This window comes from Prionailurus bengalensis, chromosome C1 (genome assembly GCF_016509475.1).
Source record: "Prionailurus bengalensis isolate Pbe53 chromosome C1, Fcat_Pben_1.1_paternal_pri, whole genome shotgun sequence".
NCBI classification, from domain to species: domain Eukaryota; kingdom Metazoa; phylum Chordata; class Mammalia; order Carnivora; family Felidae; genus Prionailurus; species Prionailurus bengalensis.
Genome location: NC_057345.1, coordinates 119,851,827 through 119,922,959, shown reverse-complemented (window position 1 = coordinate 119,922,959; position 71,133 = coordinate 119,851,827). Strand labels below are relative to the sequence as shown.

The 71,133-nt window shown below is 48.7% G+C and overlaps 1 protein-coding gene across 1 annotated transcript; it reads left to right on the top strand.

The window, feature by feature from the left end:
• The first annotated feature begins 22,438 nt into the window (after window positions 1–22,438).
• On the top strand, window positions 22,439–62,860 carry MARCO (macrophage receptor with collagenous structure). The gene is made up of 16 exons (XM_043576593.1): window positions 22,439–22,628; window positions 36,729–36,830; window positions 37,899–38,120; window positions 39,448–39,483; window positions 44,516–44,560; window positions 44,894–44,938; window positions 45,231–45,338; window positions 48,743–48,841; window positions 48,938–48,973; window positions 49,459–49,557; window positions 49,650–49,712; window positions 58,008–58,052; window positions 59,035–59,133; window positions 59,726–59,770; window positions 60,271–60,447; window positions 62,592–62,860. Exons 1-16 carry the CDS (start codon window positions 22,520–22,522, stop codon window positions 62,720–62,722), a joined length of 1,461 nt encoding a protein of 486 aa, XP_043432528.1. The 5' UTR covers window positions 22,439–22,519; the 3' UTR covers window positions 62,723–62,860.
• Window positions 62,861–71,133: the final 8,273 nt, after the last annotated feature.

The window sequence follows — 71,133 nt, the reverse complement described above, 5'->3', positions numbered from 1 at the left end:
CATGCAGCTCACACTTAAAATAATCGATAATCCTATCCTAGGGCTGGCGACTGCTGTCCATGCAGAGCTAGACACGTGGTCCACTTTGGCATGTGAAGGGGCCCGCAGCCAGGAGTCCCCCTCTTGCGCTGAGCTGTGAGGAAAGGTAGGCAGAGCCCTCATGCAAGCCAGGAAGGACTCATACCAGGAAACAACCGACAGCAGAGAAACTGACCTTGGTACCATCACTGAGCTGTGGTCTACGCACAACCATCAACAATCACTCAAGCTCATCACGCTAAAAGATCGTCTTGGGTGTGGGGGCACCTGGGTGGCTCAGGTGGTTGAGCATCCGACTTCGGCTCAGGTCATGATCTTGCGGTTGGTGGGTTCCAGCCCCGTATCGGGCTCACTGCTGTCAACACAGAGCCGTCTTCAGATCCGATGCTCTCTCTCTGTTCCCCTCTCTCTCTGCCCCTCCATCCCCAGCTTGTGCTCTCTCTCTCTCTCTCTCTCAAAAATAAATAAGCATTGAAAAATTTTTAAAAAAGATTGTCGTGGGTATGAAGTCAGGATCACTTGAAAGGGTCCTAGGCTTCTCAATTTCTCTAAATGGATTACAGACTTTAATTCAAGATCTCAAAGCTATAACATTTCTAAAAGAAAACATAGGAGAAAACCTTTGTGACCTAAGGTTTGGCAAAACTTTCTTATATATGATGCTGCAAACACTGTCTATAAAAGAGAAAAAGTGTATAAATTGGTCTTCATCAAAACTAAAACTTGTGCTCATCAAAAGATACTCTCAAGAAAAATGAAAAGATAAGTCATAGACTAGAAAAAAAATTTTGGACACCACGTCCAGAGAGTGAAAGAACTCTCAAAACTTGGTATTAAATAAGCAAAAGATTTGAAAAAGCATTTTATTAAATTGCAAACCCAGTGCTGTCTTGATTGCTGTAACAATCACTTAAGATGAGTCAAAGACAGATAGTGTTTAAGTCCTCTAACTCTGTTTTTCTTTTCAAGTACTTTTGGCTATTTTACATCCTTTCTATTTCCATATAAATTTTAGAATCAGCCTATTAATTTTGATTGAGATTGCACTGAATCTTTAGATCAAATTTAAGAATTGAAGAAGAAATTTCTTCAGAGGCACCCAAGCGGCTCTGTCAGTTAAGCGTCTGACTCTTGGTTTTGGCTCAGGTGACGATCTCACGTTTCATGAGTTTGAGCCCTGCCTCGGGCTCCATGCTGACAGTGTGGAGCCTACTTTTGATTCTCTCTCTCTCCCTCTCTCTCTGCCCCTCCCTCCCTCACTCTCTCTGTCTTTCTGTCTCTCTCGAAATGAATAAACTTAAAAAAATTTTTTTAAGAAGAAATTTCTTCAAATTTAAGAAGATATGCTATCTTAACTATGAGTTTCTGACCCATGACCATCATATTAAGTTTGGAGTCTTAATTTCTGTCAACAATAATGTGTAAATTGTAACCTATAGGTCTTGTACATCTCCTGTCAGACTTATCCCTAGTCATTTCATGTATGTGAATGCTTTACCCATTGTGTGATTAAACATTTTTTTAATTATTGATTGTTTCTAGCATACAGAAATTTAATTGCTTACTTATCTTGTAATCTGCACCCTTGCTAAATTCATTTTTCAGTTCTAGTAACATTTGGGTAGATACTTTTGGGTTTTCTACATAAATGATCATGTTGTTTGTGAATAAAGACAGTATTACTTTTCCCTTTCCAATCAAGATTCCTTTTATATTTTTTTTTCTTGCCTTATCGAATAGCTAGACCCTCCAGTATAGTGTTGCATAGAATCAGTGAGGACAGACATACTTGCCTTGTTCCTGATGTTAGAAGGAAAGCATTCAGTCTATTATCATTAAATATGATATTTAATTTAAAAATTTTATAGGTGCTTCCCATCAGGTCAAAAAAGTCCCCTTATATTCCGAAGTGGTTGAGAGTTTTTATCCGTAATTGATGTCACATGGTTTCAAATGCTCTTTATTTGCTGCATCTGAAATGACCGTGTGGCTTTTCTTTTATGGTTTTCCTTTTTTAATTCTTTTCTTTTTTAATTTTTTTTAACGTTTTATTTATTTTTGAGACAGAGAGAGACAGAGCATGAACGGGGGAGGGGCAGAGAGAGAGGGAGACACAGAATTGGAAGCAGGCTCCAGGCTCTGAGCCATCAGCCCAGAGCCCGACGCGGGGCTCGAACTCCCGGACTGCGAGATCGTGACCTGAGCTGAAGTCGGATGCTTAACCGACTGAGCCACCCAGGCGCCCCCTTTTTTAACTCTTAAAAGAATGAAAAACTAGCCAAGTTTGGGAGAAAAGCTTTGCAAACCATATGTCTGATAAAAGACTTGTGGTGGTAAAATATAAAGAACTCTCAAAACTCAACAACAAGGAAACCAAACCCTCAATTTAAACGTGGTGGATAGTTTGAAGAGACTCTTTACTGAAGATCTCTGGGTAGCAAATAAGCACTTTCAAAGATACTCAATATCATTAATCATTAGGGAAATGAAAATTTAAACTGCAATGAAATATTATAATATACCTATTAGAATGACTAAAACCAGTGAGTGTCCATAACAAGTATGTTGGTGTATGAGTTCCGGTTCCCCAGAGAAACAGGACCAATGGGCTATATATATTACATATATGATGGTATGTATTTTAGGAATTGGCCCATGCAGTTCTGGAGGCTGGAAAGTTCTACAATCTGCCATCTGCAAGCTGGAGAATGAGGAAAGCCTGTAGTCTAATTCAGTCTGAGCCTAAAGGCCTGAGAACCAGGAGCTCCAAAGTCCAAGGGCTCAAGAATATGGATGTCCCAACTGAAGAAAAGAGAGAGAGAATTAGCCCTTCCTTCACCTCTTTGTTCCACCACCCCCCCACCCCCATCCTCAATGGATTGGAAACATCCTGGATTGGATTGGATTCCAATCCAATCCATTGGAATCCAATGGATTGGATTCCAATCCAATCCATTGGAATCCAATGGATTGGATTGGAATCCAATCCAATCCATTGGAATCCAATGGATTGGAAACACCTGTCCTTGGTGAGGGGAGAGCAGATCTTCTTTACTCAGTCTCCTGAATCAAATACTAATCTCTTCTGGAAACATCCTCACAGGCACACCCAGAAATTATGTTTTACCAGCTGTCTGGGCGTCTCTTGGCCCTGTCAAGTTGACACATAAAATTAACCATCACATGTACCTACCGTGTGACCCAGCTATTCCACTCCTAGATATTCACCCAGAGAAAAAGAAATATGTGTTCATACAAAGACTTGCACGCAAATGTTTATAGCTTTATTTGTAATATCCCCAAGCTGAAAACAACCCAAATGAATGTCAAGAGGTGAATAGATAAACGAGTTGTGGTATATCCATACAACGGAAAACTACTAAGTTAAAAAAAAAAAGAAGAAGAAATCATGGATATATGCAATAATGTAGATGAGTTTCAAAATAAGTATGCTAAACAAAAGAAGTCAAATAAATGGTGTACCTGCCGTATGATTCCATTTATATAAACTCTAGAAAATCCAAACTAATCTATAGTGATAGAAGGTAGATCAGTTGTTGCTTGGGGATGTGGTCTACAAAGACAGGTCTACAAATGAAGGCATTACAAAGGGGTCCAAGGGGGCTTTGTGGGGTAATGGACATCTTGACTGCACTAACTGTTTCACAGATGTATACACATGCCAAATGTATCAAATTGCACACATTCAATACGTGCAGTTTATCATATGTCCGTTACACCTCAATAAAATGGCTTTAAACCCTTAGTTAGTATTTTAATGCAATATAAGCACATGGCTTAAAAAATTCAAACAGTATAAAAAACCACTTGATTGAGACCTCCAGGAGTGAGTTCTCTCAGAAAAAATGGAATTCATAGAATATCGAATGTAGTTGATCCTGGAAAACTAGTTATGATTGTCTCTAAGAAGATCTGATGGAACATTTAGAAAAAATTAAGAATGGATTCAAGGGAAACTAAAGCAATGAAAAAAAAAAAGCCAAATATTAACTTAAGAAAGACCAAAAATGAACACAACAACAAAAAAAACCCCAAGGCCAGGCAATTACAGCTGATGACTTAGCTAAGACGTGAACATATGCACGTGGTCATGGAGATTCAAACATTGATTACAGACTCAGTTAAATCTGGGAAGAGCAGGATTGGAGGAAGTAAGGGCTAAGAGCGCTAAATCCTTATCTTCCATAAAGTCAAAAGATTAGTCTAGAATTAGTAAATCAAAAATGGCAGCACTGGGGTGCCTGGGTGGCTCAGTCGGTTAAGTGCTGGATGTGATTTCAGCTCAGGTCATGATTTTGTGGTCCGGGAGTTTGAGCCCCAGGTCGGCTCCGAGCTGAAAGCATGGAGCCTGCTTGGGAGTCTCGTTCTCTCTGCCCCTCCCCCACTTGCACATGAGCACGCAGTCTCTCTCACAAACAAATAAATAAACTTTTAAAAAAGTAGCAGCATACACATAGGGGAATAATAATAAGAAGTAATAGCTAGAAAAATTTGAAAATTTTGCCCTAAAGAGGTAGTGTGGGTCAGTGGACTGCTCCTTTTTAGAAATAAGCCTTGGATCAATTTTCCTTTGTGATTGATGTGCACGTATGACACTGTTCTAGAAGGCAGTGTAGTGCTGTGGTTATGAGCCTACACTCTGGAGCCCGAGTGCCTGAGCTCAAGCCCCTACTCTGCCAATTAACAGCTAGGAGGTCTTTGGGCACGTTACTTAACTTCTCTGAACCAGATTTCCTTATGTACAAAACGGAGCTGATGATACCAATTTCGTGGCGTTATTATCATGTGGATCAAACACCTTAAAATACATGAAGAGCTTAGGACAGTGTAAGGAGGGTATACACATAGCATAAAGCTTAAGAATTTTTATTATGAAATGATGACTAACCATGATTTAAAAATTCTATCCCTCCCACTCCCGATCTTTTTTCTCAAAGACAGGCACTGCTGAAAGGTCTTTGTGTATTGTTCTACTTCTAAAAACTTATAAATGACCAGTCATGCAGTGTGCCTAAGCATGCATTTCTTCATTTGCGTCTCTGGAATCAAGCTATTCATTTGTTCTGCCCCCTTTTTTCCCCTCCTTAATGAGAAGTCTTGCAATGCCCTCCTAATTAACATCATCGGATCTACCTCGTTCTTGTTGGTGGCCATGTTGTATTCTCTGATGTATTGCTTGTGCTCCCTACGGAAGGCCATTCAGACGACTTCCGGTTCTTTGCTATAACAGACTATGCTGTGGTGTGTTTGGATCACAGTGCATTCTGTGAGCATGTCCTTAGGATAAATTTCAGCCGAGGACACAGGCTCTTTCAGAGGGACAGCAAGCGCCCTAAGCAAGGGAAAGGACATACTTCGCTCTCTTCTTGTGGGCTCACCAGCATTTGGTTCTTGGTATTTCCTACAGTGGATGGCACCAACTCCACTGTTTCAGACAAAAACCTTCTAACGAAGGCACCATTTAAAAAACTCTGGCCCCCCTGAGTGCTCGGGGAGTCCAGGATTCAGTGGATGTGAGTTCCAGAGTCAGACAGCCTGATTGTGTGACCTTCGGCATGTGCTTTTATTGGCCCTGGGTCTCAGTTTCTTCATCTGTAGAAAAAGAAAACTGACATTTACAATGAAAGAGGATTGTTGTGAAGAATGCCTGACTGTGCTAGGTCCGCAGTGGGAACTAAAATGTAAATATTCTGGGTACATTCTGGGGAAGTGATTCTATGAAATCTACCATTCTGGAAGTGAGCCTACGGAAATGCAATCAATTCAGCTCCTCTCCACCCAGCCCTTAAAACCTCTGCATCAGGACTTTGCTTCCCTTCTTATTGGTATCCAGTTTGTAGAGTCACCGCTAGTTAACTCCTTTCTGTGATCAGAAATGACACAAGAGAAATAATAATAACTGGGAATTTTGTAGACTAATAGTAGAACTCCTTGCACTTATGTTTTAGATGGTTTCACCATACCCGGCACCATGCTGAGAATCACGAGTCCCCAGATTGCAGCCTCATCTAGCGGAAAGGGCCGAGTCAGAACAAATGATGAAGGAGTCAGTGCTGTGTTGCTTTTTTGCGTACCTTCCCACGGAAAAAAGGTGAATAGGAGGGAGGGGCCAGAGTTTGGCTTCAGATGGCTACAAATGCCTTTATGCGTACCCTTTGTTTCCCAGCGAGGACAGGGCAGAGAGGACATACAGCCTCAGCAAAAGCCCTCAGCCCCCAATATTACCCCTGTGCAGAAATTTAACCCATTGATGTGTAGGGTCCTTGTTAAGGTGTCCAATTCTCAGAAAGACCAATACCCAGGGTCAATAGCTAACATCCAGCGACTGAGGTTAAGGACCCTAAAGAAAACAATCTCAGACAGAATTGGCCATAAAATTCCTTACAGTCCTTGTAAGAGAAGCTTTGATCACCGTTCTTTGAGATCAAATCTAACAGAGTCTCTAGGAAAATAAAAGGGGCTCTGGCCTGCTCTCTTCTCCCCTCTTTCCACCTGTTGCCGGGGGGCACAGCTCCTGGTGCCGTGGGCACGCTGCATGGGCGTTGCCTCCTCAGTGTCTGGATAGTTCCCAATCACCCTTTCACTTCTTTCTTCCTGCTCAAACTGGAGTTCAGGCGATGGTAATGTGTGGTTTCTGCTCTTGGGGAACTCACAGTTTAGGGAGGAGAGCAATAAAAAAAAAAAAAAAACCCACCACTGGTGCAGTTAATTTGTGTTATTGAGGAATCAGTGTGCAGAATATACATTGAGGGCCTCCTGGGTGACTCAGTCGGTTGAGCATCCAACTCTTGATTTCAGCTCAGGTCATGATCTCATAGTTCGTGGGATTGAGCACCACGTCGGCTCACGTGGGATTGAGCGCCGCATCCCTGCTTGGGATTCTCTCTCTCTTTCTCTCTCTGTCCCTCCCCCGCATGCTCTGTCTCTCTCTTGCTCTTTCAAAATAAATAAACATTAAAAAAAAAAAAGAACATACTTGGAAAAGGTGAGTCAGAAGTGTGAGGGATCACCAGTTCTACTTGGCAATGGTATTCATAGGGAACATATCCCTAGATGGAGTGACAGTCATTCATCAGTGGGGATTTGGGAGTAGGAAAATCTCCTCAAACTGAAGGAACAGCCTTGATAAACTGTAGTAATTCAAGATGACCAGAGAAAGATGGGTGGGTGGAGGAGACAGCAGTAAGAACCTGGGGGGGGAGGGGCGCCTGGGTGGCTCAATCGGCTGAGCGTCTGGCTGTGGCCTGGGAAAATGCCATAGGCCCCATCCCGTGAGCACGCACCTGCTGCTGCCTATGCTGCCCCTTCCCTTCTATCGGCCCACAGTCAGTCACCCCAAACTGCAATTCACTAACCCCCTACTTCCCTTTCCTGCTTCTCCTTGGGAGGAACGTGGAAGGTAAGTCCGGTTGGCCACATGCCTATGCCTCCCTGCAAGCAAGCCTGGGAACTCAAGCAACTAGACTGTCCGTCCTCACTAGCGGACACGCGTTTCCTCCCATTAAATCTCCAAAGGTGGGGAAGACCTCAAACACTGAAAGGGGCGCGAATGCAGGTCAGCCGTAACTAAACACAAAAGTGGCCTTTGGGGTCTTCTCAACTCGATACCAAGTCAGGAACTCCAAGAAGGAGAGGCCTTCCTTTGGCCTGGGCCTTTCCTGAGGGACTTTTGGGGAGGGATGGCCCACTCGCTACCAGTTGGTGATTGTTTCTGGGTCGCTGTTGTCCAACAAGTTTGTCTGTTATTTTACTATTGAAAATATTGTTTCCTCCGGAAATCGGTAACATTGGGAACTGCCAAAAAAGGATCAATAATTATTCTATCTATATCTGAACACGGGGCAGGGGGGAAGAGAGGCAAGCCAGAAAACAGACTCTTAACTATAGAGAACGAAAAGGGTTGCTGGAGAGGAGGTGGCCGGGGGGGGGGGGGGGGGATCGGTTTTATGGGCGATGGATACTGAGAAGGGCACTTGTGATGAACACCGATGAATCACTAAATTCTACTCCTGAAACCAGGGTCGCCCTGTATGTTAACCGACTGGAATTTAAGTAAAAACGTAAAGAAAGGAAAAAAAAATCAGGGAGTGAATTAGGTTATTGGAGAATGAATCAACCATATCATTTCTGAAATCTGTGAGCCTACCCTCCCCTGGACTGAGTTCGAGCTAGTTGAGTCCCACAAAGCTCAGGCTGAGAAAGAAGGTACCTTACCCAAAACAGTGGGAACCCAGAATCACGGGGCACACAGACCTGAGAGGAAAGCAGAATGAGGGTCAGAAGAAGGCCTGGAAGCCCTTTGTGCAGAGCTAGGGGAGTCTGGGTTCTTTAGCTCTATGCAGTAGAAAGCAAATCTAGCCAACTTAGCAAGAGGAAACTTAGGGGAAGAAGGTAGAGAACTTCGAGATTTGACAGGAAGAACTGGGTTAGAAAAGAGAGAAACTGAGGCAGTTTGAAAAGGGTGCAGACAGGGCAGGGCTAAGGTCAGGTAGCCATTGACCTGCTTGGGACAACACTGCTAGGAAAGAGCAGAGCCCCAACTATTTTTGAGCTATTTTCTCTCTGCTTATGAATTAAATACCAGTAGGGGATCGTGCCATTGGCTTAGCTTTGTTTGCTTGCCTACCCCTTGGCTGAGTTACTGCAGTGGACTGAATGACAATAAGGAAGAAGTGATATTGATAAAGGACGTTGGGGTGCTCGAGGAAGGGAAAATGGATGCTGGACAGCTCCAAACCCCCAAACGAATGTGCAGTTGAGCAATCCTGAGCACGTGTGTGGCCCAGCTCCAATAGTTCTGGAAGACTGGTGTCACCTCAGAAACCACCCCCCCCACACACACCTCCGTCCACTTGCATCTGAGCTTAGCTCGGGTCCAACAGTCAAATGAGCACCGATTTCACCCCTCCTGACTGTGTTACCCTGTCCCCCGGGGGCACCTGGGCCCCGGCTGCAGCCAGCATGGAGATGGTGTCAGTTACCTCAAACTGCAACTCACTACTCCCCTCTTTCCCAAAGCTCCTGATGTGCTCTGCGGAATGCCATGAGGTTACCACGAAACATTCTTCACCCTGCGTTTCCAGACCACATGACCATTCAGCCCCTCTAAATGTCAGAGGTTCAATGCTAGTGATGTCCAGAACTGAAAGTCAGAAGAAGAGAAACTAAGCAATAATCCCAGCCCTGGAGCTTCTTTCACAAGCACCCACTTCTGTTTTTAAGTTCAGATCACTTCATTCATTCCTGCAGTCATATGACACTGAATAGCTAGCGAATAAATCGTGGTTCTCCCCAAAGGCGGTGTCCCTCTGAACCCAGACTTCTTGGGGACAGTGGGGCAGGAACAAGGCTTGACGCTGGAGAGGAGGGGAAAATAGATGCCCATCCTTCAGGTTTACTGTGTGGAAGGCCTGTTATCCAGCAGGGGTGGAATTAGGCCATTATAACCAATATGGCTTACATTTTTTTTTATTGTGGTAAAAATATACATAATATAACATTTCTTTTAACCATTCATAAGTGTACATAAGTTTTAGTATGCTTTGCTTTTGGTTTCATTCACCTCTAAGGGCTTTCTAATTTCCCTTCTGATTTCTTCTTTGACCCATTGGTTATTTAACGGTATGTTGTTTAATTTCTTTATACTGGGGCACCTGGGTGGCTTAGTCAGTTAAGCGTCCGACTTCGGCTCAGGTCATGATCTCACGGTCCGTGAGTTCGAGGCCCACATCGGGCTCTGTGCTGACAGCTCAGAGTCTGTAGCCTGTTTCAGAATCTGTGTCTCCCTCTCTCTCTGCCCCTCCCCTGTTCATGCTCTGTCTCTCTGTGTCTCAAAAATAAATAAAAAGTTAAAAAAAATTTAATTTCTTTGTACTTATGAATTTTCCAGTATTCCTTCTGTCATTGATTTCTTTTTTTCTTTTTTTATTTTTTAATATGAAATTTATTTTCAAGCTGGTTTCCATACAACACCCAGTGCTCATCCCAACATGTGCCCTCCTCAGTGCCCATCACCCACTTTCCCCTCCCTCCCACCCCCCTGTCATTGGTTTCTAACTTCATTTCACCATGGTTGGAGAAAATGCTTTGTATGATATATATTTTTCCTATCTATTTTCTATCTATCGAGACTTGTTTAATGGCCTAGTATACGATGCATCCTCAAGAAGGTCCCACATGCACTTGAGATGATCGTTGGGTGCTGCTGTTGGATATAGTCTCTGCATATCTCTTCAATCTAATTGGTGACCATGTTGTCCAAGCCCTTACTTATCTTTCTTCCATATGGTCTCTCCATTGTGGAAAGTGGGGCGTTGAAATCTCCAACCACTACATCTTGTAGAACTATTTCTCCCTTCAATTCTGCCACTTTTTGTTTCATACGCTTGGCAAGTCTGTTATTAGGTCTGTAAATGTCTGTTATTGTTATATGTTTTTGTTGGATTGAAACTCTTATTAATATATAACGTCCTTCCCTGTCTCTTGTAATTTTTTCAAAGATTTTATTTTTAAGCATTCTCTACACGCAACGTGGGGCTTGAACTCACAACCCAAGATCGAGAGTCAAATGGTCCACTGACAGAGCCAGCCAGACACCCCTCTTATAATCTTTTTGAATTTATGGTCTATTTTGTCTAATATTGGTATGCCCACGGCACTTCTCTCCTGGTTACTATTTACATCAAATGTCTTCTTCCAGCCTTTCACTTTCAATCTGTTTGGGTCTTTGAATCTAAAATAAGTCTCTTGTAGACAGCATATAGTGGAATTGTGGGTTTTTAAACTCCATCCTGCCAAACTCTGTCTTCTGAATGGAGACTTCAATCCGTTGGCATTTAAAGTTATTACTGATAAGGAGGAATTTATTGCTGCCAATTTGCTATTTGTTTTCTACATGAGTTATAGCCTTTGGTTGCCCCTCATTTCCTCCATTACTGCTTGCTTTGCACTTAGTTGATTTTTTGTAGTGAAACATTTTGATTCTTTCATTATTTCTTACTGTGTAAATTTTATCGATATTTCTTTCGTGGTTACTGTGGGGATTACATTTAACATCCTAAAGTTATAACAACGTAATTTGAATTTACACTAACTTCACTTCAATAGCACACAAGAGCTCTATTCCTGTGATGCTCTGTCCCCTCTTTCTGTTATCAGTGTCACAGATTACGTCTCTCACGTTGTGTGCTCAACAACAGAGTTTACTCAATTTTATGCCTTTGTCATTACATAGAAAATGTAAAGTGGAGATATAAAGTAAAACTACAACAATACTAATTTTTATAATAGCCCCTGTATTTACTGTATTGGAGATCTTCATCTCTTCATATGGCTTCAAGTTACTGTCTAGCTTCATTTCAACCTGAAGAACTAACTCCCTTTAACGTTTCTTGTAGGACAGGTCTAGTGGCAAAAACAAAAACAAAAACATCCTCCAGCTTTTGTTTGTCTGTCTATCTGTGAATGTCTTGATTCCTCCCTCATTTCTGCAGTTCAGTTTTGCTGGATGTTGAATTCCCAGTTGACAGTACTTTGAATATACCAACCCACTGCCTTCTAGCATCCAAGGTTTCTGATGAGAAATCAGGTGAAATCTTATTGAGGGTCCCTTGTATGTGACAAGTCACTTCTGCCTTGTTGCCCTTAAGATTCTCTGTCACTTGACAATTTGATTATAATGTTCATCACAATGGGTCTCTTTTGAGTTTATCCTACTTGTTTGTTGACCTTCTTGGATTTGCAGATTCATGAATTTCACCAAATTTGGGAAGTTTTCAGCCATTATTTCTTCAAATATTCTTTCTGTTGTTCCTCTCCTTCTGGGGATTTCCACAGTGTGTATATTCATCCACTTGATGGTACCCCACAGATTCCTAAAATGCTGTTTATTTTCTTCCTTCTGTTTTTCTTTCTGTTGAGATTCACTCATCTCAATGATCAGATCTTCAAGTGTTCGGATTCTTTCTTCAGCTTGTTCAAATCTGCTTTTGAACCCTTATAGTGTATTTTTTACTTCATTTGTTGTACTCTTCCACTCCAGAATTTATTTTTGGTCTGTTTTTATATTTTCTATCTACTGATATTCACATTTTGTCCATACATTTCTCTCCTATATTTATTTCTGTCTTCCTTCAGCTCTTTGAGCATCTTTAAGACAATTGTTTTAAAGTCTTTCTATACTAAATTCAACATCTGAACTTCCTCAAGTACATTTTCTGTCCATTTAATTTGTTTCTTTGAAGGACCATTCTTTCCTATTTCGTCATATGCCTTGTGATTTTTTGTTGTTGAAAGATAGATATTTGAATCTTATAAGTGGGCAATCTGTAAATCAAATTCTCCATCTTCCACAAAATTTTCTGAGTTTTTGTTTATTTGTTTGTTTGTTATTGTTGTAAAGTGTCTCTGTGCTGGAAATCAGCCTAAGGTAAAAGCTAATGTTTTCTCAATTCTTTTCTGAACCTGCCTTTTCCCCTTAGTCCCTTAGTGTGAGTTAATAGGAGATAGATGATAGGTAGATAGATAGATAGATAGATATAAAATGGTCTTTGTCCCTGGTTCCTGGCACAGAGCCCCCCAAATCCTTGTAATTTCCTAAGTGATGAGAATGCTAAGAACATCTTTTGTTCTAATATTCGTATTTGATCCCATCCTTGACACAAGACTCCTGAAACCTTTGTAAATTTCTCTTTTTTTAAGTTTTATTTATTTGTTTTAGTAGAAAGAGAGAGGGGGTGCAAGCAGGGGAGGGGCAGAGAGAGAGGGAGGAGAGAATCCCAAACAGGCTCCACGCCATCAGTGCAGAGCCCGACATAGGGCTTGAACCCACAAATCATGAGATGATGATCTGAGCTGAAGCCAAGAATTGGATGCTCAACCAATTGAGCCACCCAGGCACCCCAAACCTTTGTAAATTTCCAAGTGATGAGAATACTAGAAGCATCTTTTGTCTTATTGAAGTGATTCTGAAAGTGCTCTTGTATGACTCCTGGATGGGGACTGGTAACCAGAAAGACCAAGCCATGATTAGAAGCTTGGAATTTTCAGCCACAGCCCTCATCCTTCAGAGAGAGGAGTGCTAGAAACAGGCTTAATAACTGACAAGCCCATGTGAGGAAGTCTCCATAAAATACCAAAAGTATGGAGTTCAGAGAGCTTCTAGGTTGGTGAACACATCCACAGCAGAAGAATAATGCACCCCGATCCCCCAGGGATGGGAGCTCCTGTGCTTGGGACTTTCTCATACCCCACCCTATGTATCTCTTCATCTGGCTGTTCATCTGTAACCTTTGTCTTTTCCTTTAATAAGCTGGTGAATATAAGTAATCATTTCCCTGGGTTCTGTGAGTTACTCTCGCAAATTAATTAAACCCAAGGAAGGGATCATTGGGCCCTCTGATCTGCCACCACTTGGTCAGAAGCATAAGTGAGAGCCTGGCCTTGCGAATGGGATCTGAAGTGTCTGTGTGGGGACAGGGGACAGTCTTGTGAGGCTGAGTCCTAAACCTGTGGGATCTGATGTCATCTGCAGGCAGATAGTCTTGGAATGAGTTAAATTGCCGGATACCCAGCTGGTGTCAAATTGTTCAATGTGGTGAATAACCTCCATACATTTGGTGGCCAGAAACGTCATAAGCGAAGGTTTTTGTGTAAGTAGTAAAAGCGAAACACGGGGAAGAGAATGACAATTAGAAAGAATGGGGATTTCCCCTACTCCAGAGGTGGAAAACTGAATGTTTCCCTTTATGCCTGGGTTTACCTTCTACATTCCACCATATGTAGGGGTATTTTTGAATGCCCAAAACAAGTGATACTCCTTTAAGTCTCTTGGGAGCTGAATCAGTTGGTGGGGAATGAAAAAAATGGCATAGCCTCCATGCCTTCCCCTCAGTAGCCTGAAGCAGCAATGCATACTCAGAACACAGAACTCCAATGTTATTTGAAAGACAAGGTCCTTCTTGCCCACTCTGGCTCTAGCAAGTCATGTCAGAAATGTGGGCTGCTGTCCCCACATTTGTCTGCCATGGGGCCGAGAGTGGGTGGGAAATGAGTAGTTGCCACCATACTGATGGCTGAAATCAATAGAAATTAACTGCCATTTATCAGCTAAGCTGTTTCCTAGAAACGACAAATATTCAAATGAACTCCACAGTCACAACATAGTCACTTCAGATGGTTTCTACCAGTATAATTGTTGTCCAGCTGGAGAGAGCCATTCCTGCTACTTTCTTCTCCACTATTGTCCCTAACATCACTCATGATTTATATTGTAAAGTTTATTTATTTGTTTTGAGGGGGGCAGAGAGAGAGAGAGGCCCTGCAGTAGGCCTTGCTGTCAGCACAGAGCCCAAGGCAGGCTTGGATCTCATAACTGTGAGATCATGACCTGAGCCCAAATCAAGAGTCAGATGCCTAACTGACTGAACCACCCAGACACCCCTCATGATTTATATTTTTAAAGGAGAACTCTGGCTACCATATTGAATGTGGGCTCTGTGGTACCGAGGACAGAAGTACAGACACCATTTAAATTGACTGAAGTAATTCAGGTGAGAGATCATGGTGACTTGAACGAGAGTGGTAAAAGGGAGACACTCAGAAGTTTCAGGGTCTGGGTGTATTTTGAAGGTAAAGGCAAAAGATTTCCAAATAGGTTGAATGTGGCAAGAGAAAGAGGGAGACAACGGGGTGAAGGTTGACTTCAAGATTTTTTACTGAAACAATTGGAGAGACGAAGCTGCCATCAACTAAGATGGAGGGCAGTTTCAGCAGCCAGCCTGAGATGTCTATATGACGTATACGCAGAGATATGAGCCTGAAGTTCAAGAGAGAAGTCTGAGCTAGAAATATAAATTTGTCAGTAATCACACAGAGGTGGAATTTAAAACCATGAGATGAGACAGCATCACCAAGGAAGTGACTGTAAGTGGAAAAGCCAACATAGGATAGAGCCCTGAGGTGCTCAACATTGAGAGGTGGGGGAAAGAGAAGGAATCACTAAAATAAGCCAAGAGTGACCAGTGAGGCAGAAAAACTATCAGGAGAGTGTCATGTCTTTTTTTTTTCAACGTTTATTTTATTTTATTTTTTTGGGGGGGACAGAGAGAGACAGAGCATGAACGGGGGAGGGGCAGAGAGAGAGGGAGACACAGAATCAGAAACAGGCTCCAGGCTCTGAGCCATCAGCCCAGAGCCCGACGCGGGGCTCGAACTCACGGACCGCGAGATCGTGACCTGGCTGAAGTCGGACGCCTAACCGACTGCGCCACCCAGGCGCCCCGAGAGTGTCATGTCTTAAAAAGAAAAACCTGAAGATATTTTTCATGGAGAAGACAGTGAGCATCCCTCTGAAGTGCTTCTGATTAGTATGATAAGGACAAAAACTTGACCGTAGGATGGCACCATGTAGAGTCCGTTGGTGAGGTTAACAAGGGTAGTTTTGGTTGAGCACCGGGAATAAAAGCCTCATTGGAATGGATTTACAAGAATGTTGGAGGAGAAGGATTACAGACAGAGGGTACAGACAATAATTTGGAGGAAGTTTGCTACAAAAGAAAGCAAAAAATTGGGCAGTAGGTTGTAGGGAAGTGGGTCAAGTGCCAGTGTTTTTGAAGGGGAAAAATAAGAGTTTATGGGAGAAACAATGGTTACGTAGGTTCAGCAGTTGAGGATAATCCAGGAGACACAATACAATCGATGCTATAAAGAGAGAAGGAAGAATGACCCCGGGGAAGGTACCCTTGAGCAGGTGAGTGGCGACCGGATTCAGTGCACAGGTTGAAGGCTTGGCTCTTGACAGGAGCTTGGAAAGTTCATTTATGTCACAGGAACACAGGCTGGATCTTGGGAGCAGATGCTAGTGATGGAAGTCTGGAGAATTTCTCTCCAGGTTGCTCACGTTTTCTTACTCAAGAGGGGAGCAAAGTCATGAGCTGAGAGTGATGATGGAGACAAAGCCAAGGTGAGTGAAGACAAGCGTGGAAGAGTTGGTTGGGAGACTGGGGAATGGGAGAGGAGGTTGAATAAGGTTGAAATGGGGGTTGAATGGAAGAGGAGGTTGAAAAGTATACTGCAGACAAACAAACAAATTAACCGTACTACAATGGCCAGATGGGATTAAGGTTCATTTTCAGTGTGGGTTAAAAGATTTTAAAAAAGACCGTAAGCATCCTTTTCTCCAGTCACGTTCGGTTGTGCGAAGGGTTGGATCCAATCCACATTGGGGTTTTTGTCAAGTGAGTCCAGTGAAGCAAGAGTGGGTTGGGGATTGAGCATGTGGGCGAGAGGGGTGCTTATAAGGAACATAAATTTAAGTTGAGTAGGAGAGAGAGGACAGGAAAGGGGTAAGGGACAGTGGAAGATGGCAGAACAACAGAGCAGAAGTACTTGAGGCAAAGGATTATTGGAAGTACTCTCTTAGAGGAATGAGCTACAAAGACAGGAGGGATTATGAAGGATTTACAATCATGAAAAATGACAAGGTAGAGATGCCCCCAGGAGCATGTGACCCTGGGAGGGTGAAGACCGAGCTCATCAGGGAAGATAGGGCTCTCTTTTCTTTTCCCACCAGCATAGAGCTTGGGACAAGTAGGCACTGAATAATCATCAGTTGAACAAATGGGGGGTGACTACCAACTGGCTTCCACAGCAGTTCTGATGTGTTTCCTACCTTCTCTGTTCCATCCCATTTGCTCTTAGTCCCGGATTGCTCGGGCACAATTTGTCTCAGATCGATGAGAATTAGCACAGGTGACCCTTGGCACAACTATGACACCAAAATTCCTAGTAGTGGCTCTTGCTTCTCTTTCAGTGCATATTTAACATCTTCTTATTCAGAGACTTCGAGGGACCTGGGTGGTCCCACTGTTTCCCGTTGCTGCATCACTTCCAACCTCCGAAACCTGCTCTGGGAACAGAATAATATTGCCTGTTTATACCTCAGAATGGATAAGTAAATGTTTCCTCTCTTGGGAGGACACATTGAACTTATTTTTAATGTTAATTTATTTATTTTGAGAGAGAGAGAGAGAGAGAGAGAGAGAGAGAGAGCATGGGCAGGGAGGGCAGAGATAGAGGGAGAGAGAGAATCCCAAATAAGCTTTATGCATCAGGACAGAGTCCAACGCGGGTCTCGATCTCATGAACTGTGAGATCATGACCCGAGCTGAAATCAAGAGTCAGACACTTAATCGACTGAGCCACCCACGCACCCCTGGAAGGACACATTAAAAAAAAATTTTTTTAATGTTTGTTTATTTTTGAGAGAGAGACAGAGACAGTGTAAGGAGGGGAGGGGCAGAAAGAGAGGGAGACACAGAATCGGAAGCAGGCTTCAGGCTCTGAGCTCTCAGCACAGAGCCCGACGCGGGGCTCGAACCCACGAGCTGTGAGATCATGACCTGAGCCGAAGTTGGACGCTTAACCGACTAGCCACCCAGGCGCCCCTGGAAGGACACATTTTAATGGGGCAAGGGAATAAAAGATTTGGCCTCTGTGAAAACTTTGCAGATGTCAGGAAAGTAGACCACGGGGTCTGGGGTCAGGAGAACTCATGTTCTTGAAATCAGACCTTTGCCCTGGGTGGGCTGTGGGTGGGGGGAGTAGCATTGGGTCAGTGGGAAAATCTCACCATAGACCTGTTTACTTCACTTTTTTTTTCTTTGTTCTGAAAGCACAGGCTGCAGTCCTGACATGGCAGTCCCAAAGCGTGGGTAAGTTTCCCCACTCAGGGAGGAGAGGGTGTGGGTGGCTCAGTGAGGCCTTTAATTGCTATCTTAATTAACTTTACGGAGGTATAATTTATATACTATATCCAATTAGCTTTATTGAGGTACATTTTGGAAACTGTATACACCTTTCAAGCATGAAGTTCAGTATGTTTTGGAAGTAATGTGCCAATCAAGATACAGAATATTGCTATCACCCCAGAAATTCTTCTGTGCTCCTGTGCAATCAGTTGCCCCCTAGCCCCTACCCAGGAAACCACGGTTCTGTTTTTTGACACCACAGATGAATGTTGCTTGTTATGAAGCCTAATATAAATGCAGTCCTACAAGATGTCCTCTTTCAGGTCTGGCTTCTTTTGCTCATACTTTTGCTTATTATTTTCCACTGCTGATTAATATCCCATTGAATGGGCATACCACAATCTATGTACCTATTCACCCAATGATGGCTGTTTGTGTTGCTGGGTTGTTTTTTGTTTTTTGTTTTTTGTTTTTAATTAATCAGCAGTTATTTTAAAATGTTTTTTTAATGTTTTTTTTTTTTTTTGAGAGAGAGAGAAAGAGAAAGAGAGTGTGCGTGCAGGAGAAGAGAGAGAGACAGAGAATCCCAAGCAGGCTCCACGCCAGCCGTGCAGAGACCGACACGGGGCTCAAACTCATAAACCATGAGATCATGACCTGAGCCGAAATCAAGACTCAGATGCTCACCCATTTGAGCCACCCAGGAGCCCGATTTGCAATCAGCAGTCACCAAGCTTCACTAAGCACCAGGCGATGAGCTAGGCGGCGGGGGGGGGGGGGGGGGGACCCCGACCACCACCATCCCACACAGCTAGAAAGAAACATAAAGTCAAAGAACTTTTAACATTTTTAATTTGGTATGCTTTATACATTGCCTGGATCCCCCTTTCCATTGTCTCTGCTGATGAGCTCAGGCAGACGACAGAACAAGTGGTCAAACAGCCAGGGAGGTACGACGGAAACTCTGGGACCACCACTGGAGACTGGGCTTGCCTGCTTGCTGTGGGGTTTTGTCTGCCTGTTTTGAACACTTGGGTTTGTGCTGGCGATTTTTACATCATGCATTAACATGGTTGCCCCAGTGTTCAGCTGGAACGAGGCTGCTCAGGAGTTCTTGATCTGCTGGCTGACCCACCAGCTAAACTAGTTGGGGATACACTAGTTCATAGAAAGCCCAGCTGTACAGAGACCACCAGGCATGGAGTCCCACTTGCCTGGGACTCCAGCCGCATTACCCCTGTCTGATAAGAGCACCGTGAGCCACTTGGCTGTCACTTTGGAGAGCAACAGAACTTGAGGTAACTACATCAGAGCCACTCTGAACACACATTTAAATTCTCCAATCCTTGTAAAAAAAAAGGGGGGGGGCGCCTGGGTGGCTCAGTCGGTTGAGCGTCCGACTTCGGCTCAAGTCATGATCTCACGGTCTGTGAGTTCGAGCCCCGCATCCGGCTCTGTGCTGACAGCTGAGGGCCTGGAGCCTGCTTCCGATCCTGTGTCTCCCTCTCTCTCTGCCCCTCCCCTGCTCTCACTTTGTCTCACTCTGTCTCCCAAAAATAAATAAATGTAAAAAAAAAAAAAATTCTCCGATCCAATTATACGCACTGGAAAAATAAAGCCAAACCCCGCATTTCTTGAACAACACGGTCCCAGAGGCAAGTTAACCATTTCATCCGGTGCTCGAGAGAAAAAAACAGCCCGATCCTTATTCCCAAAGATAAAAGTGTCTGAGTGGAAGACACTTAAGAAGAGACTGTACAGTATTTCCCAAATTGCGTGTTTTGTACTTTATGGGAGATATAAGGGATTTTTAAGGGTCCTATTAACAGTGCAGGAGTTTCACATCACATGCTGGCTTGACCGGAGATGCCACTCTCCTGAGGGCCCTTCCATTGACAAACAGGCTTACGCTATTATTGTTTTGTCGGACCCTCATGCCCACCCTGTGGGCAAACAAGGCAACTACCGGCGTCTCCTTTTGCAAATGAGGTCGCCGAAACTTAGTAAAGAGCAGTGCTGGGACCAGGGAGAGTAAGCGATGGATCATTGCAAATGCAGCGTGGGATCCTGTCTTTTTTTTTAAGATGCTGACATTTTGTTCATCACGGGCTTTTTGCCTTTAAGTGACTTTTAAAATATCGTGTTAAAATGTTAACGACCGTGATTACTGAATCTCTTTGCACCCGAAGCTGGTGCCTCAATGACCTTATTCTAGGCCCCGCCCTGCAGGCCGAGAGGATTAGCTTGAATCCTATGAAGTATCCGTTTACTACGTGTCAGAAAGGGCTGAATAGCAATAATTTTGTATGGGTCCCCCTAATGGATGCTTCCAGGAAGGAGTCCTACGCGTCTCTGTGCTACGTGTGACTGTTTTATTTTGGGGCGTGCAAAGGTCCTCAGCCTGGCTGCACATAGATCCAGCCATGGGGTTTGTGTTATAACCAGAATCTCAGGCTGGGGGGTGGGTGGTGGGTGGAGAGAAACGGTATATGTGTTCCCAAAAAACTCCTCCAGCGTGGACTACTGGATTACAGCTTCTGGATCAAACTCAGTCTAGACCAGGCTAGAGGGAGAGAAAATACCCTGGATTCCAATTCTGGTGGCCTCACTTTCTAACCACAAGAGTTGAGGCTAGTTGCACGTCGTAGAGAGTGTTGAGTAACACATGTGTTTAGCGCAGTGCTGGGCCCTGAGAAACCCTGGACACCCGTTAATGGTTCGATGCACTATTACTTGGTGCTGAGGCCCAGAGAAGTGAAAGTCACCCAAGGTCACCCGGCAAGTTCATGAAAGGGTTGGGTTTGTGGGCCAGGTCTTTCTGGCCCCGTATCTAGAGCCAAAAGAACCACGTTTGAGATCCACTAAATGCTCCCTCTAAGGATGATGCACTCGGCAACTAGCCCACCGGGAATGAAGGTTACTCCTGGCCAGAGAGGAGCTGACCAGGCAGGGGGAGCCGAAATGAGCAGGTTCCTGTCCCTGGAGGATTGCCCTCCTGCAGGGGAACCCCCCCCCCCAACCCCCCGCAGCCTCTACTATCTTCCGTGGCCCAGACTTCTGACTAGAGCTGACGGCTGCTTCCTTTTCCTCGCCTTTAACCTTTCCTGTGCTGGCTTCGGCTCCCCTCACCTCAGCCCCAGCCAGGGACTTCCTGATTACTGAAACCACAGGCACCACTGGGGACCTCTGCCTTGCGGGCACTGCCAGTAACTCACTTTCCCGAGTTCCTTTCCCGTTTGGCTTTCTGTCACACTCCACAGGCCAAAGAAAGTGACTCGGCGGGGCCCAGCCTCATCTCTGGACACCTCTCCTCCTCACCTCTCGGGTTCCAAGCAGCCCCAAAGTCTCGTGGCGCCTCGGCCCTGAGGCCGCCCTGCCTGTGCTCTGTACTCGCCACCCTTCTGACCTGGGAACCCCCCCACCCATCTCGCTCTCCAGGCAAAGCCCCGGTCAGCCTTCGAACCCGGAGCTGATCAGCAAGCTCTCTGGTGGCCCCGCTGCCTCCAGGCCATTCTGTCAGGGGCTTCAGTGACTGCCTCCTTTCACAGCAGTTTTCTAGAATTCGGTTGTATCCACTTTCTCCCCGCATACCGGACTGTGAGCTCCTTTTGAGGCAAAAGCCGTTCCCTTCATCTCCCCGGAAACCAGGAAGCTCACGTCTCTAGCGATCAGAGCCATGCCCCCTGAGCACCCACTGCCTGCCAGGTGCCATCCTGGCCATTATTCACGGTCTCATCCTTTTAGCCAACAGCCAAACGAATATCACCATCCTACGTAGTTTACGATCAAGGAAAGCGAGGCGCTCGGAGCCCGCATAATGTCCCCGTGATCATACAGCTCCTCTGAGGAGCAGGTGGAATTCGAACCCAAACACTTGAACTTGTAGGGTCTGTGGCTTCACCACCCGGCTATCCATCCAGGAAGGATGGGGAATGCCTGACAAGAGGGAGCTAGGGAAGGGGTTTCTCCCTTCCAGGAGTCCAGGTCTTACTGGGGCCAGAGCAAGCACATGGGCAGACCCACACAGAGCATGGGAAGATACGAGGGGAAGCAGAATCAAAAACCACAATGCGTGCTACAGAGAAGTGCTTCTCCAGCGTGTATGTACCTCACCCAGAAATCTAGTGAAACTGTAGATGTGGATTCACATGGGGACGGGACCTAAGACTGCATTTCTAACAAGTTCCCAGGTGATGCTGATGCTGCTGGTCCCGGGTCCACACTTTAAGGAGCAAAGATGAACGCTGAGGCCAAAGTAGACCTTCAAAAGAGGGAGATTTCAGTGTAAGCTGCGGAAGTCTGGGACAGTGTCCTGGGTCTGCGATGATGGCGGGGCTCTGGGCGGAGGGAAGGGAGGGAAACATCCTCCTTGGGGTCATCCACCACCCTGCTCTCAGGAGCCTGGAGGAGGGGTGGTTCCAAGGACCTGTGATTTATGCCCTAAAGCCACCTTGACACCCCACCCCCCCTTAACGAGCAGCTGCACGGAGCAGGAGCTCCACGTGTGAATAGCCTGTTTTTGAGAAATGTCCCATTCTGATCATGTCAGGAAACATTTTGCAGACTCAGAAGTCAGAGCCAAAGGGAAGTGCCGCGTGTCCTACAATTAGCTGCAGTAGTTAAATAGGAACAATCTTTCCCCCAAGTGGTTCCTCTTGAGGGAAACGTTTCTGCTGGCTCCAGGACTTTTTGGCCATCTATAAAGCTTCACAATGGAAAATAAAGAAATTCTCAAGGAGGACGAGTTCTCGGCTAGCACTGGAGAAAGAGAAACTATCAACCAAACCATGTTCCCTGCAATGGAGACCTTTGAAATCAACGGTAAAGTACTCCTTCCCAGTTAATGACCTTGCCTGGTGATGTACTTTTTCTGTTGGCAACATGAGAATGGACAAGGTGATAGGAAGCCTAGGTTTGTACCGACTCTCACTAATCCATTTCTGGAGTGCTTCAATCTGGAGTTCGTAGAATGCTAGTAATAGATGCTGTATCGTTAGCATATAGTTGGGGTTGCTTTTTTTAGCTTCGCAATAAATTGTATTCAAATAATTTCCCCAGATTAATGCAGTTACCATACGCTCCTCCTTTTTATTAGTGTCTTATGTGGACACACAGATTGTGCGATGAAATGGCAAAACAAAACAAGAGGGATGAAAAGTCTCCACAAAACTAAAGCCAGTGCCACGTCGCTATTTAATGTAATTCCTTGAAAATTCTTTAAGGTGACTTCCATAATAACTGATGTGTTGATCAGGGAGTGCTTTCTCCAATTCGTGTGGGCTAGGCAATGTTTGTAGCTTCATAATTAGTTTGTCTTAGATTCGCTTCAGGTTTTAAAAATTCAGGCAACTCTGTCGTCTTTATTTTCCCCCTCATTGTTATACAGGTGGTGCATTTTTTAAATCTTCTAGACTTTAAAGTCACCAGGGAGTGTTTTCCGCAGGGGATCTCTGGTTTTCCATTGCAGAATATCCTTTCGGAATTGCCTTCTGAACTAATGAGTCATTCCCGCTCCCAGTCTTTTCTGGAAGTTGTATGTTCAGAGCAAGCGAACTTCTGTCCCCTGGCCTGATTCGTCTCTCCCCTCCAGCATTTGTTCGTGCGGTCACCGGCTGGGATGTAAGGGGGCACAAAGATGAGGGGGTTGGGTGTTCTGCCTTTAGGAATCTACAGTGTGGTAACAGAGAACGCATGCACGCAAATGCCTTTAGTAATCGTCGGCTATTCAGAACTTGGGGGAACGCAGCATTGCCGATAAGTGCCTTTTAAGGTACTGAAAATGTGCAAGCTAAGTCAGCTGATCAAACACATTCAGCACCTGCTGGGCACTGTTCTCGGCACCGAGGGAACAAGCAAGAGTAAATGGGGAGCCTTCAGTCACGCTGGTGGTGGCAGGATGAGGCCACCCGTGAACTATTTCTGAACAATTTGTCGCCAGCACAGGACAGATCTATGGACAGATCCAACCTGGTCTCGCGTGAAGGTCAGAGGTGGGAACTCTTCTGAAGTTTAAAGAATAAAGGGAATTAGAGACAGAAGATGCTGGCTGGAGCAGGAATAGAGGACCACACGTTTATGATCTATTCACAGGGGATATTTAGAGAAACACAAATGGTTCCATGAGGTGGGGTCAACACTGAGTGGGGAAGTTCAGAGGGGACTGAGACTAGGACCAATTAATTTCGACTTTGTCCTGAAGGCAATGGGGAGCGTTGAACGTTTGACATTGGGCAAAGAGGCATTGGTTTGCATTTGAGATTACCGGATGTAAACACAGGACGAGCTACAAAGAGTAACTCTGAGGACAGAGAGAAGCATGGCAATAAGAGACGATAAGAGGTGATGGTTATGAGGAAGGGAAAGGGAGAATGCTCTGGAAAGATATTAGAAGTCACATCAGTAGGACTCTAATGGCGGGGCAACGCAAGTGAGGGGGGAGGCCAGCTTCAAGGAGGGATTCCAGCTTTCTGACTTGGTTTACGGAGGGCGCTAACTAAAATTCTGACCAAAAACCGAACGAACAAACAAAACCCTCCAGCTTCGTTGGAAGGAACATTTTTCTAAATGCATTGACAACTTCCTGTCTTCTCATACAAAGATCGCGGGCCATACGGAACTTTCCAGATGAATGCCGTTATGAACAGTAATCACTGTGAGGCTCTGTAACATAGGGACCCCCTCAGGGCTTACTGAAATGAATAAAACTCCTTGCTTCAGCACTACATGGCTCCAAGCATCTTCCTTTCTTTCTTCCTCCCTCGCTCCCTCCCTTTCCTTACGTCTCCTGAAGATGGCTTTCGTTTTCTGAAGAGACTCAACCTACCGCTGGTCTTGCTGCGCAGAAGGCCCACCAAAACCCCCGGTGTTTCCTCGGGGACCAGTACGAGCTTCACCCTCCCCCTCAACGGCGGAGCGTCTGGCCTTGAACAAGAAACTCTCCCCTTGTCCCCTGTGTCAGTATCCTTCTGGGATGCACTCCTGTGCACCTTTTGGAAAATTACGGACATTTTTCTTTATTGAGCTTCCTGTCTTTCCCCCAGCGTGTCTGGCTTCTCAAGAAGGAGCTCTGTTAGCACATCAGGAAGCTCTTGCGGTCCGTGGGATGGAATCTGTCTGGACCTCTCACCCGGAGCCCTCCACTATTTCGGGCCTCACGTCTTGCTTCTCGTACGCCTTCCCACCAATTTCAGAACATACTTCTTGACAGAGAAAACCCCCAACACACGGGTAGAAAAGTTGTTTGTTCTGCTTAACAGGAAGCACCGCCCCCCCCCCCCCCCCCGCCCCAGCGGTGGGTTTAGCTGTCTCTTCTTCCTGCTCTAAAGATGATTTTAAATATTCTCCAAATAGACCTGAACACTGGGCTCTATTTGGGGTCAGCCCTGCTGATGAGATTGCTGTCACTCCGGGTCCTTGTTCTGACTTTGGTTTTTGTCACGTCACTATTTCTCAGCATCTTTTAGACATCCAGCTCCACCCTTGAGTTCTTTTTTTCCTAGCTTTTTATTATGAAACCATTACAGACTCACAGAAAGTTGCAAAAACATGTGTAGGGAAGTCTCTGTGACCCCCCCCACCCGGTTTCTCCCGGTGAGAACATCTTGCGTAGCTACAGTATCACAACCGGGAAATGGATATTGGTACAACTTATAGAGCTCAGGCATTCGTGTGTGTGTGTGTGTGTGTGTGTGTGTGTGTGTGAATAGTTCTCTACGAGTTTATCCTATGTGCATATTTGTGTAACGATCACCAGCATCAGAATACCGAACTGTTGCATCACAAGACTCTGTGTCATGTTATCTTTATAGCCACACATGCATACCCCTCACCGCCCCCCACCGGCGATCCGCGTCCCCTGGCAATCATCAATCAGTTCCCCAATTCTACAGTTTTGCCGTTTAAAGAATGGTGTATAAACGGAATCACACAGTATGTAACTTTTTTAAGACTGGCTTTTTTTCCACCTAGCACGATTCCCTCGAGATCCATCCAAGTTGGTGTATGTATCAACAGCTCTTTTATTAAGGGGTGTTTCTCGTGAGTATTACTCCATGATATGAATGTACCGCAGCGTGTCTCACCACGCACCCCTTGAAAGACATAACACACTGTTGCCAGCGTGGAGCTACTACGAATACAGCTGCTATGATCATTTACGAAAAAGTTTTTGTGTAAGCCTAAGTTTTCATTTCTCCGGGATAAACGCCTCCAAGTGAGGCGGCTGCATTCTAAGTGTGGGTTTGGTTTTTTAAGAAGCGGCTGATCCATTCTTCCAGCGTGGCTGTGTCATGTTACGTTCCCACCAGTGACGTACAGCTGACTCAGTTTCTCTGAGTCCTTGCTGGCAATTGGTATTTTTACTATTTTTATTTTAGCCATTCCGATGGGTGCCTGATCGCGATATCCTATTGTAATTTTGATTTGCATTTTCCTAAGGGCTGCTAATGTCTGCAAATATTCTCTCCCAATCTGTAACGCGTCTTTTCATCCTCTTAACAGTCTTTTACAAAGCAAAAGTATTTAATTCTATGGGGGAGGCCCTACCTAGCAATTTTCCCTTTTACAGATTTACAGTCTAATTTCCCCTTTTGCAGATTTACAGAGATTTATAGATTTACAGATTTACAGATTTACAGTCTAAGCCTTCTTCACCTGGCCTGAGGGCCCACAAGTTTTCTCTTATGTTTAATTCTAAAAGTTTTATAGGGGAGGTGGGTGAGGGGATGGGCTCCACGGGTGATAAGTATTAAGGAGGGCACTTTTGGGGATGGGCACTGGGTGTTGTGTGTAAGTGATGAATAACTAAATTCTACTCCTGTAACCAATACTACACCATACTTGTCGATGTCGAAACATCAAGTAGCTATTCCTCACATTTTATTCTTTTTCAAGGTGATTTTAGCTATTCTGCAGTTTGTACCTTTCCATGTAAATTTTAGCATAAGCTTACTGATACCTACAAAAAAAAAAAAACCTTTCTGGGATTTTATCGGAATTGTGTTACACTTCCAGATCAGTTTTGGAGAATTGACATCTCACTATGTTTAGTCTTACAATCCGTGAACACAGTGCATCTCCACATTTATTTTGGTCTCTGTTTTTGTTTTTTTTGGTTTTGTTTTTTAATCAGGGTATTCAAATTTTCAGCCTACACCTCCTGTATACATTTTGTCGCCTTCATATCGAAAGAGTTCCTTTCCTTTGGAGCGACTGTAAATGTCATTATGTTTTAATTGCGATTTCCACCTATTTGTCACGAGTATATCAGCATGTGACTGAATAAGAGAGTGAGAACAGACATCCGTGCCTTCTTCCCAATCTTCAGAGCAAATGATCCTGTTTCATTATTATGTATCATGGTGGCTTTAGATATTTTTAGATGCTCCTTTTTTTTTTTTCAAGTTTTATTTATTCATTTTTGAGAGAGAGAGAAAAGAAGCACACGCGTGCACACAGGCAGGGCAGAGAGACAGGAAGAGAGAGAATCCCAAGCAGGCTTTGCACTGTCAGAGTGGAGCCCCAAGCGAGGCTTGAACTCACAAACTGTGAGACGATGACCTGAGCCCTAATCAAGAGTTGAACGCTTAACTGACTGAGCCACCCAGGCACCCCATTAGATGCTCCTTTTTTTTTTTAAGTTCAGAAAATTCTATTTTATTTCTAGTTTGTTGAGAGTTTTTACTTATGAATTTATTATTTATAGAGTTAGAATTATGAATTATAATTATGAGAGTTTCAGTATGAATTTGATTTTGTCAAGTGCTTTTTCTGTGTCCATTATATGGTTATCTGATTTTTCTTCTTTAGCTCATTGATATGGTGGATCATACTGATTGATTTCTGGATATTGAATCAGAGTTACATACCTAGAAATCCCATTTAGTCATGGTATATAAATTCTTTTTATACATTGTTTAACATGGTTTACTAATATTTTGTGGAGGATTCTTATGTCACATTTCATGAAAGGTACTGATCTTCAGTTCTCTTTTTTTATGTTATCTTTGGTTTGCATTTTCAAGATAATCCTGACCTCCTAAAATGAGTTAGGAACTGTTCTCTACTCTTCCATTATCTTGTAAGAGAGTATGTAAAGCTAGTGTTAATTCTCTTAAAGGTTTGATAGGATGTTCCAATAAAATTATCTGGGCCTTGACATTTCTTTTTCAGGCGCTTTTTCAGTACGAATTAAGTTTATTTAATATATACAGACATTCATATTATGTATTTCCTATTGGCTGAGCTTTGGTAGTTTGTAGTTTTTGAGAAATTGATTCATTTCTTCCAAGTTGTGAGCATAAAGTCAGTGACAGGATTTTCTTATTTTCTTGTTCCGGGCTGCAGGAACTGTGGTGATAACTCCTATATGAGTCCTTATATTGATGATTTGTGTCTTTTCCTCTTTTAACTTTGTGAGTCTTGCCAGAGCTTTATCGGTTTTATTGATTTGATTCATGGAACCAGTGTTTTGTTCTTTTGATGCTCTCTTTCGTTTTCCTATTTTAAATCTCATTGATTTCTGCTCTGATCTCTGTTATTTTGTTTGTTTGTTTGTTTGTTTGTTTCTGGTTGCTTAAGGTTTATTTTGCTGCTCTCTTCCAATTTCTTGAGCTAGGACCTTAGCTTATTGGATTGAGACCATTCCTTATTTGTAATGTCAGCCTTTAGTGCTGCTATGAATTTCCTTCTCAGTGCTACTGTAGCTGAATCCAATAATTTGATATGTTGTATTCTCACTTTCAATCAGTTGTATTTTTTTAAATTTTTATTTAAGGGGTACCTGGGTGGCTCAGTCAGTTAAGCATCCAACTCCTGATTTTGGTTCATGGCATGATTTCACAGATCATCGGTTCAAGCCCCATGTCAGGCTCTGCACTGACAGCACGGTGCCTGCATGGGGTTCTATGTCTTCCCTTCTCTCTGTCCTTCCTCTGATCTCCTTCTCTCTCTCTCAAAAAAAATATATATTTATGACCTTATAGCTCATACATTATTTAATTTTTTAAAAAATTTCCAAGTGTTTAGAGGTTTTCCTTGTCTGTCTGTTATTGATTTCTGTTTTGATTCGATTGTCAGGAACCATAATGTGTGCAACTTCATTTCTTTTCCCTTTTGTTGGGGTTTGTTTTAGGACCCATGAGCTAGTCTATCTCGGTGAATATCTCATGTGTGCATGGAAAGAATGTGTATTCTGCTATTGTTGCATGAAATATTCTATAACTGTTCTTTAGATTCTATTGGTTTATGCTGTTGTTCATTTCTTCTATAGCTTTGCTGATTTTTTATCAGTTTCTGAGAATGGGATGCTAATATCCCCAGTATTATCGTGGATATATTGATTTCTCCTTTAGTTATATCAATTTTTGCTTCATAGAAAAGGGAGCTCTGTTGTTTACTTTCTTGGAGATAGCATATGTTTGAGTCATGCTTTTTAATCCACTTTGTCATTATCTGCCTTCTCATTGGTTTGTTTGTTTTTTAAAGTTTATTTATTTATTTTGAGAGAGAGAGAGAGCGTGTGCACACAATCAGGAGAGGGACAGAGGGAGAGAGAGAAAGAATCACAAGCAGGCTCCATGCTCCATGCTGAGCCTGACATGGGGCTCGATCCCACGACGGTGAGACCAAGACCTGAGCCAAAATCAAGAGTCAGACGCCCAACTGACTAAGCCACCCAGGTGCCTCCTAACTGACATCTTTAAACCATTTACATTAAAGTAATTATTGATGTGTTAGGGCTTAAATCTGCCATGTTATTATGCATTTTCTCTTTGTTCCTCTGTTTCCCATTACCAGTTTTTCTTATCTTACTTTCCTATGAGTTGCTTGAACATGTTTTAGAATTCCATTTTGACTTATTTATTTTTAAAAAATTTTTTTTCAACGTTTATTTATTTTTTGGGGGGACAGAGAGAGACAGCGCATGAACGGGCGAGGGGCAGAGAGAGAGGGAGACACAGAATCGGAAACAGGCTCCAGGCTCCGAGCCATCAGCCCAGAGCCTGACGCGGGGCTCGAACTCACAGACCGCGAGATCGTGACCTGGCTGAAGTCGGACGCTTAACCGACTGCGCCACCCAGGCGCCCCAACTTATTTATATTTTTTGTTTGTTTTTAGTTTATCATTTGAAATAGTTTTCTTAATTTTTTTTTTCTGAGCACTACACTGTACATATATAATTTATCACAGTCTACGGACATCAACATTCTACCACCTTCAGTCAAGTGTAGAAATCTTATTTCCATTTATGTCTTTTGAGCCTTTCCAGTTTTGAAATGTAATCATCTTAAACATTTCCTCTACATGCACTAGGTATCACATAATTATGATTTTTTTTTCAAACATCAAATGTGATTTTATTTTTTTATTTTTTTTTTCAACGTTTTTATTATTTATTTATTTTTTGGGGGGGACAGAGAGAGACAGAGCATGAACGGGGGAGGGAGAGAGGGAGACACAGAATCGGAAACAGGCTCCAGGCTCTGAGCCATCAGCCCAGAGCCTGACGCGGGGCTCGAACTCATGGACCGCGAGATCATGACCTGGCTGAAGTCGGAAGCTCAACCGACTGCGCCACCCAGGCGCCCCTCAAATGTGATTTTAAAGGGGCGCCCGGGTGGCTCAGTCAGTGAAGCCTCCGACTTCGGCTCAGGTCATAATCTCATAGTTCGTGAGTTCGAGCCCCACATTGGGCTCTGAGCTGACAGCCTGGAGCCTGGAGCCTGCTTCCAGTTCTGTGTCTCCCTCTCTCTCTCTGCCCCTCCAGTGCTCACGCTCTGTCTCAATCTCTCTGTCAAAAATAAATAAACATTAAAAAAATTGTTAAGAAATCGATAAAAAAAAAGTGATTTTAAAAAATCATGAGAGGGGCGCCTGGGTGGCTCAGTCGGTTAAGCGGCCGACTTCGGCTCAGGTCATGATTTCACGGTCCGTGAGTTCGAGCCCCGCGTCGGGCTCTGTGCTGACAGCTCGGAGCCTGGAGTCTGTTTCAGATTCTGGGTCTCCCTCTCTCTGACCCTCCCCCGTTCATGCTCTATCTCTTTCTGTCTCAAAAATAAATAAATGTTAAAAAAAAAAATTAAAAAATCATGAGAGAGATGGCCTAAACACATCTCCATATTTACTCATTCTTTTTTTCTTCTTCTTTCCTTTTGCAAGTGCTATGCTTTCTGCTGTTATCATTGCCCTTCTGTCTGAAGAACTTCCTTCGGCCATTCTTCCTTTCTTTTTTTTTTTTTTTTAAGATTTTATTTTTATTAAAAAAATTTTTTTTAATGTTTATTTTTGAGAGAGAGACAGAGAGAGAGAGAGAGAGAGAGAGAGAGAGAGGTAGCATGAGCAGGGTAGGGGCAGAGAGAGAGGGAGACACAGAATCCGAAGCAGGGTCCAGGCTCTGAGCTGTCAGCACAGAGCCTGACGCAGGGCTCGAACTCACAAACCGTGAGATCATGATCTGAGCCGAAGTTGGACGCTTAAGCAACTGAACCACCCAGGCGCCCCAAGATTTTATTTTTAAGTAATCTCTACACCCAACCCATAACCCTGAGATTAAGAGTCACAAGCTCCACTGACAGCCAGACAGGCGCCCTCTGTCAGCCATTCTGTAAAGGTAGATCTAGCAGCAATAACTTCGGGTAGTTTTCCTTCATCTGAGAATATCTTTATTTCCTGTTCATTCTTAAGGGATACTTTCACTGGATACAGTTGATAATTCGTTTTTTGAGCACATGAAAAATGTCATGTCACTTCCGCTTTCAGATGAGAGATCTGCTATCATTCAAATCGGTATGTCTATAGGTCATGAGTCATTTTTTCTTGGCTCCCTTCAAGATTTTTTTCTTTTTCTTTAGATTTTTAATTTTCTTGGTACGTAGGGCTGTTTTTTTCCCGATGTGTCTTGTTATTGAGTGCTTTGAATCTATCATGTTTGGGGTTTGCTCAGCTTCTTGAATTGGTAGGTTTGTGACTTTCGCCAGATTTGAGAAGTTTTCAGCCACCGTTATTTCTCTAAATATTTTTTTCGGCTTCACACTCTGGGACTTTAATGATATGAATGTTATGTGTTTTGTTATTGATACATAGGTCTCTAAGTCTCTTTATTTATTCTTGTAGTCAATTTACTCTGTTTTCCAGAAAGGGTAATTTCTATTGTTCTGTCATTTAGTTCATTGATTCTTTCCTTTATCACATTTACTGCACTGTTGAGCCCATCCAGTGAGATTCTTTTTTTGATTGGTAGTTTGAAGTTCTACAATTTCCATTTGGTTCTTTTTTATATTCTCTATTTTTTCGTATATTAAAAAATATGTTTGGGGCGCCTGGGTTAAGCATCGGTTAAGCGTCCGACTTTGGCTCAGGTCATGATCTCACGGCTCATGGGTTCGAGCCCCACGTCGGGCTCTGTGCTGACAGCTCAGCGCCTGGAGCCTGCTTCAGTTTCTGTGTCTCCCTCTCTCTCTGCCCCTCCCCTGCTCATGCTACCTTTCTCTCTCTCTGTCTCTCTTTCTCTCTCAAAAAGAAATAAACGCTAAGATTTTTCTTTATTTTATTGTTTCAAGAGTATTTGTAATTGAGCATTAAAGCCTTTTTGTTTTACCCGCCCTCAAGTCCTTATCAAATAAGTCCAGTGTTTTTGACACCTGCCAATTATCTTCTCTCATTCAGGTTGCCATTTTCTCTGTTCTTGGTATGATGAGTGGTTTTCCATTGTATCGTGGACATGTGTAGTATGTTAGGAGACGCTGGATCCTTTTAAATCTTCTGTTTTGGTAGAAAATCACATCGCCGGTATCAAATGCATTCTGGCCCATGTTGTGGGCTGCGGTTCCAATATCAACTTAGTTTTCAGAGCCCTCACTACGCTGCTCCGGTCTACTTTGCTCCCCTGATGCTATGGGTATCCTTGCTGGTTCCTTTCTGGTGCCTCCTGCAGGGGCAGAAGGTACTTCCTCAGACTGTCCAGTGGTGCTAGGTGGGGGGTGGAGACATCAAGCCAATAGGGCAGAAGCCACTTTCCTGGGCCTGCCCACCAGCAGCCTAGTGCTGGGTTCAAGGCGGGGTGGGGGGTGGGGTGCTTCTGCACCCACCAAAGCCAAATCTGCCACAGCACAAGGAGCTGGGAGAGGGCAAGCCTGGGAACCCTAGAGTCTGTGTATGGATTTTATTTTTTTTCTTCGTGGAGATCTTGTATAGAATTGAAATTTTATTTGCCTCTGGAGCCACATTTTCATTGGGAGTCAAACAATAGAGCTGCCACTTTTCTGAAAACTGTTTCCCTAAACTCTTCAGCCAGACTCACCACGGTTTGCTCCGGGGAAGCTCTTTCTAGTTTGCCAGCGGCTTCTTTCATTCTCTCGTCTCAGACAGCTCTTCCTCGTTGGGGAGATCCAGTCTGGAGGAGAAAGTCTTTCGCAGTTTCTTCTACTCCCTTAGAGCTTAAATGATCGGCATAGACGGTAAAGAATTTATCAGATTGGGGTGCTTGGGTGGCTCAGTCGGGTAAGTGTCCGTCTCTTGATTTCAGCTCAGATCATGATCCCACCGTTCGTGAGTTCGAGCCCCACCTTGGGCTCGGCATTGACAGCGCGGAGCCTGCTTGGGATTCTCTCTCTCTCTCTCTCTCTCTCTCTCTCTCTCTCCCTCCCCCCCCCGCCCCTCCCGTAACTCTCTCTCTCACAATACACAAATAAAAACTTTAAGAAGATTCATCCCGAATCTTATTTAAAAAAAAAGAAAACTTTATCAGATTATCAGCTCTGTACAAAGTCAGTTAGAGAAATGCCATTCCCAGTTTCTAAAATACCTTGCCTCTGTGTTACATGATAGCTCTGGCTTAAAAAAGCACCCTTGTTGGGGCATCTGGGTATCTCAGTTCGTTAAGCGATTAAGTGTCCGACTTCGGCTCCGGTCGTGATCTCACAGCTTGTGGGTTCGAACCCCACGTCGGGCTCTGTGTGGACAGCTCAGAGCCTGGAGCCTGCTTCGGATTCTGTCTCCCTCTCTCCGCCCCTCCCCCACTCATGCTCTGTCTCTCTCTTTCTCTCTCTCTCTCTCTCAAATAAGTAAACATAAAAAGAAAAAAAAAAGCATCCTGGGCCTGAGTGAACACCCCTGAACTACTCCCATCATACTATCATGTCTGGGTTTCCTTTCATCATCCTTACTCAAATGCCTTCCACCCCTCCGACCATCTGGTTTGAACATACTCGTATTTTCATATGTTAACTAACTTGAATCTAAATATGTTTTAAAGCCGTTAAAGAAAGCTATGTGTCCCCTTGCCAATTTAATTATACTAAAATGTGAATTAAAAAAAAAGAAAATATCTGTATTTTCCATGCTGGCCCTCATTGCCACCTCTGACCTCTCTAACACCGTGTCTCTGAAGCACGCTATCTTTCTGTTCCCATTGTTTCCTTGGCTTTAGTGCTGTCTGGTTTGTGAGTTCGAGCCCCGCATCGGGCTCTGTGCTAACAGTATGGGGTTGCTTGGGATTCTCTCTCTCTCTCTCTCTCTCTCTCTCTTTCTCTTTCTCTCTGCCTCTCTCTCTATATATATCTTAAAACAAACCTTTTTTTACAAGGTGCAGTGCTGTCTACAAGATTGTATTCATCGTCCGCCATCTTCGGTTGAACGCAAGGCCCCCCTTGTGCGTTGCCCATCCTTGCCACAATGACACGCTTACCTGAGGTCTGCAGTTGCGTTCCTGATGCTTTCCCAACACTTCTAACCTGGCAGTGCTCCACTCTGCACGTGCTCAGCGCCCAGCCTCTGCGGCCACTCATTCATCCGTTGAATATTCATCTTCCAGCACGTCGCATGTGGTCTACACCACATTGGTGCCAGAAGACAGCCCCAGAAGCTTCCGGGCTATTGGGGGGAAACTGAGACATAACCAAGACACGGTTCAGGGAGATGGATGCCTCATCAAGCGGAAACCCAGGGCGATGTGGGGAGGCAGAGTGGGATCCCACCTAACCCAGGGGAGTCAGAGAACGCGTCCTGGAGCAGGAGGAGCTCCGCCGTGCTCCCCAAAGATGAGGGGGAATTAGTCACGCAGAAGGGAGGAGGCAGGGCCATGTACTCAGAGGAGATACATGGCCTGGAATCAGAAGGGTGTCACCACGAGTGGTCCGGCCTGACTCTTGGTCAGGGTCCACGTGGGGTGTGGTGTGGAGGTGTAGCCACGGGACGACTGGCTGGCAGGAGGTGAACAGGACAGTGGGCAGTGAACAGCCACTGGAGGGCTGAAGATAGGGAAGTGACTTGGCCAAGTTGTGTGTTAGAGTGCTCACCGAGGCCGCCGTGTGGGCCCCCCTTTTGGGAGGGGCAGTGCGGGGGACACTCTGTGCTAGACGAAGCATAACCAAGTGCCACTAACTCAAAAACCACCCAATCAAATAACCACTCCTCTTGCCTCTGCCAGAGCCATCTTGAGACCACCATGCATTAGACGATGCCAACGCAGAGGCATGTGCTCTGCAGGTGGCTGGAAGGATCATCAGCAGAATAGTAATGGTTCCACAGGTGATGGAAACTAGACGCGAGGTTCCTCTACACCGTCACCTACCACAAAGCAAAAAAAAAAAAAAAATGTGTTCACCACCCCTGCCTCCCTCCCCTGGGAGGCTCACCTATGATCCTTTTTGCCTTCACACCTGCCCTTGGAGTTCATTGCAAATGCAGTTTTCCAAGGGCGACTGTCAGTGTAGGTTGATGAGGGAAGCTCGGGCCTTGGGGTTAGACGGACCCAGGGACACATGCCTGTTGTGTTGCCCTGACTTCTCTGAACACCAGGTCTGTACAAAGGGATAATCACACCTACCTTGCAGGATTGCAGGAAGCATTAGAGATAATAGAGGACAGTGCCTGGCACCGAGTTGGCCAGCTCCCCACTTTTGGATGCCCCAAAGTGGGGAGACAGCTGGAATGGGGAAAACACTGGAGTTAGAACCACCGTGGCCTCTTTTTGTAACACCCCAACTGGAAACAGTTTGTCAACGGGGACATTATCTGCAAGAATTGTGGCTCTTGTCTTTAAGGAATATCAGGCAGCTGTTAAAAGAATGGCCCAATCTCTCTCTAGAAAAAGACAAAAGACAAACAAACAAAAGACTGGAGGAATGTCTGTAGAAAATCACTCATTGCAGAAAGCAACGTGCTGTATTATATGTAATATGACATCATCTGCGTAAAATTGAAAGAAAAAACAAGTCCATTCAGCAGGGTACGGGTTTGTCAGTTTCCACTAATAAGCAGGGCGAAGGCCACACCCCAGAACGCCAGCAAAGCTTATGTCAGTGGGTTAGGACGCCAAGGAACTCAGGTCCCCTGAAGTCCCCGATGACAAGATCATTAACCTTTGCAATGCTCTCTATATTGTTTGATAAATTATATTAAGCAGGTTGTGTTTTTATAATTACATAATCTAAAGACAAGGAAAGCCAAAGCCTGAACCTGACTTCCAGATCTGCATCTCACGACCTGATAGGTTTTTCAACTTCTCCGAACCTCACCCACAGTTTATAAAGAGGCAACAAGCATCCTCCTCCCAAAGTTTTGAAATTTAAGTATGTTCACTCATTAATTCATCCGCCGAACGTTTCTTGAGAGCCCTCTACTTCCAGGCACTGGAAGGGGCTTTGGCAGTGAGCCTGGTTTAAGGACTGTACTCTTCCAACTGATGACGTGTGGCATGGGCGTTTGTGTGCCCAGCACACCAGTGAGTGACCGATGATGGCATCTCCTGGCTTGTGGGAAGAGGAGGATCGGGGGAAGACTTGGGGGTAGTGAGACATTGTGTCTTTACCCTCGACCTCACGGGGAGCCCTCTGATCACACAGAGGGGAATCGGACACAGTTTGGGGCTCCCTGTTCTCTGCCTTCTACAATAGCCACCTTCAACCGGGGTTGTGTTTCAGATCCGAAGTCCAGGAAGAGAAAGGCGGTTAACTGCTTCACGGTCATGGTGGCCATCTACCTGGTTCTCCTCACCGCAGGTGCCGGGCTGCTGGTGGTAAAAGGTAAAGAGATCTGGTGCTGTCTGGTGCTTCCTGGGCTGACAAAGGGCTCAGGTTTGAGCGAAGAGCCCTGGAGTCACCTGTGGAGAGAGAGTTCTTAGTCCCTGGGCAGCTACATTGATGGAAGGGGTGGGGAGTGGCCAGGGAAGAGTGTGTGTGTGTGTGTGTGTATGAGAGAAAGAGACAGAGACAGAGACAGATTGAGAGAGAGAGAGAGAGAGAGTGTGAACAGTGCGATAACTTCGCCCAGGATGTCAAGTGCGTCTTTCATCAAGGATCCCCAGCGTCTGGGCGTGAAAAGGCTCTATTGAGCGGATTGTTCATTTTATTTTTATTATTTTAAAAAATTTTTAAATGTTTTTATTTATTTTTGAGAGAGAGAGAGAGAGAGAGAGAGACAGAGCGTGAGTTGGGAGGGGCAGAGAGAGAGAGAGAGAGAGAGAGACAGAATCCGAAACAGGCTCCAGACTCCAAGCTGTCAGCACAGAGCCCCATGCAGGGCTCAAACTCGTGAACCGCAAGATCATGGCCTGAGCGGAAGTCAGACGCTTCATCAACTGAGCCCCCCGGGGGACCCCCGATTGTTCATTTTAACATGATCTTACTTTCAAGGGGTCCCCAGTCCAAATGTTAAGGCCATGAAGCAATTCCACCCGCAGACACTGAAGTCACGCAAGAACATCGTGTGCTCAGCTGTCATAAACATGCGTCACTCGCATATTAAGGTCACACATGATTAGATCACACCAGTACATTAGTCATCATACGTTCACACCCAGAGTATCCAGGAAGGCTGAAGGTTGATCGTAATGCTGTGGGTACATCCCTAGGCCACGCAGGAATATTCTATGACATGTAACGTCATGCCCGGGATAAAGCACACATGTGCAAGATATGGAAAGAGCTCTGTGCTCACGTTAGGTCCTCACAGCACATGACATGTGTGTTTAGTATTCAGGACCCACAGAAGCCATGCACATATGACACAGGAATGTCAGGGACATGCTCACATGCCCGGGGCTTTAATGAGGTCCCTAAGAGAGTGTTGTGGGGTGGGGGTGGGGTGTCCAGTTCTGAATCTTCAGGAGCGGCTCTGGGCCCTGGAGATGCACTTCACCAATGGAACGCTGGCCGCCGAGGACAGCCCGTCCTTCTCTCTGCTCCAGTCAATGCCCATCCCGCACCTCCCTGGGGGCGCGCTGGGGCTGCACGTCTTACAGGCCCAGATCACCCAGGTCCACACCAGGCAGGAGCATCTGCTTCGGAAGGTGGACAACTTCACTCGAAACCCAGGTTTGGCCCCCTCCCCTTGCACCGGGACCCTTCAGAGGATGGAAAGTAGGGGCTGCTGGTTCATGGGCCAGGGGGTCTTTGGGCCTGAAAGTCCTTCCCCAGCAAAAAGAGCATTCCAGAACCCAGAGTATGAGACCCTGGGGCCCAAGACAAGGGGTGAGAGCCAAATGGACGGGCATGAGGTTACAGCCCCATCGGGGGCTGCAGACAGGTGGGTCAAGAACCTAGGTTGCAAGTGCCCTATCCAAGCAGAGCATGACCTCCGAGAGCCAGGGACCAGAGCAATCAGCCCAAGGCTGGGTCTTAGTCACAAAGCCCACAGATGGATCTAGAATGTTTGGGAAGGTGGGTAAAACACAGCCTGGGACGATTCCCAAGACCACTCCCGTGCAGCCAACTAATACTGGCACGTGGCTGGAGAGAGCATCACAGAAGGCACCAAGCTGGTCCAGGTCACGTGGGAACCCTGGAGGGAGGGGGCAGTGGGCCTGCTGGGGAAGTGTGGTGGCTTGGAAGATAGGGCTGCACACGGGAGAAAACAGAGCAGACGGTGGAAATGCCAGTGCCCTCCGCCTTCCCTCGGTCTTCCCTGGGCCAGGCGAGGCTGTCCGCCATTGCACCTGCCACCCTCTGGCTGTGTCCGCACAGGAAGAGCTGATCTGGGCCAAACCGGCTCCTAGGTGTGATCTGACTGTTTGCAGGGTTCACACTGTGGCCCGGAGCTCCGGCTCTTCTGTCTCTGGGACGGGCTCGGCCTTGGGGGCTGGTTCCATGACAGTGGCTCTGTGCCCAGGGGAGCACGTGCTGAAAGGACTCAGGGTCCAGGTGGGCAAATCCCTCCGAGGCGGCATCGTGAGTGCAGACAGAGGCCGAGCCCTGACGTGAGGAGAGGTGATGGCCGTGGTAGATGGGCGGAGTCCAGGCTTAGCCGCTCAGACACCAGGACCAGTCCTCTCTACGTGACATACGAAGGTGGTGATCCGCACGAGGGTCTCTGCCTTTAACCTGAGGCTCTTCCTTCATGGGTTTGGCTCCAAGGTCTTCTGACCACACAGGGGAGACTCCGGGGGTCTCAACCTTCTCTCCACACCTCTGCAGCTCCCAGGGATCTACAGCTCTCCGGTGCAGACCACTACCTGCAACCAAACATCCAGCTTTCTCGAAAACATTCATTCCTGGAAAATACCCGAGCGTTGGGCCCCTGTTGTCCAAATCCCCCATTTCCCCGAAGCCCCTGCTCCTCAGCCCCGAGGGCACACAACCTTCCAGCTCTGAGCTGGGTGCGCCCGCCCGGCCCAGCCTACAACCCTCTCTTCTCCCCTTGCAGAGCTGTTCGGGATCAAAGGGGAACGAGGCGCTCCAGGTACGTTCGTTTTCGCTCTGACCCACGTCGCCCGCTCCCCACAGCCTTCCCCCAGGGGCTCCTGGGCCTGTGCCTTTCTGGGCCTCAACCCCAGCTTACCTCCCACCGGTCTCCAGAGCCCCCCTACAAACTCACTGGTCCTCAGTCGGGTCTGCTCTCTGTTCCCTGACCGTGCTGGGACTCCCAGCCTCTGGGCCTCTACCCTGCTCCTTGCCTGAAATGAGAAGTGACCTCTCCATCCACCGAGCCGAGCCGATTCTAAGCCACCTTCCAAGGCCAGCCCACGTGCATCCCCCCTGCTCCCTCTCCTACTGGTGTCCCTGCTGCCCATGCAGGACTCCCCCTCTGTCTCCCATGAGCACTGTTTCCAGGGCTGATTACCCAACACCTAGCTTGTCTCCCCACCTTGCCGTGATTGTTGACAGGGCCGCACAACTCGCGTCTCCTAGAGCACCGTAATGACATGGGGGAAGGGGTGGACCGTAACGGGAGGGGCAGCCTCTAATCCCAGGTCTGCTGCTTACCAGTTGTGTGACTTGGGGCCAGGTACTTAACTTTTCTGGACCCTCAGCCGCTCACCGGTGTCAAAACTAAGGGAGACAATTGGGCTACTCCACAGGGATGCTGGAAGATTCACGGGAAGGGGCGGGCCACGAATGTCTGACAATGGCAAGTGCTCTCTGAGGACAACCCCCTCAGCTGCTTTCTCTTTCTCCTTGAACACACGCAGGTTTCGTCGCACACGTGCGCACACGCTTCATTCACGTCTTACTCCTTTCTGTCACCTGAGCGGTTGAAATTCCACCCGGAAGATAAGGGTACACGGTCTTCTTGGGACAGAACTCCTTGGCTTCAGAATTTTTCACATAATGGCCCAGATCACGCTGCTGGCCAGGAAGAGTTGTGTTGTTTATTTTTTAGTGTTTATTTATTTATTTTTGATAGAGATATTGAGAGAGAGAGAGAGCGAGAGAGAGAGAGCGAGCTCGCGCGTGTGCACAGGGGAGAAAGGGAGAGAGGGAATCCCAAGCAGGCTCTGTACCACCAGTGCAGAGCCGGATGCAGGGCTTGAACCCACGAACCGTGAGATCATGACTTGAGCCGAAACCAAGAGTCGGACACTTAACTATTTGAGCCACCTGGGCGCCCCAGCTGGCCAGGAAGAGTTTTGAGGCAGCAGCACGAGTGTGCATTGTGTGACTATCGCACCGGGACAAACAGTGGCTCCCTCTGGAGCTGGGTGGCCTTGAACCAGTCACTAAACATTTCTGAGTTCTGTGTTCTCCCCTCGCAGCAGGGGATAATCCCAGGACCTCCCGGGATTGGTGCGAGAATTAAAATGATAAGTAAACATGATTAGCCCAACGCCCAGCTCAGAGGAAGCATTCGATAGTGCCACTGCTGTTATCTGTTGTTACTATTTGCTTTATTATTTTCTGGGGCAGATTGAATGCGCTAATTCCGGGGCAGTCCCGGCCTGATTGAATGTCGTCTCCTCCCCTCCAAGGAGATGCTGTTCCAACAGCTTCTACTGCCGTAGCCAACATGATGGGGGCTTACACCTCTTGTCAACCCAGCGGGTTTAGTCTGACGTTTAAAATCTGCTCCATCACCCGCCCCAGGCCCAGTGCTCCAGGAACAAGACACAGAGCCCAGCTCACCCTCAGGGTGGAGAGTGGCCTCCCTTCTGTCCCTCTGTCTCCGTCTCTCTCTCTGTGTGAATGTACACACAGTCGCTGACATACAGTGGCTCCAGTTACGATTTCTTGACTTTACCACGGTGCCAAAGTGATACACATTCAGCAGGTACTGTACTTTGAATTTTGAATTTGGATCTTTTCCGGGCTAGCGACAGGCAGGACGACGCTCTCTCGCGAAGCTGGGCGGGGCAGCTCCTGGTCGCAAACAACCACGCCGCTGACAACCACTCTGTCCCCAGACAGCCATCCTGACCCTCCCTTTCAGTACCCTAGTCAGGAAGTTACATGACAGGGCCGACACCGTGTTGTAAAGTGGGCTTGCGTGAGATGACTTTGCCCAACTGTAGGCTGATGTCAGTGTTCCGAGCATGTTTACAGTGGGTGAGGCTGAGCTGTCACGGGCCGTAGTTTAGGCGCATTAAATGCATTTTCGACTTAGCATATTTTCAGTTTATGTTGTGTATATCGGGACGTAAGCCCATTGCGAGTCAAGGAAGATTCTGTACGTGTATGTATGTATATAATCTCCAGTACTCTCTCTCCGTGTCTCTCGAAGCCTCTCTCTGTCTCTGACTACCTCTTTGCCCCTTTCTCTCTCTTCTGGAGCCCAGAAACCAGAGGCTGGAAACTGATTCTAGCAGCTGGAGCTCAGCAATGCCCCCACCACCAGTACCTTCCCAGCGTCCCCCACCACCCTGGCCCACCCAGGGGAGGCTGCAATCTCTCTCCCCTCCCCCATGGCCTGCCTCGCCTGGCTAGGGCTCCCCAAAGGCACATTTTCCTACAAAGGCCCCTGGTGACCAATAGGTGGATCCCAGAGGACGTTTGGGTGCAGGGCTCAGGATGACCGGTTTGGCCCTGAGGCAGCCTGCCGAGAAACTGCACTCTGGCCCAAGCTTCCAGAACAGCGGGGATGGAGAGGGGAGCTGCACCTAAGTCAAGTTTGGGGAAAGGGTGATGTGGAACCCACCCACACCTCTTTCCCTCCCCTGTGTGTTCTGGACTTTCCAACAAATATTTACTGAAAGCCTCTTAAGGACCAGGCAACGTCCAGCCACTGGGAATGCAGACATAAAAAGACAGACAGAACCCCTTCCCCCAGGGAAGCATGATTTGGTTCCAGCCCCTTCTGCCCTGATAGACTGGGACAACTCCCTCGGTAAGGAGGGCACAGAAAGGGCCTAACCCCGGCACGTGAAGGGGTTTCCCAGAGACACCTAGTGGCCTTGACCTAAGTATGAGCAGAAGGTGTCAGGAAATATGGGTTCCAGACAGAGACCCACATGTGCAAAGGCCCTGAGGTAGGAAGGGGGTTTGGTGAGCGTAGGAAGGCAAAGAAGGCAGACCCACGTGCTGGAGTGCAAGAGAGGAGCAGAGTTGGAAGACAGGATGGGAGCGGCGGGGACTAGGCCGGCCTGGGTCAGGAGAGGTGAAGGGGGCACCCCTAGCTACGTATTTTTGTTGACTCCTCACGCCAACCCCAAGTGGCTGCTGCTATTACCCCCGTTTCACAGGTGAGGAAGCAGGCTCAGAGGGACGTTGACTTACTCAAGCTAACTCAGGCAAAGTTGGAGGGGCACAGTCGGACTCCGCAGCCTGAGTCCCGTTCCCGCCCCGGGGGCCAGGCCACCGCAGCAGAGCTGGTACAGCTTGTGTAGCCTGTGGTGGGAAGGAGCCATAGTGACGGGCATAGGATCCTAGGGACTCGCCTCGAAAATTCCCCTGAGGGACTGGACCTGTCCTATCAACAAGTGGGGCACTACTCCTAAAGGGCCAGGGGCCGGAGCCTCTGGCCTTGAGCCCTGTACTCGCAGGGTCTCTGGACTTCTTGCCTCTTTCCTTTGGCTGGTAAGTGTAGCAAAGCTCACTTTCCCTGGGTTTTTACCGTGTCCCATGACCCCATGTGGTCCCCTGAGGACCCTGTGAGGCAGGTGGTGGCATTCCCATGTGACACGGGAAAACGGGCTAGGCCATGTGAAAGGCTGGTCAGTGGAGGCCAGCGGTCAGAGCCTGAGCTGATTCTCCAGTGTTCTTCCCTGAGATTTGTGTGAGAGGGACCCTAGTCCCTCTGCTCTGCTTCCTTGCTTCTGCCCGCCCCACCCCCCGTCTTGTGCACGCAGGAGAGATATGGCATCATGGGTCCCACCAATCAGACTGGGGCTCTACCCTGAAGTAGAAAGCATGTCAGAGGCCTTGTCATCGTGGTGCCCTGACACGGGGATAGGCTTTGCCCTCGGGAGACCTGGAATCTGCCGGCCTCTCTCCACATGTGTGAGCTCAGGCAAAGCCACGCCTCTCAGAAAGTCACCCCCCTCGTGGAGATGTGGGGGACGAGCCACGGCCTGAGTGTTTTTCTCTCATGAAAATTCATACGTTGAAAACCTAACATCCGAAGCGACAGTGTTAGGAGGTGGGGTCTTTAGAAGGGGATTCAGTCCTGAAGGCGGGGCCCTCCTGAATGGGATTCGTGCCCTTATCAAAGGGACCCCAACGAGCTCCCTCAGCTCCCCACCGTCGCGTGAGGACACAGCGAGAAGTTAGTGGTCTGCAACCCAGAAGAGGGTCCTCTCCAGAACCCGACCACACCAGCTCTTGGATCTAGGACCTTGCGCTTCCCACCTGCAGGACAGGGAGAAATGAATGTCTGTCGTTTCAAAGCCACCCGCCCTGCGGTGTTTTGCTATAGCAGCCCCAAGGGACTAGGACAGGACGTGCCGCGCTCCCGGGGTGCTGTGCGTCTCGAGCCTGCAACACAGCCCTGGGAAAGGGACAGAACCGCGCGCAAGGTGCAGCAAAAGCAGGTTCCGTTTATCCAGAGCCTGCCTCCGGGACAGCCCCGCAAAGCTGGCATATTAGCCCCATTTCACTGACGAGCAAGCTGAGGCTCAAAATGAGGGAGAGATTCGCGCGAGGTCTGTGTGACGCAGCCTCCCTCGGGTGATGTCATCGATACGCCTGTGTTTCGCCTGTTAGGCCCTGAGCTTCTTGTAGGAAGGAGCCCTGCCTTTCCTCTTCTTGCCCACACCGTTTGGCCCGTTCTCAGTGCTCAGCGACAGTTCGTTGAATACATAAAGGTGTGATAAGTGGCCTTGTCACCCCACCTCGTGGGGTGGCCCCTTGGTGCCTGTGCCCCTCTTCTTCAGGTCTTCCAGGTCAAAAGGGGCCCAGGGCACGTCTGGCATCCCCGGCCTGCCAAGGCCACCGGCTGAGAGGGGGACTGAGGGGACCGAGGCATGCCAGGGAGCCACAGATATGGGCGTCTGTCTACTGGCCCCATAATCCTTTTTCTCCTCCTTGTCCAGGCCACGTTCTGAATTCCTTTTCCTTTCCAGGCCTCCCGGGACTCCAAGGCCCGCCTGGAATCAAGGGAGAGGCAGGTGGGCAGGGGCTGGGTGAGTGCGCGGGTGGGGGGGAGTCAGGAGGCAGGGGCCCGGCTCGTTTACACCCTTGTGTCTAACAACTCAGCCTTTTCTTTCCTCTGTCTCTCTCTCTCTCTCTCTCTCTCTCTCTCAATCTCTCTTTTTCTTGCTGTTGTGAAGGGTGAATGTTGATACCGTTGGGGTGTCTGTGTGTGTGAGAGAGACAGAGAATGAGACAGACTGAAGCCCGTCCCCTCGTGCTGGGCCCTCGTCCCTTCCTACAGGTTCTAGAACGTCAGCTGACGGAAGAGCCTGGAACACTGTGACTAATTCTTCTTTCCTTCTCCGCAGGCCTCCAAGGACCCAGCGGCGCTCCAGGGAAACAAGGAGCCCCTGGTAACGCGTGTTTCCCCTGCCTGGGCTCGGCCCTGCCTTGGCTGAGGTGCTGAGCCAGTTGCCCAGGTCCCCCCTCCCCACATCCCCACCCACAGCCCCAGGGGGTTGGTGCCCTCCCACAGTCCTCTGCTCTGGAGTCTTATGACCTAACATCCCCCGGACTTCTTCCAGAGGCCCCTTTCTTTTCTTTTCAAAACGCCCCCTGCCCCACAGCTGAACAGCCCGTGGGCGGCTCCTGAGTCCTCCTTGGGAGGGCGGCGGGGGCCCATCTTGTTGGCCATTCTCTGCCCAGGCACCCCAGGACGGCAAGGAGAGAAGGGCAGCAAAGGTGATGGGGGACTCGTTGGCCTGAAAGGCGAACCTGGGGCTAAAGGAGACAAAGGAGACCTGGGCCTCCCAGGTAAGGGCCGGGTGGGGGTGTTGGTGCTTGTGGGGGAGGGGCTGAGGGGGAGCTGAGCCCCGACCCTCTGTAAGCATGTCTGTTTGGTCCCACTGAGGGCAGGGCTGTGCTCTGCTTCCCCCAGGAGCACACGTGTGGTCCCATCCGTCCAGGTGAGCAGAGGCCAGGAATGGAGAGCTGAGAGTAGCATGGGTGGGGGGAGACACAACGTGATGCCAGGCACAACCGGTGACAAGTGAGGACACAGGCCATGCGACAAGCTCTGAGGAGAGGACGGCGAGGGGTGGCAGTGGGACGTGAGGTGGGCACAGGGCAGGAGGGGAGACGGCTGGCAGGGAGGGGGAAGAGGTTGATTCCAGAAGCAGGTGCTACGTCAGAACCATTTGGGGCCCTTGCTCAAAGTGCAAGAGTCTGTGTTTCAAAGGCCTGGGTGATTCTGACGCCGGAAGTCTGGGGGGCACGCTCTGAGAAGCGCTGCCCCAGGGGCTATGGCCACGACAGAGCACTTTTCGCGCCCCTTGTCGCTTGGCTTCTGGAAGCCCCCTCGGGTGGTTGTGGGGTGCAGTAGGGGGGGATGAGGGCCGTGCGGCTAGAAGGCTTGACGTCGCCCCTGCTCTGCACCTGTCCACGTGTGCCTCTAGGCAGGTGACTTAACCAGCGGAGGCTTAGTGTCTTCATTTCCGAAAAGAATGGCCATTAAAATGATAATAATCAGGGGCGACTGACTGTTGAAGTTGAGTCTCCAACTTCAGCTCAGGTCACGCTCCCACGGTCTGTGAATTCGAGCTCCTCATCGGGCTGGCTGCCGTCAGCCCAAAGCCTGCTTCGGGTCCTCCGTCCCCTCCCCCCCCCGCCCCTCCTCCACTCGTGCTCTCTCAGGAATAAATAAACATATGTATAATAATGAAATTATTCATACTTTGTAGGGCAGTCCCTAGAGATCATGTGTTCAAACTCTCTGCCACATGGTTAAACACTAAACAAATGATAACCGTCCGTATTAATGGTGTTAGGGATCCCTTAAGTTAAAAAGGGAAGGACTTCAGTTCTAGGGTCAGACACATCTGGGTCCTCATATGGCTCACTAGCTGGGCAGCCTTGGGCAAATGACTTGACCTCTCTGATCCACAACTTATTCAGCTGTAAGAGGGGGATAATAAAAGCAGCCTTTAATAAGGATTGAGTTACAACTGGAGTAGAAGACTTAAGATGTGTGGCACTGTACCTGCGAATAGGAGTTATTCACGTTATCAGATACTGGGGTGCATGCTTCAGGAAGAGGGCCCTTACAGGCAAGTGTCAGCCATCCTGAAGAATGAGGAGCCGTGATCAAAGGTTTCAGGAGGGCCAGTTGTGCTGAGATGACCGGGAGGGTTGGGAGGGGGGGCATCTGTGCACCCGGCGGATGGTTAGACAGTTGACCTCTGACGGCGATTCCAAAGGCTGCTCGGCGTAGTTCGCTATGTAACAGGAAAGGGAGGCCCAGACTTTCTCAAGGTGGCCCTGCCAGCCCCAGGGGAGGGGGTGACAGCCAGCACTTTTGCCTGTGGAGTCTGCGCCCTACTGTTTTCCCTCCCACACTCATCCAGTGCCCCAGATTTGCAGATACCCGACACAAGTGTGGGGCCCCCCGCCCGCACTCGGCCTGGAAAAGCTGTGGTTGGCGAGGGGAAATGCGAAAGTTTCAATTCTTCAGAAATCAGGACTCCGACCCACCCCTCCTCTTCCCAAATTTCCTCTCCCAAGATCGCAAGGTCTCTTTCACCCGCTGTTTTCCTAAGCCCCTGCTGGCAGACAGGGCTGGCAGGAGGGACCCCGCTCCAGTGGTCCTGAGGCTTTGTGGTCTTTGTCCCCGTCAAGAGGTAATGTCCCTGGGGAAGGGCCAGGGGACAGGTGCGTTTTCCTCACCTTGCCTTGAGCTATGATGGCAAAGTTCTGACACCAGACGGCAGCTGATGTTCGTCTGGTGGGGCTAGACTCTGGGCCTTTCACCGAGAATGCCCTGCTTCCCCAGCCCGCCCCCTTTGGTGGAGACACGGCAGTCATAGCCACACACAGCCACACACAGACTCGGGCCCAGAGCGCGCTCCCAAATCCTCGGGTAGCCTAGGGATTCCCATAACGCGGTGGTTCCGGCCGGCCGGGGCAGTCGGGCACCAACATATTCCTCCAGGGAAGTAATTCCTAGTCCCATCTGCCGAATGCCATTTGTCCCTTCTGCCGAAGCGCACACCTTGAATGAACAAGGATTGCCTTCTTTGGGGCTTGCCCCTGAGGCCATGAGCGATCTCAGCTAGAACCGAGTTCTTTCTGATTGTTTTGTTTCCCATCAGGGAATAGTCATCCTTCAAGTATCTAAACCACCTGAAAGAATCTGCTTCCTGAGCCTTGCCCTTAACGTCACCCCACGCTTAGACCAGACAGCTTCGCGTGACCCGTGACTCCCCCCCCCAACCTCCCGCCCCCCGCTGCTTCAGACCTGTCTCCTTTCCCAACGCACAGGAGGGGAGGCTGCTATCCCTCTGAGTCCTCCCAGCTCTGATATCGGGAAGATAGTGGAGTGGACCCTTTTAACCAAATTCCATCCCAATAAGCCTGTCCCAGGGCTGAGGGAGCTGCCAGGATGGGACTTTGACTAGCTCCGGGAACACCAGCCAAGCCAGGGGGCCGCTGATGAACAGACCCAGCCTGGCACGGCTAGCGAGGGTGTGCAGCCCGCTCGGGAGCCAAGCCCGCAGACTGGGAAGAGGTTGGCAGCCCCCATGCGAGGAGCCTCCCTCAATTGATATGCGCCATGCAGCCGCAGAAAGGAGGAGGGAGCAATGGAGGACCGAGGAGAGGACAGGCTGGGACAAGCCTTGAATGCTGATGACAAGTGGAAAATTTGAAACCTTGGGCACCAGGAAAGGCTGTGGCTGGAGCACTGGCAGGAGTCCGAGCTGCTGCAATGTTTTCCTCTCCACTCATGCCTTCACGTTTCTATTCTCAGCACTTGGGATCGGCATTCTGGAATATTCAGGTTTCAGTTGGGGAGGCTTGAAAAAAAAAAAATTCCCCAAATGCAGACACTAAAATGAGCCGGGCAGCGCTTAGCTCAGCCTGGGCTGTGGTCCCTCCCAAGGGGACCAGCGTGCTGACCAGGGTCCTGAGAGCCTGGCTTCTGGGCCTTCGGCTGCACGCCAGCCGGGCCCCATGACCTCGTCTATTTCTCACGCGTTTCCATCTGGTGTCTGGGGCAAGATGGTGTGCTCCTTGAGGCCAACCACTGTATCTTCCACTTCTGGGAACCAGGTAGGCGGAGCCCAAGGAGTTTGAGTTTGGATTTTGGGTGGGACAGCGTCATTGGGACCTGGTGGCCGGCTGCGTCCTCCTCCGTGCCTGACCACAACTCCTTGGTTTTTCAGGAAACAAGGGAGACATGGGCATGAAAGGAGATACAGGGGTCATGGGGCCCCCCGGAGCCCAGGGGAGCAAAGGTGACTCAGGGAAGCCAGGCCCCCCAGGTAAGAGGCCGTCCACCGGCCTGTCCATATTCCCTTTTACTCTGGCAGGCTGAGCTAGAGGGGAACAAAATCCCTAAAAGTCCTTCTTCATTTTAGGTGCGGCTGGATCTCCTGGAATGAAAGGAGACCAAGGTAAGAACTCTGGGGATCCAGACATCATTGGAGCTGCTACTGTCCCTGGGCAAAGTCAAGTCCGGGACACGACTCCACTGTCTTTAGATTCATTGTAGCGTTAACCCAGAGCACGTGGGGGCTCTCTGAAAACCGGGCCCCGCCTGGGAGGAACGGGCTTGATTGGCATTCCCCTTAGACCTTCGCCGCAGTCCGCCACGCAGGGGTGTGGAGCCCACACCCACGACCGGGGTGCCTAGGGAGTCCGCGAGCCCCAGGCACTGCAGAGTGATGGCAACGATGAACACACGGGTCAGGCTCTAACTTTTCTCCTACTAACTGGGCTCGCTCGTGGCTTCTAAAGGGAGATGTGGAAAACTGCCCAGGGAACAGGCATGCTGGTAGGAGGTACACGTGTCACAGCTGAGCAGACAGACGAGCCGAGGGGCGGGCAGCCAGCTCTCTGCCGACCACCCCCAACCTTGCAACTGTCACTTAACTTGCAGGACAACCTGGAGCGCAGGGTCTTCCCGGCTCTCCGGGCGCAGCGGGATCCCCAGGTGCCAAGGGTGAGCCCGGCAGCGCTGGCTCCCCCGGGCTGACAGGTGAGGTCCTCGGTCCTGCCGTGGGCATGGGGAGTGGTGTCTGAAGAGCCACAGAGCCCAGCCCTCATGCTCTCCGGGCATCTGTTGTACAGGACCACCAGGGATACCCGGGATGCCAGGAGCCGACGGCATGAAGGGAAGCAAGGGGGACACAGGTAACGGAGGGTGTGGGTAGAGGGTGGACGGGGTGCTGGGTGCATAGGGAGGAGCACTGCCTCAGGGGGCCCCCCAGAAGGAGGCACAGAGTCTCCTGTGCTCTGGCCCCTGAGGCACCCCGATTAAGGACACTTCCCTCTGTCGGGGCCCTTTTAGCTCAGAGCCCTAGGGCTGTCGTCTGTCTGCCCAGCATCCCTGAAAGGCCTCAATGCCATGACCAAACCTCCACCATTAAAGAGAAGAGAAGGGCAGCTGGCCCTCGTTGTCCCCTGGCCTGCCTTCCGGCTGTGTGCGTAGTTTCTATTCTCTCCTGCTGTCCTGCAGGGGGGCTCCCAGGGTCAGGGCTCTGAATGTGGGCAGGGGGTGTCATGAAACCCCTTTCTGCACATTGTCCCAGAGGGACTCGGGCTGGGAGGAGGGACCCGCGTAACCAAACTCACAGTGACTACAGGATGAACCTTCATGCCAAATTCGTCTAGGTTACAAAGCATCAAACCAGTGTGGTCTGCTTTGCGAAGCCCCACGCCAATTTTGTCGAGTCCCTAAGTCTGAGCGCCTACAGTGGTCTAGAAAGTGTGGGCCACTGTGTTGGGCGCTGGGTCACCGTGATGCGTAAGACCTGCTTCCTGGCCTCACACATACAGGCTGGGGCAGGAGACAGGCACACAGACTGTTGCCAGGGTGTGCCAGGCACACTGTGTTGTGGGCTTTTGCATGGAGAAGTGAGACGTGACAAATGCCCTTTAGAAAGCCAAGCGCAGCCTGGAATGTGGTAGCAGCTCAAGGTTATGGCTGTGGACAGCCTTCCGTGGCTCCATCCTCCGCCCGAGCAGAAGGTCCTGCCGGGTTAGACAGCCCGATGCCCTCAGGCAGAGTGGTGCACAGACCCACACCAGGGGCACGTCCTCTCCGTGCTCGCTGATCAAGTGGTTGACTGATGGATGGATTGATTCCTTAAACAAATGTGACTTCACTCAACTAACTGCTTCAGTCTCACAGTGTCCCCTGTCTGGCAGGGGTGGTGAAAGGCAGCGCGGTCTGGGAGTGATGTAAGAGCTTGAGCTGAGTCTCATGGAATGAGTGGAGCTTGGCCATGGTGAGGAGGGGATGGGAAATCTAGAGAGCGGGAACAGAGCAGGCGAAGTCACAGAAGAATGAGGGAGGGCTCTGTAGGCTGATGTCCCTGGCATTTAGGGCTGAGATGTGAGAGAGGGTCAGGAGCTCTGGCCAGAGGGATAAGCGGGGCCACCTCCTGGCTGGCCCTGGACTCTGGGTCTTCAACCATCTGGGCTTTTCTGAAGGTTATTAGGAGCCATGGCGCAGGCCGCTGTAACACCCACTGCCCTTCCAGTCCATCCAGCCCCGGAGTCAATTTCTTGTTTATGGACTATGTGTCAGTGTGGGCAGGGGACCTGCTCCAGGATGCCACCTGAAGGCAGCCAGCAAGGTTTCACCTTCTGGAAAGGCTCCATCTGGGTGTGGGGGTCAGATGCCCCTGACTTGTTGGCTGTTTCCTCCTGATCATATATATTTTCATCTTCCCTGGTCCCAGATTTTAGGGGGTCTGAATTTAGGGCCTGAGGCTGCCCTATCCCTGAGGTTTTTGTTTGGCTTCATAGTGGTGATGGCTTTTATCCCTCGGCTATAAGCAATGAGTCTCTGTCCCCACCTGTCCACACCCTTCCCCCACTGCCAGACCAACGGGTCTTAACTAAGCAAGGGTATTAGGGGTAAAGCATGGTTTTACGCACAGGGAACACTGTGCCCACTCCCCAGCCCCCAACTTGTGTCTCCCACTGTCTGAGGGTAGGGAATTCTGCCCTGTAGTCCACGTCCTGGGAGGGTTTACATAGTAAAAGCATCTCTTGATAATGAGCTTTTGCGTGACAACGCAGTGGGAGCGGCAATCTTGTGAGTGTGATTTCACAGGAACTTGCCCAGACTCGAGGGGCCAGGAGAAGACACAGCCAGGGTCAGAACCCAAGCCTTACCGACCCAATGCCCATGGACTTACCCACTGCACTCCATCATGCTGTCTCCCTGCCCAGGCAGCCTGAACGTGCCCCTTGCCCCCCATCAGGCGCTCTGATGAGCAACACCTTCTCTCTCCATCCCAGTCCAGGGAAGATTAGAGCTGAGGCTCCAGCAGCTTCTTCTACTCTGAGAAGGAAACATGAAGTTCTCAGGCCCTGTTACGGCTCTTCGTTATTTACCCCCAAACCCACCTCCCTTACAGCACAGAGACGGTTGGCCCTTAGCCTGGGGATCATTTTAACCCCATTATCAAGTTCCTGTATTTTTGCTGAGCACCTTTTTGGGGATTTCCATCGATCAGGCCTACTGGTGAATACCAACCGGGCACATTCTAAGGGTTCTTCCTTAGTTCTGGCTCCCCAAGTAAACATGGTGATTATGTTTCCAAAGCGGAGCATGTGATAATTACAGCTTATGTAAAATTGCACAGATTTCCCACACAAATCCAAATGCTTGCCTTGATCTAGGAGCTAATGGCCCACATGAACATCTCAGGAGGGAATTGCCATAGGTCCACAGTCTGGCGGCCCATAGGCAGGTCTCCATACCATCCCGGGGTCAGAGGTTAATGAATTCTTGGAGAAGTTAGATTTCTGAAGTGGGCAAAGGAAGGCTGGGCTCCCACCCAGGGGCCAGACCTTCTCGCCATGGAAGATAACGCATGCTTTTCCATGTGAGGACATCAGTATTCCCCAAACCAGAGGCACCACGGTGTTTGTCCAGTTTTGATTCTATCAAGCCAGTTTTTCAAACCAATGCATTTCCCATTTTGTAAATAAAATCATTAATCTCTCAAGAGAATATCTAGCCTCCCGAGATGAAAAGAGAGAAATTACAGTGCCTTCGCTTGACCTAAGTAACAGCTAGATCCCATTATCATGCATTAATTATATATAATATACATTTATATATATTATATATTAATATAATATATTAATATATAATATTATATATAATATAATATACATATATAATATTATTATATATTAATATATTATATTAATGTATATATGTATAATGTGTATATGTGTATATGTAATGTGTATATGTATATATACATATATGTATATGTATACGTATATACATGTATATGTGTACATGCATATATACATATGTATACATATATGTATATATACATATATACATGTACATACATGTATATATGTATATATACATATATAATATATAATATTATTATATATTAATATATTATATTATATATATAATAAATCTGTTTATGATTGACAACGCCTCTGGGCCAAGCACTGTGCTTGGGATTTACTCCCATCATCTTAGTTCCCCTGCCCACACTCCTGAGTTTTGCTACCTTACAGCAGGAGAAGCAAAGACTCCCCGAAGGCAAAACTTCTCCTGGGGCAGGCAGACGGGGGGCTTACAGTTAATATATTCTGAATCCAGGAGTTGATCCCAAAGTCAGATTCCAAAGTTACACTGTTCCAGATTTTGTCACATAGAATAACATAGTGTAGAACTCCAGAGAAGTCAGAATGGCCTGTATTCCCATTCCACAGCAGATGGGTAAATCCTGGCCCCATCACCAGATCCCCCTGCTGCTGTGAACAGCCACTAACCACACCCCAGCCCATCCAAGTGAAATGTTTCCCCTCATTGACACCTCTTGCGAGAAAGGAGCCGTCTCAGATTAAAGACAGTGAGGAGGAAGTTCTTTTCCTTCTGCTGGGAAGGGAAGGTGCACAGTTTATTAAGTAGGGCATTATCACTCAGCAGAACTTTCTCTAATGGTCCTTTCCTTCACCCATTCACCGAACGGCATTTTACGAAACTCCCCAAACTTGGTTTTTTTCTAACCTTTGATGTTTATTTATTTTTGAGAGAGGCAGAGGACGAGCAGGGAAGGGTCGGAGAGAGAGGGAGACACGGCATCTGAGGCAGGCTGCGAGCTCTGAGATGTCAGCACAGAGCCTGATGCGGGGCTTGAACTCACAAATCACCAGATCATGACCTGAGCCGAAGTTGGACGCTTAACCGCCTAAGCCACCCAGGCGCCCCTGTTTTTTTCTAACCTTTGAGCTTTCAAAGGATTACAAAATCACTTGACTTTGAAGTGGGGAGAATTGCAAAACATGAAAACCCCATACAAAAATTAATTTTAGCTCAAAATCCCTTAGCCATTTTGAAGTTTGTTTGGACACGAGGAAGAACTCACTTCGTCTTGTGATCGTGGCATTTCTCTTTCTATCATTCCACCTCATAAAATGATGTTAGAAGCAGCCAAAACATTTAAGCTCCAAAAACACCAATCGGATCAGAAGTTCTGCATCTCAGCAGCCTTCCTGTCTAAAATATAACAAGCATCTGAATTTTCTACGTTCTTTGATTTTCCTCTTGAGGCAAAGCCAAAATGCAAATAACCTGCAATCCATTTTCTCATCTGTGTTTTAGGACATTTTACTTTGAAGGTAAGCAACAAAGAATTCGTCATAATAGCAATTAAGCCCTGTATTGTGAATATAATTTCTCAGTTCATTCCAGCCGCCATATCTAAGGACTGGGTTAGCCCCAGAACTTATTAAATTCTACCAAATCACATTACTAAATTGTCACTTGTAAAACTTTTTTCATTTTCCTCTAAATTTCTCAGAGGTATCTGTAGAATTCTACATGCATCCAAGTTTTTGGTGCCCTTCTTGCTACACAGCTCAATCTGTCAGTTATTAAACTTATCCTCAACCTGCCAGGCTGCACTTAGTCTGTATGTCAGGAAAGTATTGAAGGAAGTTTCCTAATGTACTGGAAATTTCTACATTAAATCAGAGTCGGGAGACTTGCTCCCCAACTCGCCCCGGGCCTGAGTTTCTTCCCCCGTGGAATGCGAGGAATCGTCTAGAATAGTATCCAGATCCCTGCTAGTTTGATAACTCTGGGTTTGAAGTTGGCAGTTTCCCCTCAAAGCAGGAACCTAAGCATTTAGGCAAAATACTAGCTAAGCGCTGACCAATAAGACGACGTGTGCTTTCTAACTACACGATTTTCTTGGGAGAAAATCATTTCTCTAAATAAACACCTTGCAGATAAATATTTTGGCGTCCCCTCAGCTTGAGATGTGTGCAATATCCAGGAAGACTCAGGAAGCTGTGGTTAAGAGGAGAAACCCAGCATTTATTTGCCTCAGAGACAGGAAGGCTGTTTGGAGAAGGTGGGCCGTGAGTTTAAGGATTGTTTAAGGCCTTGCTCCTCAAAGTGTGGCCTCTGGACCAGCAGCATTAAAATCACCTGGGAGCTTGCTAGAAATGCAGAGTCTCAGATCCCCACCCCCGATCCACTGAATCAGCAATCCCAGGGTAGAGCCTAACAAGCTGCTTTGTTTGGCAAGCCCTGTGCTGGTGATTCCGATGCACCCCGAGTTTGACTACTCCTTTAGGGGAACGAGATGGCCCCCGGTGGGGCCGGGAGTGTCTTTGGAACCAAGTAGGCAGCCCGAGAGGGAAACTTCAGGAAGGTGTGAGCTGCCTTGCGAACAGGACACAGGGAGCTACGGCACCCAGTGGGAGGCCAAACCTGGGTTACAACTCAAGTTCACTGCTCACTCCCTGCGTGACCTTGGATAAATCACCTAGCGTCTGTGACTGTGGACTTCTTCCTCCCCTGTAAGAAGGACAATGGCACTACCTTGCAGGGCACCTGAAAGACGGAATGAGGCGGTGTCTGTGAAGCCCCTGGCGCGGTGCCTGGCAGAGAGCAGGCAGCCGCAGAGACAGAGTCCCCGGGGGGTGACGGGCTGGGAAGGAGGGTGTGAGAAATGAGCCGGGGTGGGGGTCAGGCCGCAGGGACTATAGGTCTAGAGGAGAGGGGATTCCCTATGGTTCCTGTCTGTACAGGGTGTTTGTCGTTTGGTGCTTTGGGGACAGCTGGAGATGGGCACTTCTTCAGGAGGGGACAATTAGGGGAGATCACAAGGCCCGGGGTCCTGAACTTTGCTTCCAGGGACAGACTCTTAAGGTAGAGAGTTTTGCCATACGGTGCCCTCTAGGATGCAAAGAGCCCAGAGTCAATGTATGACCCGTTTTCCTATTTAATAACGTGTTTCTGAGCGTGGCTTCTCCTCTCTCATCTGGACACATGCAATTCAGCTGTAGGTGAGAGGACAGGAAGCATCTGCCACCTCTGCTGGGTGACCTCAGGTCACCAGCAAACATTTATGGGACTTGTTGGGCAGTGAGCCCGGAACTCATGTGGGCCAGCGTCCGAGGCACTCCCCACCGAGAGGGGAGACAGACACGTGCAAACGGGGTCCGTGGGGTCCCTGTGACAGGGTCTACTGAGCCCACGCCAGACATGAGGCTCAGCACATGACACAGACGACTCCGTTTCAGTCTCCCAAGTGCCCCCGAGGCAGCCAGGAGACTCAGAGGAGGAAAGTGAGGTTTCCAGAGGGCAGCACCTAGCTCAAGGTCACAGAGGCGGATGTAAGCCCAGGCTCTCTGACTCTGGCCATTTTGCCGCCTTGAAAGGAAGTATGCCATCCATGGGCGAGGCCAGAGAAGGCTTTGCAATCGGGGACATCTGACATCTTAGCAGATTTCATAGGCTTGATCCGAGTTCTCTGGGGGATGAAGGGAGTGGGGCATTCTACAAAGGGGGCTGGGGCATGAGCAAATGACCCCGGAGTGAGCTGGGGTCTCTGAGGTTCCTTTAGCCCTTAGAAGAAGCTTCCTGAGCCTCAGTTCTGTCCCATCCCTAACACGAAGAGCTGAACTAGTTGCCCTCTCAGATCGTTCCAGGGCTTCCTGCCTCTGTGGTGCCAAGGTCTGAGCTCCTGGGGCTTCTGATCTACCTCCAGGCAGCTCCCGGCTTCAGGAGAATCATCTGAAGGGCTGCTGGGAGCCAGGAATTCCCTTGCTCATTACTCCAGAAAGGGGTCCCAAAGAGGCCCGCCGGGCCCGTTGCCTGCCCTCCATTGACCAGCACACAGTAGGTACTTAGGAAAGTCAGAAATTGAAGTCAAAAGCAGGAAGTTCCCCAGGTAGGAACTCCCCCCAGGCCGTGGGCAAGCTGGGGAACTGAGTTCCCTGTGGCTGCTGGGGATTGTCACCGGTGGGCTTGTGCCATGGGAAGGACACCAGTCGAGGGTGTGGTGGTGAGCACAGTGTTCCTCTGGTTATCCTCTAGTAACTGGTACTTCACAGTCAATACTGAGCTTTCGTTTCCCCAAGTTTGTGGGTCTTGGAGAGTCTTGTTTCTCTGAAATCAAATCAGTACAGGCACTTCAAATCCAGAAACCACGATGTTGCAGGGCGCGTGGGTGGCTCAGTCGGTTAAGCGTCCGACTCTTGATTTCAGCTCGGGTCACGATCTCACGATTTGGGGGCTGAGCCCCTCATCCAGCTCTGCACTGACAGCATGGAGTCTGCTTGGGATTCTCATGCTCTCCCTCTCTCTCTCTGCCTCTCCCCCGCTGGCTTGCTCTCTCTCTCTCTCTTAAAATAAAAACACTTAAAAAAAAGTTTATACAAAAAAAAAGGAAACCACAATGTTGCTAAACCAACAAAGTATTATCTCCCTGTGACCCAGCATGTGCTGGGGACAGTGGGCCTTCCATGAGTCAGTGAATAACGGGGTGAGTGGGTGGAAGGAAGGAAGGAAGGAAGGAAGGAAGGGAGGAAGGGAGGAAAGGAGGGGGGAAGGAAGGATCTTTCACATTAGAACCACAAATACGATCATCACCAATGATTACAGTGATAATTCTTCCATCTTCTGGACACGAGACCCTTTAGCCACATAAATCTTTAGCCACATTAAGGCCACAATGAAATGAACCCACCAATTCTGTGGAGCATCTGCTATGGGTGAGAGCCCCCAAGCACTCCTGGCGGCCAGTGAGTCCCCTCCACGGGCTTTTGGAAATAAAGAGAGCTTTGTTTTCAAAATATCCCTCAACTTCTTTCCAATCAAATGCATCGGGAAGAAACGGGATTGGAGTTAGCCATCAAGTCAGGTTATAATCGGACAAAGAAGGCCAGCCAGTAAATCCAGAGTCTGTCTGTCTGTCTAACGCAGACTTTCCTCCACTCCATCTCTATTTGTCCCCAACACGTGTCCCCATTTATCTGCAGTCTGTCTCCTTTTATGCTCTGCTCAGGAGGCTTTAAACAATCGTGGAGAACCAATGTATCTTTCCGTCTGCATTAATCAGACAAAAGGTAGAGGTTGTCTAAGATTAAAAGTGTCTAATATCTAAGTTTTATTATCTTCCCCTCTTTTTTGTATTTCGATCTTAGGACTTCAAGGACAGAAAGGAACAAAAGGAGAATCAGGATTTCCAGGTAAAGGGCCGGCTTCATTTTAATTTCTCAGAATGATGTCTGGAAAACCTCGTGCTTGGAGGACAGGTTTTGTTGACTTTGAACATGCTGCTGTGACCTTCCCCCAAAGGGGCTAGGGCCCAAGCCTGTTTGAGGCTAAGACTCCAGGGCTCTGTCCTTCAAGTCTCAGATTCCTGCCCCTGGAAAACCTGGAGAGTGACAGAACTCAGTGACCTGGGCGGGTAGGGAGAGGGGCCGCGCTGAGGGTAGAGAAGGGGTAAAGAAGCGCCTGGAGAGCCGGGGCCGGCTGGTGGCTTCAGGCCATGCGCCCACCATGGAGCTGTGCGGCCTTCCTCTCCACCTCCCCAGTGGGCTGCGAGGCCTCATCTGCTTCCCCGTACCTGCGCTGGTCCATCTCTGTCTTCCCTTTGGCCCCTCAAGCTCCTCCCCTCCTCCTGCTGCTGCCCGCTAGCCTATTATGATCACCTCCCAAGCCCAAGCCCGTGGTCGGTCACTGCGCATGGCACTTCCCACAGAGCACTCGCTTCTAGCCTTCTCCACAGCCCCCGCCCCAAAGGGCGCCAACGCAAAACTTCTCAGACACATCTCTTGAACCCTCTTTCTGCCTCACGATCTGGGTATTCGGTTCCTGTTTGAACTTACTAAAGGAGAACTCGAGACCTAGAAACACGACGGCAAGTTCTCTCAGAATGGCCACACCTTCCACACAATTATGTCGCCCGGTGAGGCCCTCCAGGACCCCGTCCGCTGTCTTTACCTGTGTGTTCCCAGCCGGCATTCGTAGGGGAGTCAGTGGGGAGATCAGAACAACACCCTGAACCCTACTGTCCCTCCAAGGTGGACCAAAGACACGGACTGAACATCCTAGCAACCCATTCACGGAGGTGGGCGAGGACAACTCAGTCATTGAGGACCAAGGCCCTTGGCTCCCCTCGGAAAGCAGAGCAAAGCATCTGACTAACATGGTTTCTCTCCTCTCCAGGCCCTGCAGGCATGAAGGGAAGCCAGGGAAGCCCAGGCCTGGCAGGCCTCAAGGGTGCACCGGGACTAAAAGGCCAAAAGGGAGAGCCAGGAGTGAAAGGTCAGGCCTCGGTCTCTGATTTGTGGGTTCTGAGGAGAGTCCCTGTTGTCAGGGGTTTGGGAGTTTCCAGAACCAGAGGTGTAGAGGTTTACTGGCTTCCCCCCGCTCCACCCCGGACAAGTTCTGTGCTGGGATTGCCCTTGGCCCTGAGCACATAGAAGTGAAGAAGGCACGTTGTGGGCGTTTCAGAGAGGCAAACATGTGAACGTGTGTTCGCATGACGCCCAGCCAATGCCCTGGCCGCTGCACCTTTCCACGAAGGAGATGCCTCCCCTGTCTGTCACATGTACTTCCCACATGTCACATGATGGGGTCACATGTTCCTCACCTGTTAAATGCTCCCCTCTGGTCGAGCTCAAATCCCTCATGCTGTAGTGTAAGCCTATTTCGTCTGGCTCAGCCATGGGTGCCCGTGGTCCATCCAGCCCTCACGATGCCAGGTCACCTGCAAACCTGGAGGAGACCATCTGACCTCCCCACCCTCCTCCCACTGCCGGCAAAGAGGCGTGAGGGGATCCTGGCTTCTTGGTTTCCTTCAAATTGTGTGTGTTGGGGGGGGGCTTTTTTTTTTTTTTTTTTGTCCTTGTGACAGGATCCTCTGGACAGCAAGGAATACAGGGACAAAAAGGTCAAAAAGGTAATCACTATTTCTAGTCTCTTTAATTTGTGGTTTAGGGGAAACTCTGTACTTGAAAACTGCAGGTGCGGTGGGGAGAGGCCCTGGTTCTCGGAGAAATCCCTCGGTTTGGGAAAAGCTAACAGGCTTATCCCTCAGCTAGGCCTGCCCATGGCGGAGAGCCACAGCTCCCGTCCTCTCCCCCCGGCTCCTTCTCTTTCTCTCTTCTTCCCCCCTTCCCTTTGTCTCCCCCTCCCTTCTCTCCCTCCCTCCCGTTACCCCCTCAACTTTTCCATTTCTTCTCCCCACAAGGCCAGGCCAGGCCAGCTGCAGGTGCATGGAGGCTGCCGGCCGGGTCGTACCTGTGCCGTATGTGGGATCTTCCCGGCTCTGGTGACGGCCAAGCGGGGGGCTGGCTCTTCCCTAACGACAGAACTTCCAAGAACGGAAAGGCAGAGCGCGCATCCCTGCAAAGCCCTAGACTGCTCTCCTCACCTCTCCCACGTATGTCTTTCACCCAGGTGAATCCCTGGTGTCCGTCAGGATTATCGGCACTAGCAGCCGAGGCCGGGCTGAAGTTTACTATAACGGCATCTGGGGGACAATTTGTGACGACGACTGGGACCATTCAGATGCCACTGTCTTCTGCCGCATGCTGGGCTACTCCAGGGGAAGGGCCCTTGTCAATGTGACACCTGGTGAGTGCGTCTTTCCTTGAGGCCTTCCCTTCGGTTGCAAGTGACTCAGCGAATTTGGGTTAAAAGAGAAAGATTGGTTTAAGCATCTGAAAAGTGCCCCTGGCTGCCAGCCTTCCAGGTTGGCGGCCCCAGGAGAGAGAGGACTTGTCTTCCACAACGGTGATGGCAAAGGCTTGGTCGGGGCTCTGGCTGACCTGGCGTGGATCGCGGTCCGCGCCTCCCTGAAGCCAGGTCGCTCCGTGGCCGAGGCATGGCTCTCTGAAGGACAGCGGAGGCGCTGGCCCCAGAAGGACAGAGAAGTTGCAGGACGGGCAAACACAGGGGTTCCTCTCAGTCTTCTGGGAACTAGACACCAGAACATTCCATATTGTGACCGTCTTTAAGGAGAAGGTGCAAAAGGAAGAGAAAATAAATTGGGGCAGGGACTTCCTAAAGTTCGTTTTGGAAAGATGTCCTGTGTCTTTCAGCAAAAGGTCCAAACTTTCAACAAAGGAGTGAAGAATCCAGGCTGAGATCATTTCTTTGGCCACAAGAGCTGACCTGGCAGGGACACTAGGCTGGCTTCTCCTGCCCACACTTCCAAATACTCTCTGCCCTTACTCTACTCCAAAATGCCTCCTCTTTTTTTTTTTTAATGTTTATTCATTTTTTGAGAGAGAGAGGGATCGTGAATGGGGGAGGAGCAGAGAGAGAGCGAGACACAGAATCTGAAGCAGGCTTTAGTTTCTGAGCTGTCAGCACAGAGCCTGACGCGGGGCTCGAACCCACGAGACGTGAGATCATGATCTGAGCCGGAGTCGGACGCTCAACCGACTGAGATCCCCAGGCGCCCCAGCACCCACCTGCTTTTTAATCTGAGTTCCAGTTGGATTGTGACACTACTTTAAAGGATATATTTTCCTCATATAGATTACCCTTATATAGATGGCCACACTGTAGTATAAATTACTGTAACTGAATACACATCTTCTCCGATTTACGATGGGGTTACATCTCAACACACTCATCCTAATTTGAAAACATTGTGCAGAAAATGCAACTAATACACCTCACCTACACATCATAGCCTAGCCTCATCTACCTTACGCATACTCAGAACACTTACAGGAGCCCACAGTTGGGCAGAATTATTTTACACGAAACCTACTTATAATGTTGTCAACTTGCCCCTGTAATTGATTGACTACCATACTGAAAGTGACGAATGGAATGGCCGTCTGGGTACTGAAGGGCTCTAAGTCTATCGGTTGTTGACTCTCGTGGTCGCCTAGCTGACTGAGAGCTCGTGCTGGCCCACACCACAAGAGCACCGTCCCGCATGTCTCTAGCCTAGGAAAAGATCACAATTCGCAATTCTCAAGTATGATTTCTACTGAACGTGGGTCACTCTTGAACCATCGTGAAGTTGAAAAGTCATAAATCAGACCATCGTAAGTGGGGACGGTCATCCTGCTGTTTTTCCCTGTGCTATTGATCTGAAATCAATTATATCAGAAGTTAGGGGTTTTTGAAGAATGATGCTAGCCAGCCAGAGAATGGCCTGGTAATAAAAGGCCATTTGGAGAAGGTAGGTATGGCTGCTGTGAATCAGCAGGAAAGCGGTAAACACCGGGAGCCCCTAGGAGGAAATTTCAAACAGTGCATAGCTTAAGTAATAATAATTAATAATAGATTGAATATCATAATGTATCTTAATCTATCTCATTTAATCTTTGGGTGAGACCTTTGCCAAAGGGTAGAAAGCAGAATAGAAGCGGAGTTAACATAAGAGAGTGGACGAGAGGTGCCTGGGTGGCTTAGTCAGTTAAGCGTCCGACTTCGGCTCTGGTCATGATCTCACGGTTCGTGAGTTCGAGCCCCGTGTCAGGCTGTGTGCTGACAGCTCAGAACCTGGAGCCTGTTTCGGATTCTGTGTCTCCCTCTCTCTCTCTTTCTGTCCCTCCCCCACTCGCACTGTGTCTCTTTCTCAAAAATAAATAAACATTTTTAAAAAAGTAAAAAAAAAAAAAGAGAGAGAGAGAGAATAGACCAGCTGTCAGCACCCTGGGCCTGAGTGGATGCGAGGGAAATTGGCAGTCTACCCCCAAATGGAAGTTTGACCCTAATTGTGCTTTCCTCTCTCTCCTCGCCTTCCGTATCTCCAGGCACTGGGCAGATCTGGCTGGATAACGTTGCATGTCAAGGGACAGAAGGGACCCTGTGGAATTGCAACAAGAATAGCTGGGGCTCTCACAACTGCAACCACAATGAGGATGCAGGCGTGGAATGCAGCTGATCCCCCACGGCCCCTCCACTTCCGCTCCCAAAGTGTTTGCAGGCATGGACACTCAGCTCACCTGGGGGAGGGCCACTGCTCTCCGAGGGGTCCCTCTGGGGTGGGGTCACTAATAAAGCTCAAAGCACTAGCTGGTAATGTCATTGGCCGGGGCTGAAATCACTCGTTCCTACCTCTCATCCCTTACGGATGAGCCCACTCCACGCACACATTTCACTGAGTTCTCCCGGGGAGACAGTGGCGTCTCAACTCGGGGGATCTAAACGCGATGTGGAAACCGAAGAGTGCCCGAAGTCAGTGTGAGGCATGACCATCATTCAGCCCCAGCACTGGAGCCGTTCGCCAGCGAGTGAGGACGTTGGCATGTGGTTGACGCCACGGTGCATGATAAATAGGAACGGTGCCTTTAAGCATGAAAATTAGTTTCCTTGGGATGTGAGCTCCATAAATAAAAGGACTTTTGTCTGTTTTATTCACCCATGTAGGGGCTCAGTAAACATGTACTGAATGAACTGAATTAAACCAAGAGGGTGGAGCGGCTCATGCTTTGCGCAACTTGGCTTCTGACTCCCTTTTCAGGCTTCCCCTGGGTTATATATTTTCTGAGTGCATTCTCACGAGTATTTTCTCTCTCTCTCTCTCTCTCTCTCTCTCTCTCTCCCTCCATTATAAATGCTTTGGGTAAATGGTAAATCTGGGAGAGTGAGATGCATGTGTGATAGGACTCTGAGGTATCATCATTTGCACCGGACCCATGGGGAGCTCAGCCTCAGGGCATTCGGAAAAAACGCGCAGGGTCACTTGTAAACAGGGGAGCCAAGGTTAGAACCCACAGAGGGGCAATGGAAGGCCCGGGCCTAGGAGTTACCCACCGCGAATAAACACATAGGTGGATCTCTGCGGGATGGAGAAGTTGGAATTTGGTGAGATGTGAGCTGAACTTTCTGAAACCGAAAAAGGAACGAGTCAGAAACACCCACTGTGTTGGTTAGTTATTGCTGCACGACAAATCACACCAAGTATGGGTAGGTTAGAACTCTTATTTTTACTCATTCGTGCACCTGCAGGTCGGCTGGAGACTGGCCCATCCAGGCTGGGCTCCACGAGGGGGCGCTGCTTCAAGCTGCAGGGCCAGCTGGGTTTGGCTCTTCACTGAGGGTCAGGCTAGCCGTGCCATCTAGAACTTGTCTCCTGGTGAAGGCAGCAGCATAAAAATGTAAGCAGGCACACACGATGCTCCTTAAGGCCTAGGCTCACAGTCACTTCCCACCCATGGCCTTGGTTTCCATCCCTGAGCTATTGACTCCCTAGCTCATACTCCAAGTGCAGAGCTCTCTCCTGAGCCCTAGTCATATAGATCTGCCTAGCAGCCACCTCCATGTGGGTGTCTCAAGGTCAGGAAGCTAAGGTCTGACTCATCGTCTGCCACTCCCGTGTCCCCATCTCAGCCAATGGCTCCCTCCATCAGGGCCCAAGACAGAAACTGAATGCCAAAGCCCACGCCTCCCCATCCCTTACCCCTCAAGCACCAGGCACCCAGTCCCACTAATTCTACCGCCCTGCCTCCAAAACATCTCTCCAGCCCATCCAGCTGGCTCCTTCTCTGCAACCACGACGGTTCAGGCCACAGCACCAATAGTCCAGGCGCTTGGGACATCTCCTAATCAGTCTCTTCCCTGCACCACACCCCATCAGCCACCTCTTCATTCTCCGGGCAGCAGCCCGAGAGATCTTTAGAAATGACAAAAGAAACCACGCTGATGCCCACCTAAGGCCTTCAAAGGCTCCCCATCCCCCGAGGCAGTGGGCCACACGCATCACATGGCTTACGAGGAAGTGCCCCTGACAATCGATCTATCTCCGACACATCACACGACGGGCTCTTGCTATCTGTTTTCTGATCGACTCCCTGAAGGAAGGAAGGAAGGAAGGAAGGAAGGAAGGAAGGAAGGAAGGAAGAAGGCAGGCTAAACCCAGCACTCAGCTTTTTCTGCCCTGGGATGGTGTCACCGTCTTCCCTCAAATGTTGTGCATCGTACTCTAATTATTGTGACAGAGGACCTCCCCACTGAAACCCCTTCCCAAGGAAAGGAAGGAACGGCTTTCTCCAAAGGTGAGTCTAATCCTCGGTCGTTTCCATTTTATAAGGGTAGCTTTCAAAAACTCACGGAGCTCATGGTTTACTAGGTGTGTTGTACATTTTAAAACTTCCTATCTCCCTGCAGCATCAACATCCCCACAAAACACGCTGTGAGCACCCAGCCCAGGGGACCAGGTGTACCGGTATGGTAAGGTGGCCCCCTGCCACAGGTGCCCCTTCCCACCTCCCACGACTGTGACCTGGTGATAGTCAAACACCAAAGGGGACCTGTGAAGACCCCTCACGCCCTTTGCTTGTGCACCGCCCTAACCCCCCCCCATAAAGGCCCTTGCCCGTGGGTCCTCGGTCTCTCTGCTCCCCACCTGCATGGCTGAACCTGTTCCCTGAACCTGAACACTCCCCCCCATGTGGCAGCCCCTTGGCCTGCGGTGACTCTGTCTCACTAGGACCTGCGAGCGTAGCACACTTCTTTTCCCTGCACCTCTCCTGTGCCCCATCTTGTGGCAGCACGTGAGTGACATCCCCGAAAAGGACAGGGAGCCTAGAGCATCATGCGATGCAAGTGATACTATTCTCATTTTATAAACCCGCGGCACGTGGCTCCCAATTCATTGCCCTTCCATCCGTGGCCTTCACAACGTGACCCTGCAGCTCATCAACAGAGGCCAGGTCTCTTCTCTTACACACACACACACTCTCTCTCTCTCTGGGAATTCTCATCATGTGATGAAAACTAGTCCAGGTTAGCCCACTGGGGGATGAATGAGCATGTGGAGCAGGGTCCAGTCACCCCGGCTGGGGCCAGCCTCCACCAGCCAGCCTACATCTGGCCCCAGTCACATGAGGGAGTCCAGCCAAGGCTGGTCAAGCCTGGCCCACGCTGGAGGGACTAACTGTCCAACCAAGCCATAAACGCATGGGCAATCACAGATGGCTGTGGCTTAAAGCCACTGGCTTTGGGGGTGGTTTGCTATGTAGCAGTAACCCCCTAACACAATTAACTCGACTAAGGACACCCAGCCAGTAAGAGGCAGAGAGATTTGAACCCAGGTCTGTCTGGCATCACTAACATTAAGAGACCAAGGAAAGTTGCTGCTGCCCGCACCTCAGCCAGGCAGCTCCCCTCATAAGCTCTCAGACCAAGCTAAGCTGAGAAAACCTCCCTTCCGGAACCTCCGCCGGGCAGGGCGGGGCGGGGCACATGGCCGCAGCGTGGGCACGATGGTTCTGAGGCTGATGGAGAGCTGGTTGTGGGGCAGGAGGGGAAGTGGGTAAAATTAGCATGACTGCATCCTCAACTGCCCGAGAGCAGACTAGGCTGGGCCGGGGCTGCTGAATGTTGGGCATGACTGCCTAACCTTCGCCAGACGCTGCTGTTCATGTGCAGTAATCCTCCTCCCTCCTGCTTCCTCTTCCTGGAAATACTGTGGCCTGGCTGAGGCCCGCAGGTCACAAACCAGCACGGGGCCCCCCCGGCCCAGCAGGACAGAGATGGCCCTCTGTGCACAATCTGCACCCCCCGCCCCCATCACTCCCCTGCCCAGCAGGGAAAGCCCAGAGAGCTCCCTGGCATCCAGCCATAGAGATGCACCTAAGAGGGAAGGTTCCGGAGCCAGGCTGCCTGGGCTGGGCAGCCTATAATAGGCTTTTACCTGGACAATCAAGGTGTTGAAATTCTCTGAGCCCCGGAGGGCACCTGGGTGCTCAGTCGGTAAAATGTAAGACTTTGGCTCGGGACATGATTTCGCAGTTTGTGAGTTCAAGCCCGCATGGAGCTCTCTGCTATCAGCATGGAGCCTGCCCCGTCTCCCTCTCTTTCTGCCCCTCCTCTGCTCGTTCTCTCTCTCTCTCTCTCTCAAATATAAATATTAAAAATTAAAAAAAAAATTCTCTGGGCCCTGGTTTCCTTGGGTATAAAATATAGTAAGAATTCCTCCCTCTCAGAGTTCTTGTGAGGATTAATTAAAATGATAGCTAAAAAGAAAGCATTTCACATGGTGCCCGGCACATGGTAAATGCTCCGTGCTCCTTACTATGATCCTTCAACACCCTCCACAGTCCACCCCTCGACCCTTGCCTCCCCCACAACTGTCCTGCCGGGCCCTGTGCCCCAGGCAAGAGGGTGTTCTCAGAGCCCTCCCATCCGCGCCACGCTTGCGGGGTAGGATGCACTAAGATGGGGGTCCATGGATCCTCCAGGGCCCCACACAGACAGAGCTGGCAGTGGGAGACGTTTACTGGGGGTCAGGCCTGTGAAAGACAAAAGGCACTAGAGACGGAGACCCACATGCAGACATGACTCGGTCCCCTCTAGGCGTCCCCTCTAGGCGTCCCCTGCTGGGCAGGAATAGTCAGGCCCTACACCGTCCTCTGCCCCATTCAGTCCCTGGCCAGGCTGCCCTGGAAGTGCGCAGACTTGACCCGGAAGTGGAGGTGCATCCGGAAGTCGCCGCCCAGAGGCCGGAGGCTCCTGTGCTCCCGCAGCTGAAGGCTAGCCTCTCTCCTGCGTGGCCGCTGGGGGTGGTTTGGGGGAAAGCGTGCGGGGTTTGGGATCAAATTTAAATCCTAGCACCAATGACCGATTGTGTGGCTTGTGGAAGTCACATACCCTCTCTGAGTTTCTGTTTCCCCATCTGTAAAGGGGGAAAAATGACGATGATGATGATAAAAATAAAAATAATATAGTGCCTCACATGGATTAACTACCGTGCTCTTGGCACATACTGGGAACTGAATAACAGCAGTTATGAGAACAGCTTGACTCCAAGCTTCCACTGTAACCTGTCTCCACGCCTAGAATATTGTACCTTTTTCCACCCACCACTCCAGAATCCTTTCCACCCTCTATGGGCCAGTTGACGTTGTACTTCCTTTAGGAAACCTTTTCTGACGACTCTTGCTGCAGACAAATCTTTCCTTTCACTCAACCCCCATGGCCCATCCATGTAAGGAAAGAGAAAGCACAGAACCTAAGATTTTCTGAGAGCCAACTGTGTGATATGCACTATGCTGGATGCATTATATTTTTGTGCCGATTATCCTTCGCGGCCACATCGGACGGAATGTTTCATTAATACCTCCATTTTGCAGATGGAAAAACTGAGGAAAAAAAGGCGACTTTTCTTTGCTCATTAAAACTCATCCCCAGGTCTTCTACTTCTGCACTTTTTCCTTTGCACCGTGTTGGACTCGGGAACCATTCAGGAAATGTGTATTGTTGCCATATGGGAGCCTGCATTAAAATAATACGCAAACAACACTCCCCTGATAGGGATGTTCTAAGTCTTTGGGACTGAGGAGGGGATCAGAACTCGAGGAATGCTTTCACTTAAACACTCTTCAGTTCCCCTTTGTGGTGGTGCAATCAGAGGCCAATCAGATCAAGTCCCAAGAATATAAGCCATTAATTCACAAGAGATCATGGTCCAATAATCATTTTTTTAAGTTCATCGTTACATTCAGTAAAAGAAATGCAAAAAACAGCAGCAGCAGCAACAACAACCCATGAGGTCATTTATTGGAATGTCAAATTGGCAATTAAAAAAAAATCTTCGGTGTTGGTCAAAGAGGAAGGAAAAGAACACCCGTTAACCACTGCAAATAGAAATGCAGATGGATCTCCCGGGTGTGGGGGAGGGGAATTTGGCGAGATGTGACTTGAGCTTTTTGAAACAGAAAAAGGAACGAATCAGAAATGCCCCCTGTATTGGTTCGTTATTGCTGCACGACAAATCACACCAAGATTTGGTAGGTTAGAATTCTTATTTATCCTGATTCGTGCACCTGCAGGTCGGGGGAAATTGGCGGATCCAGGCTGGGCTCCACGAGGGGGCGCTGCTTCAAGCTGCAGGGCCAGCTGGGTTAAGCTCTTCGCTGTGGATCAGGCCCAGTTGTGCCACCTGTATACCCTCCACAACTTGTCTCTTGGTAAAGGCAGCAACGTCAAAGGATAAGCAAGAATACAGGATACTTCTTAAAGCCCCGGCACGTTGTCACCTCTGCCCACATTTCGCTGGCCAGAGCAAGTCACATGGCCAAGCCCAAAGTCCTTGGGCAGGAATGTTCCCTCCACCTTCAGTAGGAGGATGGCAAAGGGACAAAAGGCATGTATGGGAGAGGGGGTGGAACTGGGCCCATTAGGCATCTACAAACCCACAGAAGTGTATCCGTGGAGCCCTGTGCGTAATGCTACAGAGCCACGCAGATGCACCTTTAACTTATGTTAAAGGTGTTCAGAACAATCAAAAGAGAAATGGCAATTTAAATGGGAGTCTAGGGGCGCCTGGGTGGCTCAGTCGGTTAAGCGTCCGACTTCGGCTCAGGTCACGATCTTGCAGTTTGTGGGTTCGAGCCCCGTGTCGGGCTCTGTGCTGACAGCTCAGAGCCTGGAGCCTGCTTCGGATTCTGTGTCTCCCTCGCTGTAAAACAGTATGTACAGAAGGACCACAATTTAATAAAATCGGTTTTCTCCTTCTCACCACCCCTAACCAAGAGTCGATCACACGCCGCAGATGTCTGAGTTCTCCCTCAGATGCTTCTTGAGTGTGTCCGCTGGTCCCCCCACCTCCCACCCCTGCCTCTACCACAGCCCGAGCTCCCGTCAGGGGCCTATGTGATGCTCACCTCCCAGCTGGTCTCTCTCCCTTCAGTCTGGCCTCTTCCTAGCCATTTTCCCCAAGCGGCCAGAGTGGCCTTACATCTGGTCACTCTCCTTGCTTCACACCCTTCAAAGAACACCCACTGCCATTATAAGAAGGTCCCCTCTCCCATCCGTGGTAGAAGGAGCCCTCTGTCATCTGGCCCCACTGACCTTTCGGCCTTTGAACCGCTTCTTGTCACTTGGCCCAAATTTACTCTCCAGCCTGAGGAGTTCCACACAGTCCCTCAGAACAGCCGTGGCCATTCATCCCTCCTCGCCCCCACTTTTCCTCCTGCCCCATCTCCTCTGATCCCCATATGCCCAGATCCAGTCAGTAACATGGCACTCGGCATATTTCGGAACCGTTCTGGGCGCCGGGATGGCCCAGTCAGTTAAGCGTCTGACTTTAGCTCAGGTTATGATCTCATGGTTCATGAGTTCGAGCCCCATGTTGGGCTCTATGCTGACAGCTCAGAGCCTGGAGTCTGCCTTAGATTCTATGTCTCCTTCTCTCTCTGCCCCTCCCCTGATCACTCTCTCTCTCTCTCTCTCTCTCTCCAAAAAAAAACAAAAAACAAAAAACTGTTCATTGCCTCTCTCTACTGTGTGTGCAGGAACTGTGTTTTTATTTTTTTTTAATTTTTTTTTTCAACGTTTATTTATTTTTGGGACAGAGAGAGACAGAGCATGAACGGGGAAGGGGCAGAGAGAGAGGGAGACACAGAATCGGAAACAGGCTCCAGGCTCTGAGCCATCAGCCCAGAGCCCGACGCGGGGCTCGAACTCACGGACCGCGAGATCGTGACCTGGCTGAAGTCGGACGCTTAACCGACTGCGCCACCCAGGCGCCCCGGAACTGTGTTTTTAGTAGTGTCCTCTAATTATTCAGCATAGTGCCCGGCACATAGTGTGTATATATCATGTGTGTGTACATATGTAAGGCGTATGTATATGTAATAAACAAATTTTTAAATATGTACGCTTTGGGAAAAAAAAATTGGAAAGAAACGCACCGGAATGTTTCTCTTTGGCAGGATCCTGATGGATTTCATTTTATTTTTGATTTATTTTAGCATTGGTTTTTATTGTATTTTTTCTATTTTTCTATGCATTGGGAGGTGTCTACCATGACAATAAATATATACCATGAATGTATATTCGTAAGCAGAAGAGAGATTGTTATTTAAAGTGGACGGTAAAAGCACACGATGCATTATCAAAGGGTCCAGCGTCTTCCCCATCCTGGGCTCAGACTTTCAGTCCTGGTCCCCCTCTCTGTGTGTCCTGGAGCACAAGCCCCTTGGAGGACATGAGGCATGGGGTCCAGAGAACACCTAGGGTGCGCTGGGCTGTGACGGGGAAGGGGACCGCAGCTGGAGGAGACGAGGCGTGCAGGGGAGGACTTTGTATTTTACAACAAGATATACTAAGTCCTGTTTGTATGTTGATGGGAAGGACCCAGTAGATAGGGAGAAAGTAGTAAATCGGGAGACAGGGCAGGATTTCAGCAGCTACGTCCTTACAAGGGCTAGAGGTCAGAGGGGTTCAGAGCAATTGGTGGGAGCAGGAGAGCTCTTCCATGGCAGGAGGAAGGAAGGTGAAAATCCGAACAAAGACGCAGAAGCCGTGCGTTGGGTATTGGGAAGATGAGGGACGGGTGGAGTTCTCATT

Coding starts and splice junctions, on each gene's coding strand:
- MARCO (XM_043576593.1), top strand. CDS start 22,520: ATGGAAAATAAAGAAATTCTCAAGGAGGACGAGTTCTCGGCTAGCACT. Junction 45,339..48,742: donor AGGAGACCTGGGCCTCCCAG/GTAAGGGCCGGG, acceptor TTGGTTTTTCAG/GAAACAAGGGAGACATGGGC. Junction 49,558..49,649: donor TGGCTCCCCCGGGCTGACAG/GTGAGGTCCTCG, acceptor TCTGTTGTACAG/GACCACCAGGGATACCCGGG.